The 72,089-nt window shown below is 37.7% G+C and overlaps 4 protein-coding genes across 4 annotated transcripts; all 4 read left to right on the top strand.

The window, feature by feature from the left end:
• The first annotated feature begins 3,915 nt into the window (after positions 1 to 3,915).
• Positions 3,916 to 6,120, top strand: LOC116538579 (growth-regulated alpha protein-like). The gene is made up of 4 exons (XM_032260994.1): positions 3,916 to 4,201; positions 4,300 to 4,423; positions 4,535 to 4,618; positions 5,424 to 6,120. The coding sequence occupies exons 1-4, from the start codon at positions 4,102 to 4,104 to the stop codon at positions 5,437 to 5,439; spliced, it is 324 nt and encodes a 107-aa protein (XP_032116885.1). The 5' UTR covers positions 3,916 to 4,101; the 3' UTR covers positions 5,440 to 6,120.
• Positions 6,121 to 35,720: 29,600 nt separating this feature from the next.
• On the top strand, positions 35,721 to 39,043 carry CXCL5 (C-X-C motif chemokine ligand 5). The gene is made up of 4 exons (XM_032260992.1): positions 35,721 to 36,264; positions 36,392 to 36,524; positions 36,638 to 36,721; positions 37,085 to 39,043. Exons 1-4 carry the CDS (start codon positions 36,153 to 36,155, stop codon positions 37,104 to 37,106), a joined length of 351 nt encoding a protein of 116 aa, XP_032116883.1. The 5' UTR covers positions 35,721 to 36,152; the 3' UTR covers positions 37,107 to 39,043.
• A 6,645-nt stretch (positions 39,044 to 45,688) lies between these two features.
• Positions 45,689 to 46,857, top strand: PPBP (pro-platelet basic protein). The gene is made up of 3 exons (XM_032260991.1): positions 45,689 to 45,932; positions 46,224 to 46,359; positions 46,502 to 46,857. Exons 1-3 carry the CDS (start codon positions 45,785 to 45,787, stop codon positions 46,602 to 46,604), a joined length of 387 nt encoding a protein of 128 aa, XP_032116882.1. The 5' UTR covers positions 45,689 to 45,784; the 3' UTR covers positions 46,605 to 46,857.
• Positions 46,858 to 53,098: 6,241 nt separating this feature from the next.
• PF4 (platelet factor 4) lies at positions 53,099 to 54,118 on the top strand. Its single transcript, XM_032260995.1, has 3 exons — positions 53,099 to 53,348; positions 53,664 to 53,793; positions 53,916 to 54,118. Exons 1-3 carry the CDS (start codon positions 53,258 to 53,260, stop codon positions 54,001 to 54,003), a joined length of 309 nt encoding a protein of 102 aa, XP_032116886.1. The 5' UTR covers positions 53,099 to 53,257; the 3' UTR covers positions 54,004 to 54,118.
• Positions 54,119 to 72,089: the final 17,971 nt, after the last annotated feature.

The following is a 72,089-nucleotide window of genomic DNA, read 5'->3' as shown; positions in this document are numbered from 1 at the left end:
AGAATACCTATTAAGTTGCAGTGTGATTATCCATTTATCTGTTTTTCTCTACTTTAGAACAGGGAATAAGGGTCAAGCCTTTTTCACTTCTTCATTCCAGATCTCAGAAAGAAAAATGCCTGGTAGAGTACGTGCTAAATAAATGTTGTTGAATATTTGCTACATAAAGAGGAATAATACTGCAGTTAGTGCTGTGATGTAATGGTGCAGGTGGGTACTGAGGATAAGGCATCCAGCTAACAGAAATTTGGTTGAACATTAAAGACACCATTTTCCCAACTCCTAACCTTTCTAGGCTCAGAGGTCTTGCCAAGTTAGTCATAGACATTACAACAGCCTTATGCCGTTTTTCCTGTCAGTGACTTTTTTTTTTTCTTTTTGAGATGGAGTCCTGCTCCCGTCATGCAGGCTGGAGTGCAGTGACTTGATCTTGGCTCACTGCAACCTTTGCCTTTCGAGTTCAAGGGACTTATCTGCCTCAGGCTTCCGAGTATATGGGATTGCAGGCATGTTTCACCACGCCTGGCTAATTTTATTTTTAGTAAAGATGGGGTTTCACCATGTCGGCCAGGCTGATCTTGAACTCCTGACCTCAGGTGATCCACCCACCTTGGCCTCTGGAAGTGCTAGGATTACAGGCACTGCACCCAGCCTGATGTTTTAATTAGACTCACAAATGTAACTATTAGGGATCCTGTTAAGGGTCTGTCCATCCACATGCTCCACATTGATGCTAATAAGAGCAAATTAAACATTATTTGACATTTACTTCTATGTATAACATACAGCTAGTAAATGACACACAATCAAGCTCTTGTTTTCCATTTGCAAGATAATTTCCACCATATCTAATTAGATCCCATATTTTTTTGTGTCTTTAACTACTTCAAAAACGTCAATCAATGAATTAGCTCAGTCACATACCAGTAGAGCAACTCTGAAATCAGTATTGTATAAAAGTCCCTACTGAATATATGGACAGAACCCAAAAAGAAAAAATCAAAACAAAAATATTTCTGACTAAAACATGGAACAATAATGAACATTAAAAAATACTATGGATAGGAAGCTTAAGATCAATTTTTTATGATGATTCAAATTTTTCTTGGATCAAATCTGTTTTTTTTTTAATGCCGTGCATACTATTTTCACTTGTGGTTTATACATTCATATTCTAACTTCCTAAATTTTGTTTCCAGAATATTAAAGTCATAATGATGTTTTAATCTTCAAAACAAATTTCTTATGTAATTATTTCCAAGGGAAGTTGTCTCACTTCCTTATTCTTCTGCAATTTTGGCAATCTTATATATATTTTTTTCATAATATATGATCATGATGTCATTTATTTAGTGAATCCAACTTCAAGAAAGTTTAGGAAACAATCTTAATAAAATGACGAGGCAAAATTATTTATAAAAACACTTTTAAATACAAATAATTGCCCATTATTTCACTTCCCCGACCCAAGAAAACAGACCAAAGCTAAAATATTTAATTATTCTGTGTCAACTGAATGATTTTAAGCATTTGTACACTGATCATATCACGAGATGATCATGCCAGGAAGAGAAAAATAAATGATCTAGCATTGCAGAAGAAAGTAGACAGATTAAATAAAGAATTTTACATTAGACGTTGGATTTGATCCAACTTTATCTCTTCTACTAAATCGATCACTGTGCCTTATATGCACAGATTAATTTTAAATGTGCCAGAAGAAAGAGAAACTTCCAGACAAGCAGTCTCTGGGAGGCTGAATAGAGAGGCTGACCATGAATCCAGCACCCACTATACCCTTGGACTGTGGATGTGGACTGATTGAGGAATCTAATGTCATGTTCACACAACTTCATTCTCCCCTCAGAGCCAGAGTCCTTACATTGGATGAAATGATCATAGGGAAAGCGGGATAGCAGTTGTGAGGAAGAAGTTCCTAAGTCAGCTTGGGACAGAGCAGGGCCACCCTCCCTATTCCTGCCTACTATGAGCATGGTCATTTCTCAGGATGGAGCAGTGCCTCAGTTTAGGCTCCTCCAAAATGCAGAGTCTGAATCATGGGCCTGTCATGCAGGTAATTTATTTGAGGAAATATTGCCAATGCAGAGAACTGGAAAACTGGGAAGAATAACACAGGAAAAGAGGATGTGGACAACTGGAGTTCAATCCTACTGGAGACCATCTGAGAAATGGTGTAGAATTTCTACCCAAAACATGCAAAAGTGGAAAACATTTACCCCTTGACTCCAGTTCCTCCTGTGAAAGGGATGTTTCCTGGCAGCAACAGAGAAACACTGGGCCAGAAGTGAAAGATATCTGATTCGGCTGAGGCAAGGAGTTTCCAGGTGACATCTGCAGGCAGCTAGTGCTGTAGCAGTGACTGGAAAACAGGTGGCCTAGGAGATGTAAACCCCCAGATGTGAATGTCTCCCAGTTCTGTGAGGTTCCATGATTACAGGGCAAATGGAATTTAGCCACCAAATCTTCCATTTTTAAAGATTCTTCTATTTCTTTAAGAATTGTGCTTGAATAAGTTTAAAGACTGCATAAAATCCTGGCGTTCAACTCTTGAAATGAAATTAGGCTTGGAGAAACACTTGTTCTAACAAGACAATAAATTTATTTTTGTAGTCAACAGCATTATAAGCTTTAGCTTATGAAGATCTCATTGATACAAGTGGCATATTAGGGGGAAAAACAACAACAGCAACAACAAAAACCCTCTCCTCTATACTTCATTTACAAAATCAAATGATTTTGATGACATTTTCCTCAGGAGTCAAGTTCCACATAGCCTGAAATGTCCACTGCGTCTTGACATGCTTCATTCGCTTTATTCTCTGGGCACTCTCCTTGTGTTTCTAAAACAGTAGAAAAAGGGACAAAGGTGTCAGGTGAAAAGACTGAAATTCCAGATCAGAAAAAAAGAGCCCTGTTAATGTTTCTAGAGAAAGAGGACCCAACACTGAATACCAGAAAGTTCTATAGTATATGGAATGTGATTTGTGTGTGATCTGGTGTTCAAATGTCATCAGCAGGCAGCTGTTTGTTCCTTCAGTGGGAATGGTGGTGTTTGCCTACTCCCCAGTGTCATTCGCTAAGACAAAAGCAGAAACACTGAGCCTGTGAGCCTGCTGGACCTGGCCCCTCCACAGCTTCAGAGTGATAGCCAGTTTCATATTTCTAGATCCAGTCGGAATCCCTCCCACAGGGAGACGATCTCCAGGGAATTTTGGAAGTTCCAGCATTGTTCAGAGGCAAGAAGGAAGTTATGCAGGATATGAAAGAAGAGGTCATGTTATAGCCAGGGCTTCCACTGACACACCAGATTCAACTTTTGACACTGATAATCTGTTGCTAGCACATGGTAAACGTAAACAAGATATTCTAAGTGTGATTAGAGAATATGCAAAACACGAAACAAGCAGAACATTTTCTCAGAAATCCGAGATGATGGCTGTACTTTCACAACGTTGATGTTAGATGTACATGAAATAGGCTAACCGAAAATGAGAGGGGCAGAGAGGTTCACACAGAGGACAGTCTATATAGACAGAGGACAGCTGAGGGAAAACTAGCCTGTCTCCGGGTCCCCAGCAAATCTGATAACTAAGGAGACAAAGCTCTCTTCCTCTAAAGGAGTCTTTCCTTCCCTGCCCTGGTTCTCAAGGGTTGCCCCAGGTCTTTCCCCCAACAATTACCCTGTACGCTGGGGTCATCAGGCACCTGAGGTCCTCCCAGACAGGCGGTATCTCCAGTGAGGTAGACTTACTGTCCGTCCAGGAATTTGGGGCAGAAAGTGAACATCCCAAAGTCCCGGGACCCACGGGACTTACTCGCGGGTGAGAAGGGGACGCCACCGGTGGTCCCCTCGCTGGCACCCGACTCCACCCGGGGGGCGGGGCCAGTGCTTTCTTCCGGACTCCCGATCGATCAGGACCTCGGGGAATTTCCCTGGCCCGGGGGCTCCGGGATTTCCAGCCCCAAACATGCATAAAAGGGATTCGCAGACCTCGGGGAGCCACAGAGCCCGGGCCGCAGGCACCTCCCCGACAGCTCTCCCGCTCCTCGCACCGCCGCCCGACCCGCCTGCTGAGCCCCATGGCCCGCGCCCCGCTCTCCGCCAACCCCAGCAACCCCCGGCTCCTGCGGGCGGCGCTGCTGCTCCTGCTCCTGGTGGCCGCCGGCCGGCGCGCGGCAGGTGGGTCCTGGCGTCCTGGGGACCCCGGGCGGGACGCGGCTGGGGTGGGCGCCCCCCGCCGACGGCCCCGCTCAATCAGCGAGTCTCCTCTTCCCTAGGAGCGCCCCTGGCCAATGAACTGCGCTGCCAGTGTCTGCAGACCCTGCAGGGAATTCACCCCAAGAACATCCAAAGTGTGGAAGTGAAGCGGCCGGGACCCCACTGCGACCAAACCGAAGTCATGTAAGTCCCGCCCCGCGCTGCCGCTGCCACCGCGCGGTCCCAGACCCTCCCGCTGCCCCAACCCTGTCCCCAGCCCGACCTCCTGCCTCACGGATTCCCTTCTCTCTGCAGAGCCACACTCAAGAATGGGCAGAAGGCTTGTCTGAACCCCGCATCCCCCATGGCTAAGAAAATCATCGAAAAGATTCTTAACAGGTGAGTTATGGTTTCCATGCCACAGGCGACTAGAGCCGTTGGTCAGAAAAACTGGCATCTGGCCCCGAAATAGTAAATCAGGAAAACGCAAGGGTTAGCTGAAGGACTGAAAAAAAGATTATTTTCACAAAGTTGCCATGAAGGTTATTAACCTGCTCTGGTGCCTGAGGATATTTCAGTATTTCCGTGTCCTCCTAACTCCTACTGAAATAAGCGAGGATAAATGTGCGTTTCTGAAATACTAAGTAGATTTGATAACAATGCTAAAAGGCCTCCTGCCTGTTTTGGGACGATGTTTACCTCTGTCCCTAACGGGCTTCAGACCTGAAAAATGCAATGTCTGGTTTGGGCACTTTGGGCCTTTAAGTCTTCTTGGTGAAGAGCAGGGACTTTGCAATGACAACCCCAATGAGTTCAAGGCTAGGATGCCTGTCAACATTATTTAATCTCTTTGAACTTTAGCAAAATAAGGTAGATAATTGTAGTTATTTCACAGGGTTGTGTGCAACTTAAAGGAGATCATGAATGGACATTTCTAACCCAATGTGACAATCAGTGAGCTTTATGTTTTGGCTCTTTCAAACCAATAATCTAGTTGAGTCCACAGCCCCCTCTTTCTTGAAAAAAAAATATTCAGGAGTACAATTTTTCTGCTATAGAGGGCAGTGGGTACAGCTAGACCTTCCCTGAGTGGAGGGCTGGGCAAGAGTAAGTAGGGGGACATCGCTCCAAGCAAGCTTCAGCCACCGGAGTGACAGAAGAGCCTTCCTTAGCACCTGCAACAGTAACCCTTTTCTCATCACAGGGAGACCACCAACTGACGGGAGTGAAGTAAGAAGCTCATCAGCTCATCATTGGCATTTCCTGCAGGGTGGTCCCTGCCCTATGAGAGCTGAAAATGAAAAGAGAACAGCGGCTTTCTTGGGACACCTGGAAAGGACTTAATGTGTTTGACTATTTCTTGGGAGAGCTCTACTTATTTATGTATTTATTTATTTTTGAAAGTTTGTATTTTAATATTTTACATGTTGTTATTTAAAGATGTGAGTGTGTTTCATCAAATATAGCTCAATCCTGATTATTTAATTGGAATATGATGGGTTTTAAATGTCTCATTAAACTAACATTTAGTGGGAAACCATTACCATTACGTGTGAGCCAACTTGATAAATGATAGGGTAGGGAATTGGGGGGGTGGTTGGAATGCAAGCAATTAGTGAGGTCACTGTTAGGGTAAGGAATGTATGTGCCAATCTACTTTTTATACTTTTTTGTTTTTTAAAAAAATGAATGTCCGTTGTTATTTATTGAAATTATCTCACATCACGTGTTCAACATTTTTATGCTGAAGTTTCCCTTGGATATTTTATGTCTTGTGTGTAGGGCATAATGCCTTGTTTAATGTCCATTCTGCAATGCTTCTCTTTGCCTTGCAACAGAGAAGTTACCATTACTGTTACATTTTTACAAATGATATGATAATAAAAGTTTTATGAAAAAAATGCTTATGTAGTTTTTAAAAAAAATTCTTCTTGATCTTTAGTTCCTCCCAGGTGCCCAAGGTGTTATACTGTGAGACTGCAGGTTTTTTCTAAATCTGTGCCTGCTTCTAGCTAGCACTTCCCTTATATTTCTCTTACTCAGAAAGGAATATCTGATGCTTCCGGACAGTGCACACTATCCCCCAAGCACCTTGATAATTCTAATTTTGAATAAAACATAGCTGTTTTTCACACTGACTAATTTGTTATTCAAAATTAGTTCTTTACAAAATTTGAATGTTACTGATACTTTAACATGGGCCTTTGCTAGATGCTTTTGGTAAGCAGTTTTTCCAAACACTTAGGCAATTCTTTCCCATTTAATGAGATTGGGAGCAAAAGTTAGAAAAGTTTATTCTGCCTTAGAACTAAAAATAAAACCTGTGATATTTAAAAAATGACCTATGGAGATACTGTAAAGTAAAATATATGACAAAAATAGCACAAAAGGCAGGTTGGGAGATAAATGGGTTTAGACTATAACATGTCTCTTCAATTGTTAGAGAAAGTATTAAGAAAAAATTGTAGCAAGAACAAATATTGCATGGGGCAACAACTAAAAGGAAAATGCAAAATTTTGGACTAAATCTGAAAAGGAGATAAAATGGTATAATAGCAAATAGGCAAATAATACAAAAGAAGGCAGAAATGAAGGAATAAACCAACACATGAATCAAGGGTAGAAGGGATAAATCTTTACAGTAGAATTGCTAATAATATGAGTATAGTTTCTTCCTTCCTAAAGTTGAAGCTTACTTCCCCTCTCCATGTGAGTGTGGCTAGACTTAGTCGCTGGCTTCCAAAGAAAAGACTAAGAAAAAGGAAAAACCATTATAGTGGAGAAATGTGGCAGACAATCTTAACCAAGTGATCAAGCATAAGAGGTTCCCTACCTTAACGACCTTGTAGTTTATACAGTAATTTGTTTTCTGGTTTTTTTTTTTTTTTTTTTTGGATTGAGTCTTGCTCTGCTGCCCAGGCTAGAGTGCAGTGGCATGATCTCCGCTCCTTGTGACTTCTGCCTCCCTGGCGATTCTCCTGCCTCAGCCTCCTGAGTAGCTGGGATTGCAGGTGCACGCCACACTTGCCTGTTTCTTGTGTTTTTGGTGGAGACTCGGTTTAGCCATGTTGGTCAGGCTGGTTTCGAGCTACTGACCTTGTGATCCGCCTGCCTCAGCCTCTCAGGATGCTGGGAGTGCAAGTGTGAGGCACTGCACTGGCATTTTTTTTTTTCATCTTTTAATTTTTTTCTAGAAGTGATTCATAATTACTACGAATTTATAAGGAGTCAGAGCTTTGCTTCAGAATGATTATTTGCATTCAAGGGTTATGTAAAAAACCTGATAGTTTGTTGGAATTCAGCCTACTCCCTACCTGGGGGAACCAGTAAAGTTGAGAATTTTTGTTTCTTTCTTAGAGATTGACTGCTTGGAGCCATATGAATGCTCCAGGGGGTCAACCTCTGGGAAAGAAAAGGAAATTCAATTTAAGGTCAAAATACCTCAATATAAGGTCTTTTAAAACCCAAGTGATAACCACTGCTAGAAAATAATAACAACAGCAATTGCCAGCATTTCTATGGCAGTGAGTACTATTCTAAGCGTTTTATATATATTGATTTATTTAATTTTCCTAATGACCTTATGAGGAGATACTATTATTATCCCCAAAACAAACAAACAAAAAAACTGGTGATAACCAGTTACGTCATGTGAATATTACGCACCCCCTGATATAATGTGATGGAAAGACGCTTCCACTCCATTTATATTCTTCCAGAAAATCCATAACCTTTGTATAAACATAACAAGGACATCATAAAAACCTAAACTGAGGGACATTTTACAAAACTCCTCATAAGTACTCTTCAGCATTGTCAAGGTCATACAAAACAAGATAAAACCAAGTTATTGTCACAGATTAGAGGAGATAAAAGAGATATGAGGACTAAATACAATGTGGTAAGTTGAACTGGATCCTAGGCTAGAAAAAAAAATCATTGGAAAATTGACGAAATCTGAATAAAAACAAGAGTTTAGTTAGCAGCAATGTACCAATGTCAATTTCTTAGTTTTAACAAATGTACTACAATTGCATAAGATGTCAGCATTAGGGGACACTGAGCCAAAGGTCAGATATAGAAACTATCTGTACCCACACAAATTTGTTGTGAATCTAAAATTATTCAAATTTAAAAGTTTATTTTTCAAAAGAAATATAATAGCAAGATAGACTTAGATACAACTATATTAAGAATTACAGTAAATTTAAACAGAATAAACACTCCAGCAAAAAGTCAAAGATTATCAGACTACATAAATATGACATGCTTATGCTTCTTGAAAGAGATATACCTTAAATTATGTCTGGATAGGAGGAATAAGTTCTAGTGTTATATACCACCACTGTAGGGTGACTATAGTTAAAAGTAATATATAGTTTCAAACAGCTAAAAGGATATCAAATGTTCCCACACAAAGAAATGGTAAGTATTTGAAATTATGGATATGCTAATTACCCTGATCTGATCACTATACATTATATATATTGAAACATTACTATGTATCTCATCAATATGTACAGTAATTATGTGTCAATTTTTATAATTAAACATAAAACATTTATAAATAAAATAAAAGTAAAAAATTCAGCACCAGGTAGCTTGAAATTAAAAGAATTAATAGTGTTATATCATGTAAAAATGGGCTGACATTGATATGTTAATATATTGAAAGCTGACATGTATATATTTATATATTTATTACTGAATATTTATATGCTATTCATATAAATTATTAGTATATTTATTAAGAAGTGATATGCTAATGAAGTCCTAATTACTATATTATGCCTTAAGGAAAGATGTAGTCTTGGAAATAAAGACTGATTAAAAATAAAAAGGGGTCAACTTAACAAGAGACAATATCTTCCTAAGCTCTTATGGACTTAAAAACACATTATTAAAATATATAAACTACTCGTGAAGCTGAGGTGGGAGAATCAATTGAGCCCAGGAGTTTGAGGTTGCAGTGAGCTATGATCATGTCACTGCACTCCAAACTGGGTGACAGAGCAAGACCCTGTCTCTAAAAGAAAAACAAATACACTCATATCCCAAAATGAGGAGATTTAAAAAGAGCAATAGACAGATATATAATCATAGTTACAGATTCTAACAAACTCTTTCAATACTTTATATGTAAATCAGTACAAATTCATTAACAATATAGAAGAGTTAAGCAACATAATCAACCAATTTGGTTTGACTGACATATATTGACAATTTACCCAGCAATTGCTTAAATCACATTTGTCTTTCCAAAGAGAACATAGATGAGTCATAAAGAATGTATTAATACATTTCAAATGTTAAAACATTACAGAGGTCATTTTCTGATCATCAAAGTCTTTTATGATGATTTGTAACTTTCCTAGTTGAACTATTATTCATCCACTTGCGTGATATGTTTGCTGTGATTTATAACTCATCTCTCAACTTCCTACATTGTACTTTCATAATACCAGAGTCATCATGATGTTTTTATGCACAGTATAACCATCTAGCATCACAAAAATATTTCCATAGAGATATTTGCTTATTTTCTGCATTTGTTTTCTGACATACTGTTTTGTAATTTTGGCATTCCTGTAGTTCTTAGATTACATATTTTTTATGATTGACATTAACATAATGTAATTTAATCACTCAATATTTTTCAAGAGAGTTTAAACAACAATCTTAAGGAAAGGTAAATATAAAGTTTATACTAAAAGCAATTTTTTAAGTTTTGAAATGATGTTCACATCTACATATTAAATGATGCTTGGTATTAGCTCAAATAAACTTAAATAATTACAGACTGTTGAAATTATCGAGATGTCATTATTACAGAATTAGAAGACTAGCAGTGTTGCAGAAGGAAGTGTCAAGTTAAGTATCAAAACAAGTTTTCAGGCTTGGAGTTTTGGCTTTATCCACTATCTTTTACAAAACTGATCACAATCCCTTTTGTGTTGTATGCATCTAATAAATATTTTGAATTTAGCATCCATCTTCCCTCATTTCCTACACATACCTTGAATCTGTAGGTTACTCTTGCCTTCCCTTTCTCCCTATGGTAAATAGTCAATAAAGAAATCTGTCCACAAGGGACATGGAAACACCATGAGACACATGTAAAGGCTTCGCAGTGATGGTAACATTCAAACGGACAGACAAGCAGGATCCTACAGGCACACGGCCTCCCATGTAGAGTCCTGATCTCCCCTCCTGCCTCATTTTTTCCCCTCTCCCTGCCCACGGGATGAACTCCACCTACTTGAGTCACTTGCTGCTTCTAGGACTTCCATGCACTTTCCAATATTCATGCCTTTGCTTACTTGGTTGTCTCCTATGGAGCGTTTTCCATCCCTCAGTTGTTTTCCATCTACTTGGAAAACACCCCATCATCCTTTAAAACTCACGTGTATAACCACTTCTTATAGGAAAACCTCTGTAACACCTTTCACAAACCTACTAATTCACCCATAAGAGTTGTATGAGATACCCCCTCCTTGACCCTAATACTTTGTGCATAGTTTGTCATAGTATTTACCAGGCTCTTCTAAAATCTTCTCTTTGTACATTCATCTCCTGTATTGTATTGAGAATTAGAAGGTAGCAGAATCTGTCTTAATTGTCTTTGTATCTGTGGCACCTAATTTCATTCCTATTTTACAATGCTGGGAAAATGATCAATAAAAATGCTGAATCAAGTAAAAAGAGTAATTAAATTCAAGTTGAAATTCCCTTCTGGTTAGAAAGATAACTCAAGCAGTCAGTACAGCCAGTAACAAAAAACAACTCAAACTGGCTTAATGAAAATGGGAATTATTTCATTTCCTTATGAAATATAGTGGTGTTTTACAAATATTGACATATTTATTCATCATAACAACCCTTTGAGATAGAGACTACTGTTTACTTTATTTGACTTCTGAGTAAATGAGATAAATCTTGGTCCTAGAGTTCAAAAATTCTCTTTAATAACCAGGTTCACTGCAGGTCTAGCTGCCTTTCTCTGTGCTGGCTTTATTTTATGCAAAGCACTGGCAAAGCTCCAAGCTTATCTTACCAGCTATTACCCAGCAGGAAGCGAGGGACCGTTTTTCCAGCCATTTTCTGACAAAGTGGTTTCAGGAGATTTTTCTGACTTGGCATGTTAGATCACTTGTCCACCTCTGAGCTATCAGGGTGGCCCAGGGTTGAAAGGAATGGCCAATACTACTTTGGGATGTCAGCTCACTCCTGGAGCTTTAGAGTAGAGATAGGTGGTTCAACCTATCTGAACCACCCAGACTGGAAGGAAGGGAAGATGGTTTCCAAAGGAAAACCAGTATTCTGTTATTAGAACGTAGAAGGGACTCAAACCAGGCAGAGAGGACAAATGTACTAAAGACTGGACGGAGTGGATGATATTTTCACTTGATGAAAGGTTCTGGACTGACCAAGTGGATGCATCCAGAGATTTAAATGCCATCTTCAGACATCTTCATTCTTCTCTTAGAGTCAGAGTCATTATTGTGGTAGTAATTGCAACACAATAGGGTTGACAGTTGCAAGGCATAGTTCCCCAAGGCGAGCATGGTTAGAGCAACACTATACTGCCTGCGTATTCCTACTGTTCTAGTCGTACTTAGGATACAGCAGCAATTCTGGATTTTAAAGACATATTATATAGTGCCAATCAAAGCTGCAGGATACAATAAATGTGTTAGTTCAAAATCCAATTTAGAAACCAACACTTTTATTTTAGTGATGACTCTATTTATTTAAAGCTGAAGTTTCCGTAAGTTTAATGCTGGGGCATATAGGTCTGCCATTCAGTTTATACGATGAATATTTGGCTGGAGGAGGCACTCATTAAAACAAGAATGATCTGGATTATACTGGTAGAACATCAATGCTTTCTTAATTTTCTGATCATTTTAGTGGCACAATAATTCTTGACATTAGTGAAATAAAACACTGTAAGCTTGAGCAATTTCCTATTTTTTAGAAAATATAAATTTGAGCTATTTAACCATGAGAAAAGCAAACATTTAAAAAAATTACTCTTCTGAAGTTCTCAATTACCTATCTCAGAAAACATTTTTTGTTTTTTCAATTGTGTAGTGGTTAAAGCCATACAGTATGGAGCTCAAATTCTGAATTTTGTTAATTGTGAAACCTTGGACAAATTATGTAAATTCCCTGCCCCTTAATTTCCTTGTAAATTGTAACGTGGGGAAAAACCTGCTAACAACTTCCTTGGGTGGTTGAAGGGATTAAGTGCATTTTATATATACGTTAAGGACTTTGAGCACTGCCCGTTTCATCAAAGAGTAATTTATCATAACTATGTTCAATCAGCATCTTGTAAATATGTAAAATGTGTCAGTTACACATTGAACAGAATGTCAAAGAAAGAAGCAAATATCTGCTAACTTTATTTCTTTGGACAACCTTAAAAGAACTTAAATAATCTCTTAATCTTTTCTGTACTTTGTAATTTTTCTCTATTAAGTAGATACGCAGGTATATATCCATAATTAGAAAATTGATGCCATATTTTTTATGTTAAAGGAATTTTTTCCAACCCACTTATTATTTTAAGGAAATCAAGTATTTCCAACTAAGAATCTCAGAAAAAAATAACAAGTTCTCAATTAACACTGAGTTAGTCAAGTATTTTATAAAGGAGATTATCTTTCATTTTTTTTATTGTACTTTAATCTCTGGGTTGCATGTGCTCATCCTGCAGGATTGTTGCATAGGTACTAAAACAAATTAATTTTGTTTTTGTTTTTGCCATAGTACTGTACTGATGTTCAATGTAGCGGGGTGGAGGGGAGATACGTAAAGACAGAAATTTCGTCATTTATAAATCTTTCGTCATAATCAACATGAGGCATCCTTACTTTTCTTCACATTTTGCAGTTAAAATTGCTAAAACTGGGATTAGAAAATAATCCAATAATTATACTAGACACGAAAAAATTCTTTTTAAGAAAAAAAAAGCTAAAACAAAAATTTTGTATTAGAGGGTTTTGTTTAGCCAAACTTCATTTCCACGTACAAGGATTTTTTTCCTCAGGCGAGTTAACTTAGGTAATCTAAAGAAAGTAAATTCTATTATATTTATAAAAGTTGTATGAATATTTAATATGTTTTGGTGTTTTACTTCTTTCGTATGGATGAAAATCAAAGGCAGATCATATGTCATCTACCAGTAACTATTGAGGTGGAAATTCCTCCCCGGTACAGAGTGCAGGCAGAACTATATTTTTATTACTATTAATTGCACCTTATTTAATTGGTTTGTAGATACTGTATTGTTTACAAATTTAGGGTTTGTGACAATTTGATGTTGAACAAGTCTATTGGCGCCATTTTTACAAAAAATGTGTGTTCATTTTGTGTCTCTGTGTCACATTTTGGTAATTCTTGCAGTATTTCAAACTTTTTCATTATTATTATAACTGTTACAATAATCTGTGATCAGTAATCCTTGATGTTACTATTGCAATTATTTTTGGGCTTCATGAACTGAACCCAAATATGACAGTTAATTGACATATGTCATGGCTATTGAAACTGCTGCAATGACTGGCCCTTTACCATCTCTACAGCTCCTTTGGCCTCTCTATTCCTTGAGACACACCAGTGTTAAAATTAGGCCAATTAATAACCTTATAAGGGCTTCCAAATGTTCAAGGAAAAGACAGTGCTGTATATCTCTCACCTTAAACCAAAAGCTAGAAATAATTAAACTTAATGATGAAGGCATATCAAAAACTAGGATAGGTCAAAAGCTAGGCCCCTTGTGCTAGAATCAGGGAAACACAACACCATCAAAAGAACAAAATAAAGCACAAGTACCTGGTTCTAAAATATGGAGATTCATAAATTGTCTGACAAATAATTCTAAATAACCACCTTATACTAGCACAGTGAGTTCCAATAAAACACAGAGAACTAAAAATAATCAGGAAAGCAATATCTGAACAAAATTAGAAGCTCAACAAAGAGAAAGAACCCTGCCCCCCCCTCCTCCCGCCCTGGCAATAAAGAGCCAAATAGAAACCCTGGAGCTGAAGTATGACTAAGTGACAAGTCTCATAGACAGTTTCAACAGCAGACTGTATAAAGCAGAAGAAAGAATCAGTGAACTCAAAAAAAGATCATTTGAAATTACCCAGCCAGAGGAACAATAAACAAACAAAAAAATAAATAAATAATAAGAAGAAAGCCTATGAGATCTATGGGCACTCTCCAGCAACTGAAGCGCTATAAAACAGACACACATGAAAAGTTTTAACAAATTTAAAAAGATTGAAATAATATTAGGTATATTTTCTGACCATAGTGGAATGAAACTAGAAATCAATAACATAAAGATTTTAAAAATTCACAAGTATGTAAACATTAAGTGACAAAGCTTTGAACCCTGAACAGGTCAAAAAATGAACAAAAGGGATAATAAAAATACTTTGAAGTAAATGAAAATGGAAACAGAACATGCCAAAACTCATAATATGCAGCAAAAGCAAATCTAGAGGAAAGTTTATAATGTAAGCACCTGCATTAAGAAAAAATAGGCCGGGTGCCGTGGCTCACGCCTGTAATCCCAGCACTTTGGGAGGCCGAGGCGGGTGGATCACGAGGTCAAGAGCTTGAGACCATCCTGGTCAGCATGGTGAAACCCTGTCTCTGCTAAAAATACAAAAAATCGGCTGGGCATGGTGGCCTGTGCCTGTAATCCCAGCTACTCAGGAGGCTGAGGCAGGAGAATTGCCGGAACCCAGGAGGCGGAGGTTGTGGTGAGACGAGATCGCGCCATTGCATTCCAGCCTGGGTAACAAGAGCGAAACTCCGTCTCAAAAAAAAAAAAAAAAAAGAAAAAGAAAAAGAAAAAGAAAAAATAAAGATCTCGAAAAACAATCTAAAGTTACACTTTAAGAAATTAGAAAAAGAAAACAAAGCTAAAAATTAGATAAATGAAATAGCAAAGATTAGAGCAAAATAAATGAAATGAAGACTAGAAAATAGTCTTCTAGTTTTATTAATAGAAAAGATCAATAAAACTAAGAGTTGGTGTTTTGAAAGATAAACTAAATTGACAAATTTTTAGCTAGACTAAGGAAAAATGAGAGAGGACTCAAATAAATAAAATTATAAATAGAGATGTTACAACTGATATCACAAAAATATACAGAATCATAACAAATTATTGTGAACAATTACACACCAAAAATTGAATAACCTAGAAAAAAACGATGAATTCCTAGAAATATACAACCTATAAAGACTGAATTATAAAGGAATAGATAATCTAAATAGGCCAATAACAAGTAAGAAGATTGAATCACTAATCACAAATCTCTCAATGAAGAGAAGCCCAGAATCAGATGCCTTCACTGGTGAATTCTACCAAATATTTAAAAAACAGTAATGTGAATCCTTCTCAAAACTCTCCAAAAAATTGAAGAGGATAAAATAATTTCCAACTTATTTTATGAGGCCAGTATTACTCGGATACTAAAGCAAAAAAGAACACCATAAGAAAAAAAAATTCAGACCAATATTTCTAACGAGCATAAATGCAAAACATCTCAATAAAATATTAACAAGCAACTCAACAGCACAGTAAAATAAGCATACATTATGATCAAATGGGATTTTTCCCTAAAATGCAAGGATAGTTCTATATGTGAAAATTAATGAATGTGATTTTCCACGTTAATAGAATGAGCGATAAAAATTATATGATTATCTTAAGGGATGCAGAAAAAGCATGTCAAAAAATTCAACATTCTTTAATTACAAAAACCCTCAAATTAGGTATAGAAGAAATATTCCTCAACATAAAAGCCACGTATGAAAAGCCCACAGGTAACATATTCGCAATATTAAAAAACAGAAAGCTTTTGCTCTAAGATGAGGAAGAAAACAAGAATGCCCACTCTTGCTATTACTATTCACCATAGTTACTTCAAATCCTGGACAGAGCACGTAGGCAAGAAAAGGAAATAAAATGTATCTAAATAAAAAAATATGTTTTTTATCTCTGTTTGCAGATGATGTGATCTTATATACGGAGAGCCCCAAATACTCCACCAAAAAAACCTGTTAGAACTAATAAATAAATTTAATGTAGTTGCAAGTTGAAAAATCAAAATACAAAAGCAGTTGCATTTCAAGACACTAACAACAAAATATGGAAAGAATAGTGTCAAGAATAATAACATACTTAGGAATAAAACCAAGGAGGTGAAAGATCTGTACCATGAACATTACAAAACAGTGATAAAAGCAACTGAAGAAGACATAAATAAATGAAAATCTACCCCCATAGATTAGAATGTTAAAATATCTGTACCATTTAAAGTGCTCTACAGACTCAATGAAATCTCTATCAAAATTCCAATGGCATTTGTCAAAGTGGGAAAAACAATCCTAAAATTCGCGTATCTTAGTCAATTTGAGCTGTTTTAACAAACCATAAATTGGATGGCTTATAATAGAAATGTATTTCTTACAGTTCTGAGACTGGGAAGTCCACATTAAATGCAGTGATAAATTCATTGTCTTCTGAGAGCCTGCTCTCTGGCTTAGATTGTGTCTTTTCACTGAGTCCTCACATGATGGATGGGGCAAGGCAAGTTTCTGGGGCCTTTGTTATGAGGACATTTATCCAGTTCCTGGGGGCTGCAACACTAATGATCTACTCATATTCCAAAGGCCCTATTTCCCCAAATCATGACACTGGCGATTAGGGTTCCATATTTGGGAAGATACAAATATTTAGCTTATAGCAATACGAAACTACAAAAGACCCCAAATAGCCAAAACAATCTTGAACAAGAACAAAACTGGAGGCATCACATTTTCTGATTTGAAAATATACTACAAAGTTATAATAACTAAAACAATATGGTACTGACATTAAAATAGACACGGAGATTAATGGAACAGAATAAGGAGCCAAGAAATAAACTCAAACATATACAGTTAGCTAATTTTTGACAACGGTGCCATGAACACAAAATAGGGAATGAATAACCTCTTCAATAGATTGTATCGTATTGGAAAAACTGGATATCCACATGCAAAAGAAGGAAATAAGACACTTCTCTTACATCATACATGAAAAATCAACTCAAAATGATTAAAGGCTATAAAACCACAAAACACCTAAAAGAAACTAGGGACAAAGCTATTTTCATTGGTCTTGGCAACAAATTTTTGGATATATGAAAAGACTCACAAATGATCAACAGGTATATGAAAAGTTGTTCAACATCACTAATCATCAGGGGAATGAAAATCAAAACCACAATGATATATCACCTCACACCTGTTAGGATTGCTATAACTTAAAATACAAAAGAAAATAAGTGTTGGTGAGGATTTGAAGAAATGAGAGCCCTGGCAAATTGTTGGAATGAATGAAAATTGGTACAGCCATTATGGAAAACAGTAAGGAGTTTCCCCAAAATACTAAAAATTGAATTACCATATGAGCTAACAATTTCACTCCAGGACTTACTCTAAGAAATTTAAAGTCGCATCCTGAAGAAATATTTGCACTCTTATCTTCATTACAGCATTATTCACAATAGCCAAGATATTGAAACAACCTTGATGCTCATCAACAGTTCAATAAATTAAATATGTAATATGTATATACACACCCACACCCTCCATACATACATATATATACACATATCTATATAAAATGAGATATAATTCAGCCCTTTAAAAAAAGGAAATTCTGCTATTTGCAACAATGCAGATAGATCTAGAAGATATTACAGTAAATGAAGTAAGTCAGACACAGAAAGACAAATGTTGCATGATCACATTTATATGTGGAATCTAAAATAGTCAAAATCATGGAAGCAGAGAGTAGAATTTTGGTTGCCAGGTGCTTGGAGGAGGGGTGAAGGAGGAGATGATCAAAGAATACAAAGTTTTAAGTTCTGGATATCTACTATGTAACTTAGTGCCTGTGGCTAATAATACTGTATTGTATACTTAAAATTTCCTAACAGCATGGACCTTATGTTAAGTGTTGTTACCCACACCCCCATGCACCAAAAATGATAATAATAAAAAGGGGGCTGGAGGAAACTTTGGGGGATGATGACGATGTTTATGGCCTTGGTGGTATGATGGTTTTATATGTCTATACTTATCCCCAAACTCATTGAGTTGTACACTTAAATATGTATAATTGTTACATATCAATAATATCTCAATAAAGTGGTTTAAATAAGCATAAATTGGTCACAAAAATGATGCAATAGAAATTTATTATTATTAATAATAATACATCTGAGAATAAGCCTAAAAAATGGTTAAGACACAAGGCAGTGTAAGTGAAGTTTGAAAACACTCTACACAAGAAGCCTGGGGACCCTCATAGCATAGGCACTGTTAATTTTCTATTAGCAGGTTGTTGCAAATTCAGGATCTGAAGGAAAGTACCTCTTTTCTCCCTCAGATTCCTCATTTACAGTCTTGTGCCTAAAATTCTTCTATAGAGATAGCTGTCCTTGATTTTCTATTACACACTTGGATTAAAATGCTAAATACAGTGGTTTTATCATCCAGCCAGACATAAAATTTTGCAGTAAGATATTCATTACTGAGATTAGGTCTTTTTCTGAGGAAAAAAAAAAGACGGTATGAGGAAATGCTAGAAGGAAAATGAAGACATTTGGAAAAGGCAAGTAGATGAAGAGGAAAAGTCCCCTCACTCATAGATTAATCATAGACCAGCCATACCTGTTGACTTTTGTGGCCACTACTCTTGGTTTCACTGTAATACTCAGGGTTTCACTCCTAAAAGCACATGGCCAGTTAGCTATGACCTATCCAGTATTGGCATAAAAATGATCAGGCATTTCAAAGGTAAACAGACTTCACACATTTCTTGCCCTGGGTGGAGCAAGAAATTAGGCAGATAGAATAAACAGGTGCGGCTTTGCATTATGGTTTATACTAATTGAAACTACAGGAAATGACTTCCTTAGTGAATAGTGTCTTTCTTTGTAATGATTCACAGAATAGCATTTTCGAAAATATTACTCTTGGAGAAGTCATTTCATTTTCTCTCTATGCGCTCGACAGGAGTACACAACTATTAGTATTTCAAAGAGTTCATCTCTGACGGTTACGTCTATTTCACTTCTTCCACATAAAACTAACATTAAAGCAGATAATTTTATTTTCATAGGAACATCGAAAGAGGAGGAGATCTGGGGTAATCCCTAGAAAATTTTATGTACTGTTTATTCATCTCTGCTTTTAAAGGGAACACCAAACAATATATTTTCTTTTGAGTTAATACAGTCTTGTGACATAATTAAGATGTAAAATGACCACGAGAAACCAAGGTAAATTACAAGGTGTAAGACAGATAATAGGAAAAGATCTTCATGCTCCAGGATGTCGGACTTGCTTTTAAAGAAACTCCCATTTTTGCGTGCTCCCTTGTTTATTTTCCACTTTACAGTATTCTATTGCTTAAAGACACAGGATTAAATTTTTTTTTTTGTTTTACTTTAAGTAAAAAAAAGTACATACGTACTGGATACATATGCTGAATTGCAGGTTTGTTACATAGGTATACATGTACCATGGTGGTTTGTTGCACCTATCAACTTGTCATCTAGGTTTTAAGCCCCTCATGCATTAAGTATTTGTCCTACTGCTCTCCCTCCCCTTACTCCCTGCCCTCTGAGAGTCCCCAGTGTGTGTTGTTCCCCTTCCAAAATCCAGAATTTTGAAACAAAATTAACAGAAATCGTATTTCCACAATTTCAGTCAAATTTCTTTCTGTGAGGACTATCAGTATGATTAACAGAAGAGCCAGCTTTGCATTTACCATATTCCCAAAGAGGCAGTAAAGATCTTTCTTAGAATTTCCCTGCCCAAAGTCCACTTAATCTAACATCAGATATGGCTGTGGCCCTCATAGATCCTTTAAGCCTTTAAGAATGTATTGTGAGGATGGAGGCATCAAAGTAATTTTTGCAATGGGAGTGTCCTGATGCAACCATCGTAACTGCCAACCATAACTCAAAGAGTCACATATCTGCTGTTGAATCCTTAGAAGTCCTGGGGGAAATTCCCAGCCTCACAAGGAAGTTAGTCAAGGCTTCAACAGGAATGGAAAGGGCAGAAAAGTGCCAAGACAGAATATGGATACCGCCACACAGAGAGTGAGAACATAACTCCTTTTTCAACTAGAAAGAAACAGATGCCAGTTTCTAAGCTATTGAATTATGACATACAAAGAATAGATTGATGTTATCTGTGGAAGCAATAATAGGTGTCCTGGTCACGGAACTTAAAAATTACTGGGACTTCCGTCCCTCTTCTTGGTCTTGAATATTTTGTTCCATTCACTTATTATTAGTTCATCACACCTTTATTTTGGAAGCCCCTGGGAAATAGATGACAAACATGACAAATACGTCATGAATGTAAACAGATTTGTTGACTAGCTTAGAGAATGTACTTGAATCATCTTTTAAAAGTCTGTTTATGGGTTTAAAGTGGTGGCTCATGCCTGTAATCGCAGCACTTTGGGAGGCCGAGGTGGGTGGATCATAAGGTCAAGAGATCGAGACCATTCTGGCCAACATGGTGAAACCCCGTCTCTACTAAAATACAAAAATTAGCTGGTTGTGGTGGCATGCACCTGCGGTCCCAGCTACTTCGGGAGGCTGAAGCAGGAGAATTGTTTGAACCCAGGAGGTGGAGGTTGCAGTGAGCCAAGATTGTGCCACTGCACTCCAGCCTGGCGCCTGGTGATGGAAAGAGACTCTGTCTCAAAAAAAAAAAAAAGTCTTTGCAAACCCTTCCCACCCAGTAATAGGCCAGCTCAACTGGCTAGGCATACACTTTTAGAGTCAATCTCCTAAAAGTATTCTGCTCCCAGTCTTCCAGCAGCTGGCCCATTGCTAGGTTGTGTTTTCAATTTGGTTAGGCCAAATACATGGTCATTGAGAACTGATTACTTCTCAACTTACTCTGCCCTGTGGCACATAAGTGTCTTCATTCCTGGAATATTTCTACTGGCTGAAATAGTCCTTTGTTATCTTCCTCATTTCAACAAGGCATTTAGATGTCATTGTTAATTTACAGTGTTAAGAAAAAAAAGTCTTAAATTTGGAAATAAGGTACTGCATAACTTTTTAGAGCCATACTAAAGAATTATCTAACAAGCCCACATAAATTAAATCTCTCTCTAGGGGGTATAACTCTGTTTGACTTTCTATTTATTACTGATTATGTTTAGCCTCTGTAAAGTGACATGTTAAGTTATAGAGGACTGATCATTACAAATTGTTTTCATCCGCTAGTGATGCAAATTGCTTCTATGCCATAGAAAAGATAACTTTAACTGTTACAATATTACTATCCTGTAGGAAGTATTACTATCCTGTAGGATGCCAATCAGTTTTTATCTAGCTTTGCAATTTTATTCCAGTATTCTTTTACCCACTGATTAATATCTCTATATATCCTATATCTTCATGCTCACTCGTACACACAGACACATCTCCTCTCTTCCTTTGAACCAGCTTCCATCATCCCCCTAGTCTCCTTATTAGTGGGTTGATTACATCTTAGACACTTTCTCATTATGTATCAGAATCATGATTTTAAACCTTTTAAAAAAGTATATTTGATAATAAGAGTCTATAACTTGAGTAACTTATCTTTTCTGGGGATCTAACATCTCTCTCCTCTTATTATTCTTTAGGACTTTCTCACTACTCTCTGAGGCTAAATTCCATCGCTGTTCCCAGAAAGATCATTTGATTCCATGTTCAAGGCAATTACATTTTATTTACAATAAAATCTAAAATAGTACACAACTCCCAAGAAAACAGGTATAAATTAGGGACTGAATGAGAGATCCCACTTTAGCACAGAAGAAATCAAGATTTCATCAGAGTTAAAATTATCACTCAATATATAGCCTAACGCTCACAATGAAATTGCAATATACTTGGAGAGGCAGGCTACACACAAAACTTTTAGTAAAACCAGATAATAAAAACATGGTACGGGAAGCAGCATTTACATAGTTATGCCAATATCCTAAATGGATGCAGAACATAATTTAAGAAAGGCATAGCATATGAGAAGGTACTGTTACTATTGTCTCTGATACACTTTCCTTCTGGTGGCCATACCTTGATTTCCCTCTAAGGAACTACCTTGTCTTCCACTGTCATTCTACATGCTTCTGGAAATGTTGAATTTACTCGAGGCATGTGACTTGGGTTTAGCCAATCAGACTGTCACATTCCCCTGATCATAGTGATTGACCCCAGGACAGATTGGGAGCTTATTGGAATAAAAGAGGCATTTTACTGGTAAATTCACTAGAGTGAATTCAAGGCAATATGAGGACTGAGGTCACATCCTACAGCTACGTGCAACTTGAGAATGGAGTCAGCACTAGAGGTAGAGCCAAGAAAACAGGGTTTGGTGACGGACAATGCTTGGGTATTTACTTAGCTATTAAGTGACTACTACAGTTTTATAATTTGTCTCAGCTTTATATGAGACAAACTGTAAAACTGCAATAGTCACTTAATAGCTAATTGATATCTTTTCTCATGAGACTAGTATTAGGTTAGGGTTCTGACACTTGAAACAGAAAGCTAATGACTGATGGAGCAAAAAGACAGGAAACAGTGATTAAAGGAGCTTATTAGGGGAAGAAAGTATCCTCAAGCAGAGATAAGATGCCAATTTGTTGGTTCTGACATCATTTCTAAATTTCCCATACTTTTTCAGAAGAAAATAAAATAAGGCTCTTTCTACCATGGTTCCCAGGAAGGCTTGGACTTCTAAAGCTCTTTTCAAGAAATAATGCAGTTTAGAATAATATCAGATTTTCTTAACTTAGCATTTCACTTAAAACTTATAAATGAAAGCATTTGTTTATTTTTAAAAAGTATTAAAAGCAAGTAAACATCATGGAAAACCTCACTGTTTTCAAATATGATAATGGCAAGCCCACAGAATTTGCATGGGCAAAGTTAGGTGTGGTCATGCTATTAAATGTGACAGTTCAAAATTTCCTTGCTCCAAATGTTAATTCCCATACCTGTCTTCTTTCTTCCCTCCTTCCCTCAAGAAATATTTTGAGTGCTTAAATGAGAGCCAGCCATAAAATGAAAAGAGGAAGACAGTTGAATAAAACAAAAAGTGTGACTTGGCAGAGGATTTTGTGCATCAAGTTATACCACATCCTGTTACTCTTTTATGCCATTATCCAACGTTGTGTATTCCAGCAGCACAACAACGGTTCAGAACAAGTTTACTCAACATCAGCAATGATTGCCAGAGGGAAGCAACTCTCACTTTATTCAACATGGCCATTAAAGGATGAAGAAAGACACAAGTGAGAAATCCCTTTATAACCCTGGCATTGGAGACACAACAGATGAATTATAGCATTTTGTAGATATAGCATTATGTTTTTATCTCTTCACTCCAATTATGTGAACTTCACTCACAAAATTGGAGTGAAGAGATAAAAACTCTGTTAGAACAGATTGTAATGCATTTTTTCTCTTGTTTCTATTTGTTCTCACCTTTCCAATATACTTACATACTTTGAATAGGTTGGTAAATCTCCTAAATATTAGCTCATATCTAATTATACTATTTAGAGTGCTTCTATGATTTATAAACATGCCTGAATAGATTTAGAGCCAATTCATAATTTCAGTATTTACCAAAATGTTAAATACTACGATTTGTATCACAGGGATCAACAGGACTAAAGTAACCAGATTAGTAAAACTTCTCTGAGAAATAACTGATCTCAGTCATGGAAATGCATAATTGGGCATTAATATTGCTTTTATTGGAGATCTCTGATTTGGCACTCTAACATCTCATACTGCTAAATCAACAGGCCACTCATTCTTACCTCTGTCATTAAGTATCAGGGGTTTTCCATAAGCCTCAACATTAGATGCATTTACCAGTAACAAATGAATCTTTAAGTCAGACACTGAAGCAGATCAGTATCATGATTAAACATGAAGCAAACATTTCACTGTAAAATTTAAGGTTTACATCATATCTGGTATGGGACCCTAGGGACAGGTTTTGCTCAGAAAGAGAAAAGAAGGGTGGAGTGAACATCATGGAAAAGCTCCCTCTAAGCATGTCCCTCCACAGAGAAAAAGGCCTAACGCAACTTTCTGTTGAGGATGAAAACTGTGGTCTAAACAAAAGAGCTATCAAGCAATCACCTAGGGCTGTAGCAGGATGAGGTCCCGCCCCAGACTTGCAGCTGAGTGGATTTTATCACTTGCGGCAATAAAAAGAGGAGAAAGAATGACATGAATGAGGTTTCTTTGAGAATAAATGAGGAGGACGAGCCTCTGGTGTTGTTTAATCCTAAATGCAAGGTAGTGCAGCCCTGGGTTCCGATGAGTCAGACGTAACTGGGGAAACTTGGTTTCAACCACCTGGAAACTAAGGCATTAAAAAACAGTGAGAATATAAATCCGTGTATCATTGGGAAATAACTGGCTTTTTAACTTAATAACATCTCACATGCCAGATGTCCACCTAGCTTCTTATAGTCTGTGAAATGTGCTATGTTTAAGATTTTATGTATTTTGGGCCCATATTATATTTCAGGCATAAAGGAGGAGAGAAGAGCCAAACATATCTCCATCTCAGACATCACTATTCCTAGATAGAATCAGTGGTGGCAAACCTTTTCATGATTGTCAAACTGTGAACTAAGGGGTTTTACTAAGAAGACTAAAGGGTCCATATTGGTCCCTCCTATATCAGCTGGCCTCGACAATACCTCTGAGAGATAATGGGACAGCTATTAAACCACCTTTCTTCCTGCACAGAGCACACAGATGAATGCATAATTTTTTAAAAAGAGTGAGGCCCTGAGGGTTTTGTGGGGACTAACGAAGGTGGCAAAGGAGGAAGATACCTTGGAATTAATCTGTAAGACAGTACCTATTGTCACCGATTTTAAAAACAAACCAAAAAGAGGAGCTATAGCCTTGCAATATGTATTTTTTTATATGACTTGAAAGTTGAAATATAAGCCAGCATGAAAACAATATTAATCTCCTCGTATATCTCCAACAAAACTCTTCAGTGACTAGTTGCATTGCCATTTAGCAGCAATATTTTGAAAGAAAACGTGTTTTATTTTTTCTGGCAGTAAATATCAATAGTGGACTTAAAATATTCAGTAATCTATGCTGTAAACAGACATGCTGTTACCCAGGCTTCATTGTTCCATTTATAGAACACAAGCAGAGTAGATTCAGCATTCTTTTTAAGGTCCCTAGGAGTTTCTAAATGGTGAGTATTGGCTTCAGTTTAAAGTCACCAGCTGCATAAGCCCTAATACAAGAGTTAGCCTGTTTTTGAACCTTTGAAGCTAGACATTGACTTCTCCTCTCTAGCTATGAAAGTCCTAGATGACACCTTCTTCCAATAGAAGGCTTTTTTGTCTGCACTGAAATGTGTTGTTTAGTATAACCATGTTTATCAATTATCTTAGATTTTCTTGATAACTTATTGCAGCTTCTACATCAGCACTTGCCGTTTCACCTTGGACTTTTATGTTATAGAGGAGGCTTCTTTCCCTAGACTTTGTAAACTGTCCTCTATCTTCCAACTTTTATTCTGTAGCTTTCTCTCAAACTTCATTGAATCAGCTTGTCAAAGAGAATTAGTCTTGTTCTGGATTAGGCTTTGGTAAGAGAATACTGTGGCTGATTTGATCTATCCAGACCACTAAAACTTTCTTGATAACAGCAATAAACCTGTTTTATTTTCTTATCATTTGTGTATTCACTGGAATAGCACTTCTGATTGCTTCAAGAGCTTTCTCTTTGCATTCACAACTTGGCTGTTCGGTGCAAGAGGCATATCTTCTGACCTATCTCAGCCTTCAACATGCCTTTCTCAGTAAGCTTAATAAATTTAAGCTTTCAATTTAAAGTAAGAGACATGTGACCCTTCCTTTCACTTGAACACTTTGAGGCTATTGTAGAATTATTAATTGGCCTAATTTCAATATTATTATGTCTCAGAACAGGGAGGCCCAAAGAGAAGGAGGCAGATAAAAGAATGGCCATTCAGTGGAGCACTGAAAACACACACACATTTATCGATTAAGTTGACCCTTTTAAATGAGCACAGTTTGTGTCCTCTCAAAACATATACAATGTAACAACAATGATCACTAGTCACAGAAAACCACAGCAGATATAATTACATGAAAAATTTTGGAATATTGCAGGAGTTTCCGCAATGTGACACAAAGTGAGCAAATGCTGTTGGAAAAATGATCTCAATAAACTTGCTCAATGCAGGGTTGCCACAAAACTTCAATGTATACAAAATGCAATGTCTGTGAAGTGCAGTAAAGCTAAGCATGATAAAACAAGGTTTGGCTGTACAATTTCCTCAAAACAAAAAGTATACTCTCCCTGGCCATTTTAAACTGTAAGACTGGTAACACCCCATTTCTGCAAGCACATATATGCTAACCTACTTGTAATGCCTGTAATAATGCTATAATGCTGTGATTGACTTGGCTTTGATGCTTTTTTTTTAAGATTTGTTTAGGTGCTGTGGCTGTCTATAGACATATGCTTTAAAATGGAGATTGTAGAAGCTCCATTCAATATGATATGATGCTAACGGAAGAAAGGAAGGCATTTTAAAAGCTAAAGATAGAAAGGAAGTATTCAGATTGGCCAATGCTACAGCCTTTAGCTGATGCACTATCTGATTTCAAGACTTACTATGAAGCTATATTAATAAGAACATTTGGTGTAAGAAGAGACAAACAGACCCATCAAACCAAAGTCCAGAAATAGAAACACATGTATACCATTATTGAATTTTGGTAATGGTTCTGAGTAAATTTAATTAGAAAAGTTTTCAAAAATTTTGTTATAATAATTGGAGAGTTATATTAAAAAATGAAACAATGTATCTGAATACTATTTTAGACCTATCATAAAAAATTAATTCAATATAGTGTATATATAGAATATAAAAAGTAAAGGAAAACTTTAAGAAAAATTATAAGGGAATATCTTTTTACTCTGGAGGTAGACAATGATTTTTTAGAGAAGAAAAACAAAATATGATTAATCATTTAAAAAATTGGTAAATTTTCCTTCATCAGAATTCAAACTTTCTCTTCCTCAGAGACATTCTTAAGAAAGTAAAAAGTCAAGCCATAGACTGGAGTAAAGAATCACAATACATTTATCTGTCAGTCAAAGGACTTGTATCTAGAATAAACAATAAACTCTGACAAATAAATATAAAATGTCAAAAACTCAATTTAAAACAAAATAGACAAAAGATTTGTAAATAGATTTCACAAAGGAAGATTTACAAATGATAATTAACACAAGGAAATGTTTTCAACATTATTAGTAATCATGAAATAATAATTAAAGACCCAACGCGATACCATGAATAACTGCCAGCAGCTAAAATTTTAAAAAGAGATCTAACGAGGATATGGAGAAATCAGATTACTCTTACTTTGCTAGTGGGAGTATGAAAAGACAAAACTACTTTTGATAATAATTTGGTGATTTTTTATAAAGATTAATATACACATATTATATGATCTAGCAGTTCTACTCCTAATACTTATCCACAAGAAGTGAAAATAACTCTTTTAGTTGTTCCTGTGTAAAAAATGATCTCAAAACTTAGTGGTTTAAAACAATAACTATTTATTGTCTCAGAATTATCTTGTTTGACAGGGGACAGAACTCATCTCTGTGAATCTTTTGCTTCATGTGGCTGGAGTTGCAGATGTTGGAAATTTGGCTGGGCTAGAAAGTATAAGATGATTGCTTACGGTTGCAGGTTGGTGCTGGCTGTCAGTTGACAGCTCAGTGAGGCCCATCAGCAGGAGTGCCTTGGTTCTCTTTCATATGGCCTCTGCACATAGCTCAGGCTTTTCATAGCATAGGGGTTGGGTTCCAAGAGGAATCACTCCAAAAGACCAAGGTGGAAGCTGTAGATCATCTTTCACAACTTGCACTGCATCAGTTCTGCCAAATAATATTGATCAAAACCAGCCACAGGACCAGTTCAGATTCAAGGGAATGAAGCATAGATGCCACATCTCAATGGGAAGAGTGACAATAATTTTATGGCAATCTTTTCCCTATGCCATGAAAAAAGATTTAAATAACAATGTTTACAGCCACTTCATAATAGCCAAATTACTGAAAATAACTCAACTATCCATCCACAGGTGAATGAATAAAGAAATCTGGGTATATTTCTACAACTGAATACTTAATTTGAATTATTTAATGAATATTTAATTGAATACAAAGAAGTATACTACTAATACAATAACAAGTGTGACTCTCACAGACATTACATTGGAAAAAAAAGCCAGGCATAAAAGAGTACACATTGGATGATTCTATTTTTTTAGAAGTTCAAGAGTAGGCAAAACTAAAAATCGGAATAGCAATTTCCTCTGGAGAAGAGAATGAATGGAAAGGAGCATGGATTTTCTGAAAAAAAAGAAAGTGTTCTCCTGATTAGCCATTCACATTTCAGAACTCATTGAACACTTAATATATGTAAATTTTACATCAATGCAAAACATAAAAAATTTAAAAGTTTTCACAGCTACCCTTTTTGTTCTTTTGAATAGTTTTATGGGGAAGAAAGCTGATATTAGTATTTTCATTTAAATAAATGGTAAATTGTTTAAGATCATACAGGAAGTTTGTGGCGGAAGAATGACTTAAATTTGGATAAGAAAAATATTCATGGATGGCTGAAGGAACCATTTTTTCTAAGTATTGCCTCAATTAAAATAATGGTTTTAACTTTAAACCATCACAGAAAGCTGACTAGGTATATTTCAATATGAAACTTTCACAACTTAAAATTGTTACAAAGAGCTATCTTGTACATTGCAACATTATGACAGATACTAGTTTGTGGTCTATTTGTAATATATGAGACATTGCTATATTTCTCTGTCCTATGACATAATCCCTGGTCATAGCATTCATCATTCTGGCCTCAAATTTAAATTAGGGAAGAAAACGAAAACTGTTTCCAAGGGACATTCTGTTCCAAACTAAATGAATTTCAGTCTGATTTACTAATACAGAATGTTTTGGAAACAGAAATGATTCAGAATAAAATATTTTGCTAAAGCAATTTGGTCAATTCACTCTCCAGAGGAAGTCATGCTTTAAAATCCCCAGTGGCTAGTAAGAAACACATGGTCGAACATTAGCCAGAATTTCTAGGATTTTGTGACTTTTGGTTGACATTGCAACATCTTTTATGTCAGTGTGAGCAATTTCCTGATTCCAAATTCTTGTTAAAATAACATTTTAAATGTGCATGATGGCACCATATCAACTATCAGACATGTTCTATTCTCAGTTTTTTTAAATCTTTGTTTTGTCGATATGGTGATGGGGCTAGTGATAGTGGTGGTATGCCTGTGCATTTGTCCTTTAAGTTCATGAATATTGTTTTGCATACTTGTCAAATATTAGTTTTTTGCTAGTTTTTCAAGCATGACAAGGAAGGAAAACAGATGGCTTTGACTGTCTAGAAAGTACACATACATAAATACATTACGATTATTACTATTAAAACAGTAACGAGGTCCTACTATATAGTAAATAAGAATTAAATATATTGTGAGGTTATGCAAAAGATAATATTCTGCTAAATTACAAGTTGTAAAGGTAATAGTGATCAGAAATAATATTTCAAATGAGTGTTATTAAGCACAGTATTAGAAATCTAGTTTACATAAAGGACTTTTGTAGTATCATAGAAATGCCTTCTCAAAGTTATTTAAACTGTCTAACATTAAAAAGTGTTTTCCCACCAACAGTGTAAAAGTGTTCCTATTTCTCCACATCCTCTCCAGCATCTGTTGTCTCCAGATTTTTTAATGATCACCATTCTAACTGGCATGAGATGGTATCTCATGTGGTTTTGATTGGCATTTCTCTAATGACCAGTGATGATGAGCATTTTTTCATATGTTTGTTGGCCTCATATATGTCTTCTTTTGCAAAGTGTCTCCTCATGTCCTTTGCCCACTTTTGACTGGGTTTGTTTTTTTTCTTGTAAATCTGTTTTAGTTCTTTGTAGATTCTGGATCTTAGCCCTTTGTCAGATGGGAAGATTGCAAAAATTTTTTGCCCATTCTGTTGGTTGCCAGTTCACTCTAATGATTGTTTCTTTTGCTGTGCAAAAGCTCTGGAGTTTAATTAGATCCCATTTGTTTATTTCGGCTTTCGTTGTCAGTGCTTTTGGTGTTTTAGTCTTGAAGTTCTGGCCTATGCCTATGTCCTGAGTGGTTTTGCCTAGGTTTTCTTCTAGAGTTTTTATGGTGTTAGGTCTTATGTTTAAGTCTTTAATCCATCTGGAGTTAATTTTAGTGTAAGGTGTCAGGAAGGGGTCTAGTTTCTGCTCTCTGCACATGGCTAGCCAGTTTTCCCAACATCATTTTTCAAACAGGGAATCTTTTCCCCATTGCTTGTTTTTGTCAGGTTTGTCAAAGATGGTTGTAGATGTGTGTCATTGCCTCTGAGGCCTCTGTTCTGTTCTATCGGTCTCTATCTCTATTTCGGTACCAATACCATGCTGTTTTGATTACTGTAGGCTTATAGTATAGTTCAAAGTCAGGTAGTGTGATGCCTACAGCTTTGTTCTTTTTGCTTAAGATTGTCTTGGCTATGCGGGCTGCCTTGTGGTTCCACATGAAGTTTAAGGTTGTTTCTTCCAGTTCTGTGGAGATGGCCATTGGTAGTTTGATGGGGATAGCATTGAATCTATAAATTACTTTGGGCAGTATGGCCATTTTCACAATATTGATTCTTCCTAACCATGAGCATGGAATGTTTTACCATCTGTTTGTACTCCTTTATTTTGTTCATTGCTGGACTGTTTACAATAGCAAAGACTTAAAACCAACCCAAATGCCCATTGATGATAGACTGGACAAGGAAAATGTGCCACATATACACCATGGAATACTATGCAGCCATAAAGAATGATGAGTTCGTGTCCTTTGTAGGGACATGGATGAATCTGGAAACCATTCTCAGCAAACTGACACAACAGAAAATCAAACACAGCATGTCACTCATGGGTGGGTGTTGAACAATGGAACACATGGACATAGGGAGGGGAGCATCACATACTGGGGTCTGTTGCGGGGGGAAGGGGAGAGACAGCAGGGGGTAGGGAGGTTGGGGAGGGATAACATGGGGACAAATGCCAGATACAGGTGATGGGGAAGGAGGCAGAAAATTACATTGCCATGTATGTACCTATGCAACAATCCTGCATGATCTGCACATGTACCTCAGAACCTAAAATGAAATTATATATATATATATATATATATATATATATATATGTGTGTGTGTGTGTGTGTGTTTTCCTTGCTTAGCCAAGAACAAATTTCTGAAGAAATCAATGAAGACTTCCTGTTTCTGTGAAGCTCAAGGCTTCTCAGAAACACTTAAAATTTAAATTGTGATCTTTTTCCCCCATGTATCAACTCTATTTGTCAACAAAAACTTTTCTAAGGTTTGCACAGTTGGACAACGTATAATTAGCTGCCCCAGCCACACAGAAGGTAGGAAAGAAAAGCCCAGGTATGATAATTTGGAACTTAGATCAGTATAGACTCAATCAGGGTTCACTGACTTTGCTCCTCCAACAGATATTACCTGAAACAGACAGCAAGGAAAATTAGATAATTGGCAAAAGGAAATAAAATATTCCTGACATTTTATAAAGGTGAAACAATTTTGAAGCAAAGTTATTCGCTGGATGATGCTGCTTCTTCGTTGAACTGGAGCCCAATTTAGGAGACAGACAGGCTGCATTTACATTGCAACATAAACCCAAGGGTTACTAACTTTTTTCTTTCCTTTTGCATACAAGTAACTCTATCCTCCACTTAAACTCTTATTGCCTTCCTTACATTGATACCCTTGATATTCTTAACCTGCTAATGTGTTCACATCCTTAGTTATTACAATTGTATAGCATTTCTTAAAGATAATATAAAGAATATTGGATATGAAAAAAATAGAACCTTAGGAAAACATTTGAAAAGACCTATGCTAAATACTAAATCATATAATGTAAGGCTTTTCTGGTTTATTAGAAAAGAATGCACAATGACCTGCCCACACTGTTAACATTCAACATGGTATAACATAATCAGAATTTCCACTTGTCATTTACATCCAGCAGTCTCAATGTCACAGAAACTATGTTATTTGGTCAATATTTTAGTTGTATAATTTTATTTCTTTTAACATTAAATGTCTTTCTGGGCTCTGAACATTATTCTGAACAGTTTGGATTCCAAAGAATGAAAATATCAATATCATTCTAATTTTCTCTAAGAATAACCAAGAAATAATTTCCCACATAGGAGGCAGCCAATTCAAAATTGTAAAGTTTAGAAAAATAGAGGAGCTAATGATAATAAACAGCTCCATCCTTTTTCTCTTTAATATCTACTTGAAAGGTAAAGAACACTGTAATTTTTTTTAAAAAAAAGGTATTATCATTATTCATCACCAAGCGTTCATAGACTGCTTGCTACTCATGTAGGAAATTATGGGAGGTTATGTGAGAAATGCAGGCCATCACTGGTTTTAAGGAGTTTGTAGTTGACTTGAGGCAGACAAAAGCAAAATTAAGGAATAATTAAATTCTGCCTCCTGAGGCAGTTATGACAAGTACACTAGAGTTTCAAAGGTGAAGGAATACCTTACAAATGACTTTGTCAGAATAAGCCTTCTCAAAGAAGAAAGGACTTTGAATCTACCTGGAAGAAAGTGAGGGATTTAGAAAGCAGAGGACAGTTTCAGGTGGAATATCAGAAGACTCTAGGACGTTTGATGTTATTGCAATCGCAAAGACAGAAGTGGAAGGATTGAGGATCTCAACAACTTAAAATGTGGTTGTCGGGAAATACAATAAAGTGGTTAGCCACATTGTGGAGATCCACTGGGCAGTGCTTGCCGGCAACTGAGAAGAATGTGGTTTGTAATGGTGCTTGACTGCCAGTGCTGTATTTTTGACTACTTAACTCATTTTGCCTAGCTGCAAAAATGGGGAAGAAAATTTCTCTTATCTAAGAATTAATGTGAAGCTCAAGAAATAATAAACATGAAAGTGTTTTGGAAGCCAAAAACCATTTATACCGTAATAATTCATATTACGTTATACTGTGGTATAATGACCAAAATAGGATTGCTTTAGACAGTTAAACCTTCAGGCTATCAGGATGCTGATACCATTGGATGAATTGTTCTATTTTAGTTGGGAACAAAACAACACAGGGTTTTTCTCTGCAACTGGATGCAGTGCAGGTAACACAAGTGGCTTTTGTTTAAACTGGTGATAAAGAGGCAATTACTGTTAAAGTGCTGAGTCTTCAGTGGTTCTTGGTGCTGTCATGCTCAGCACAGAGGACCTTTCGACCATCCACGTTTGTACAAAGCCAACATCTGAGATGCCTACATGGGAGCCAGACATAGGCAGTGGGCCAGAGTGATTTCCATGAGAAGCCAGGTTAAGTGATATATTGCTTCCTGATTAGATTGGGCAACCCAGCAGCCCACTTCTAGTGAGGACTTTCTATCACCTGCTTGTCAGCTGAAGAAATATTTTTTTCTTCTTGTGTTCCATCAAAAAGCTATGGTGAATTGATTCAGAGTGCAAACCAGGTGAGATATATACATTTATAAGACCATCAGTAAGAATTGGTAATCTTGTCTCATGATCCCTCTCTAATTTCACCATTTGGCGCCAAAAACAAATTTATATGTTCACTTAGGTTTAAAGCAGCTTATTTAGAACTAACCTAAACACATGCACACACACACACACACACACAAGATGTAAAAATCAATAACCTATGTAATTAAACAATTTTTTTAAACAAAGTCTTATACTGTGATTTATTCCCTGTGGTTAAGTTGAATTTAATTGCCCAAGATTTTTTTAAAGTCTTACCACTTCAATAAGGCTTATCTTTGGTCTTTAGATACATGCTAATCTCTAAAATGTCAATATACTAAATCTGCAGGCTGTTTTCTACAGATTACTACTCTCCAGAAAGATGAAGGATTCCATCTGCTGAGTTACCTATGACGCTGATGGTGTCAGGAAGCTGCGAAAACTTCTCTTTTAGCTTCCCACAGAGTAAGGACCATACCACCCAACCTTCCTCAGCCAGTGAATTTCTTAAGTTTACTTCCAGAATAACAGTTGTAAAGGTCTATGACACCTCCTTCTTGCTCACAAATGGAGATGATGGGTGGGGAGTTAATAAAATTCCCGGTATCGTAGGAGACAAGTAAAAGACTTGTGTTTTGTTACCGGTTTCTCATTGCCATCATGTTTACTGATTACCTTTGATGGTCTGCTGTGAGGTCAAGGGTCTTCAGAACCAGCCAGGAGGGGATCTAGTTAGATATATGTGAAGGAAAGCCTATGTGCCAATTCAGTGCCATAGCCATGCCTGCCATGGTGCGAGAGAGTAGAAGACGCTTAAACTTCAGTGCTTTAACTCCTTCACAGATAATAGAAGGAGAGAGGGAGAGGAAGCTGGAAGCTACTTCATCCTTCAACTTCAGGCGGCAGTGCAGGGCTCACTGGTGACTACAGCAGGTCTGTGGAAACAGACTTTGTCACCAGTAATCATGAAGCTAGACGGTTCAGAAGCCTGTGGGGAACATTCCTCCCCCATGAAGTTGTTTGGGGGAAAACAGTGGATGCTGTTGTCCTGTCAAATTGAGGCAAACCCCTAAAAGAAGTTTTCACAGAGTCCCTCAAACTCATCATCCTCCCACAGCATCTCCAAATGGTGTCAAATACCCACCTAGGGGTTGGCCCAGAGCTGGGGCAGGCCTGGGCTCCCTGGCAAGCTTTAGTGGGTGCTCACTGTACTATACCTCACCCCCAATAAGGCCAAAACCTCTTCAAATTCAATAGCACAGCAACTGCCAAAAGTACATTTTCTTCCACGGCAATTTGCTGGGTGATTTCGGAAGATTTTTGTTTTAACTACCTGGACACACATATACTTGCTATACTACAAGTAGAGAATTCTCAGTAAGTGGACTTACACACCAAAGAAGGTGGACTGTGGGGGAGTTAAAACTCAATGGTCCTTTCAGGTCACTGACTTCAAGTGGCAATAGAGACACAGTCTCTTGTTATCATATTATCTTGGCTTCTAAAACTGGCTGAAGTCCAGAGAATCATAAAGTCATTCAAGAAACCTAGAATGACCTCCCTGCAAGGAAAAGAGGAAGGACTTTCCGTTTAGAGCAATTCTAAACATGAATAACATTTCCTGAATAATAGTAATAATAATTAGAAAGGATTGACTTTTAGAAATTTTACTCATATCAGAGCTCCCACTACTTTGGTTCCATCTTTTCTCTCTAGAAGGAGAGGAGGAGCATCTCCCAGAGCCTGTGTGCGTTAGAAAAGCCGGCATCCCTGGCCACCTCAGGCCGGGGAGATGAGACCCTGATGAATCTCTGCTCCCTTCTGGCTGGAGCCACAACTCCCTCCATCTCGGGGCAGGGCTACCACGTCCTCCTCCATAGGGGTGCAGGCAGCTTCTCCCAGCCACCCTCCTCCCCAGTTCCCATCATCTGGCCCCTCTCCACCAACCTCTTCTTTCCACACTGCCCCCCGAGTTCAGGGAATTTCCCCAGCATCCCAAAGCTTGAGTTTCCTGTCAGGCGGAAGGGATGAGTGCAAATAAAAGGAGTGCGGAAGGCAGGAGGAAGACACAGTGCTCCGGATCCCCCAATCTCTGCGCCTCCAGGAACTCGCGCCCCCTCGCAGCGCTCTCTTGACCGCTATGAGCCTCCAGTCCAGCCGCGCGGCCCGTCTCCCCGGTCCTTCGGGCTCCTTGTGCGCGCCGCTGGCGCTGCTGCTGCTGCTGCTGACAGCGCCTGGGCCCCTCGCCAGCGGTGAGAGCGCAGGGCACGCGGGACGCACTGGGGCACAGCGGTGCATCCCAGCCTCTGCGGGGCCGCTGCTTTCCAGGAAATTCTCCCAGCAACCTGCGCTATAAAGGTGTCTCTCTTTCTTCCTCAGCTGGTCCTGTCGCTGCTGTGTTGAGAGAGCTGCGCTGCATTTGTTTACACACTACGCAGCGAGTTCCCCCCAAAATGATCAGTAATCTGCAGGTGTTCGTCCCAGGCCCGCAGTGCTCCATCGTGGAAGTGATGTAAGTTCTCCTGTGTTGCTGTGTCCACTGTGACCTTGGCAAGAGAGAAGTCCCCCAGCCTGGGTCTTCAACCTTGATGTTTCATGAGTGCATCTTCTTTTTCTTTCCTTCAGAGCCTCCATGAAGAACGGGGAGGAAGTTTGTCTTGATCCAGAAGCCCCTTTTCTAAAGAAAGTCATCCAGAAAATTTTGGACGGGTACTTGTCACTTTGATCTTTGTGGTTTTTAAACCTCATCTAGGGATACCATAGATTTCACAAGGTCTTTACTCTCCGTACGATTTAGATAACATATTCCACGCTTAGAATTAAAAGGTTGTTAACTTGGGAAAGTTCTTCTGGATTGTCCTGGGAAAATCTTTGTTACCAATCTTACATGTAGCTACTTGAGCAATTACACACAGCTTGTCACTAAGTTGTTTTTTTGTTTAAGCATTGCTTTTATTGATTTTTATATACTCTTTCTTTTAACCAAACATTATAACACTGAGTTTTGACAACAGGGTGGAGTAGACAGGAGTGCGAAAAATGGTTAAACTAATATAACTATTTTCTCAACAGTGGAAACAGGAAAATTGATTAAGAGAAATGAGCACGCATGGAAAAATTGCCCAGTCTTCAGCAGAGCAGTTTTCTGGAGGTCTCTGGACCCAGGGAAGATGAGAAGGAAGGTTTTTTTTTTTTTTTTTTCTTTTTTTCCAGTAGTTAGCTGTCTTCCTAGATTCCTCACTTTGAAGAGTGTGAGGAAAACCTATGTTTGTCCCTTAAGCTTTCAGCTCAGCTAATGAAGTGTTTAGCATAGTACCTCAGCTATTTGCTGCTATTTTATCCGCTATGCTATTGAAGTTTTTGGCAATTGACCATAGTGTGAGCCAAAAATCACTGGCTGTTAATCTTTTAAAGTGTCTTGTATTGAAGTTGACTATTATATTTCCAAGAAATATTCCTTAAACTGTTAACTGAGAAGGCTGTGGATTTAATATGGAAATGATGTTTCATAAGAATTCTGTTGATGGAGATTCACTGTTATCTTTATCTCATTTTAAGAAATAGGAAATATTTTAATGTTTCTTGGGGAATATGTTAGAGAATTTCCTTATTCTTGATCGTGGATATTATTTAATTACTTTGCATTAGAAAGTTGAGTATATCATACCTTATCTGTGTAGAATATATTTCCTTATTCAAAATTTCTAAAAGTTTAAGCTATATGAGGACTAATATTTTCTCTATATATAATTTTAGACATTTCATACCTTCTTAGTATGGCAAAATGCCATCATTTACTTTTAAATTTTGACTTTATATGCTATTTATTAACTATTTGGTTAGCAGTACTATAATACTGGTAACTAAATATATATTTCAGATAGATGAAGAAGCTAGAAAAAAGGCAAATTCCTGACTACCAGTTTATACAGAAATGCATTCTTTTAGTTTTTAAAGTAAAGGCAAACTTAACAATGACCTGTACTCTGAAAGTTTTGAAAACGTATTCAAACAGTTTGAATATAAATTTATCACTTAATTCAAAAAATATATAGCAACATCTCGAGGCCCTAGCATTTCTCCTTGGATAGGGGACCAGAGGGGGCTTGGAATGCTGCAAAAAAAACAAGGAAAAGTCACCCAAGGGATGTCAGCTTTTTATCCCTCTGCATGGCTTGATTTTCCAAAACCATAATTTGCAGAAGGCCATAATATAAGGCGGCCACACAGGGGCGAGGTCCCTCCCTGCTCACAGGTTTGGCCCCTTTCACAGAGTAGAACCTGGGTTAGAGGATCGCAGAAGATGAGGGGAAGGGCAGGAAAGATGCCTGTTGGGTTTTTAGCACAGTTAATTTCATTGGGATTTTGAAGCATTTCTGTCTGAACTCAAAGGCTGTTCTAGTCTTGGTGGGACATACTATGGGTGGGGCAGAGAAAGATACTGTAATGAAACCAGTTAGTCAATGTTGTCTTAAATATCGCTGCCAATTCTGCAAAGTTCCTTTTTATGAACATTTCTGTTTAAGCTATTTCACCTTTGTTTTGAAATCCTTTCCTTCTAAGTAGAAAATGTGAAGCTTGTGTAAAAGCTTATAAGAAAGCCCCTCTCATTTTTTTCTTTAAAGCTTTAAATGACAAATCTAAGTAATTAAGGTTGTGAATTCCTATTTTTGCTTTGTTTTTAATGAAAATAAAATTTTCAGAATAAGATTGTGTGATAATATTTAAATGGCCAAAATAAAACATGATTTTGTGCAATTAACAAAGCTACTGCAAGAAAAATAAAACACTTATTGGTAAAAAAAAATACATATTTATATGTTATATATAATATATATGTATTAAACATATAGCATTGCTAAGATTTTTAGATGTCTTTTTTGTATCTTTTAAAGGTTTTGACCTTTTTATGAGGAATTATGTATGTATTATATTCACTATATTAAAATTGTACTTTTTTACTATGTGTCTTATTGGTTCATAGTCTTTATTTTGTCCTTTGAAAAAACAATAAAAGATTTCTGAACTTCACTTATATTGTTTCTCCTTCCTATACTGTTACAATGCATTTTACTTATCTTCAATTCAATGTAATTTGAAACACTAACTCTGCTTCTCTCTGGCTGGCAGAGAAGTCCCTCATCCCTAATACTATTGCCTTGGTTCAACCTTTCTCCAAGCTCACTTCCCTTCCAGTTACTCTGTCACAGAACCAACAGCCCCTGGGGTCTTTAGAAAACACAGATAGAATTGGATTTCCCTATATAAATTCTTAACTGGCTCACTGTTTCCTAGACATGAAATAAAGGTTGCTAAGCATGACAGATGATATTCTTTCTGTCTCCTTCCACTCCTGATCAGCACTTCAACTTCCTTTGCCCCTCAAATTCACTATAGTCAGGCATTCAGTTCCCTAACTGGGCATGCTCTTTCCCAGGCCCATGACTTTGCATTTGCTAGGACCACTACCTAGAAGGCACTTATCCCTCTTCTGCGTGTAAGAGGAGGTTTATTCATCCTTAAGAACTCAGCTCAAGCTCAAAGTTCGTGTTTTCCTTGATAGAGCTCATGGCTTCCGTTTTGATGCTCCCGTAACATCTCATTATCTGAATTACAACAAAAATACTTCATTACTCTTATTTGTTTATAGGTTTCTTCATCTATTCTAGCTCTCCTAAATCAATAATTATATTGTATCTACCTCTGCAGCCCCAATGTAGCCTTAATGCATGACTTAATGAATTAATAAATTATCCTGATCTTCAGGCTATCAGTTCAATAACCTGGCTCATGGTAGGTGGTTGTTGTGTTGCTGTTTGTTTTTTTTGTTTTTGTTTTCTGAGATGGAGTCTTGCTCTGTTGCCCAGGCTGGAGTGCAATGGCATGACCTCGGCTCACTGCAAGCTCCGTCTCCCAGGTTCAAGTGACTCTCCAGCCTAAGCCTCACAAGTTGCTGGGATCACAGGCACCTGCCACCATGACTGGCTAATTTTTATATTTTTGTAGAGGTGGGGTTTCACCATGTTGGTCAGGGTGGTCTTGAAGCTTTATAAGGGCAGGGACAATGCTTATCAGCTTCATCTCAGTTCCTAGGACATAATAGGTATTCAAATAGCGAATAATCTAGGCTAAACAAATCCCATTGTCACTCTAAAATTAAAAGAGCAATTTCATTTGAATATATATTCTTAGGTATTCATACTTAAGATTTCCCTACCTAAATGACAAATGAGGTTCTGTCTCATCCCAATCCTGATCAGTACTTCAAATTCCCTTGGCCCTTAAATTTAATATATAAATACCTAAGAATAGATATTTATAAAAAAAATTGCTCCTTTATGAAACACAAGAAAATGAAAGAAAGAAGATTAATCACATTAGTATGTATGTACATACATTCACACTACAGTTGGATTATATTACACATGCTTACATAGGCATGTGCTTGTATAAATTACAATACGCTATGAGTCTTTTTAAAGAAGCTCTGGAAACTACATATTCTCTTTATATTTTCTGTATATAGAAAATAAATTATATAGTACTTATCAGAATATATGAAGCATTTTCCTTTGTATTAATATTCATCTATCAAATATTAATTTAATTACATTATTGATAATCTTGTTTACATGCCTATTGTCTGTGCAGGGTCCTTATGATCTGGAAATTTAAAGATGAGGAGCTTTCAGTCTAAGTTATGGTTTTCTGCTGCAAATATACTTAGTTTTCCCACAGAACAAAGATTTTCCAGTAAGGAGAGTGGAAGAAAGGGGAGAAGAGGTGAGGGGAAGAACTAGAAGAGAAGGCTAGAGGAGACAAAGATGAGAGGAGGAGGGTGTTGGAAGGGCTTTTGGCTTGTGGTTGTTGTTGTTGTTTTTCTGCTTTCTATTTTCTTCCTTCTCTCCTTTTCCTTCTTCTTCTCCTCCCTTCTCTCCTCTTGCCATTCTCCTTCTCTCCCACCATCTCTCATTTCTGCTTATTAGTAAGAAGTCGAATAATTATATTTAAAAGAGTAGGAGAAGAACCCAGGTGCCCCAGCAGAAATCACAGCAAGCCATCAATACCAACCACCTCTCATGTGAATTAGGCCATTAACAACTTGTTTTATTCTATTATTTTTCCTATTTAAAAAAATGTTGTGGGTACTTATTAGATGTATATATTTATGGGATACATGAGATGTTTTGATACTGGCATGCAATGTGAAACAAACACATTGAGAATGAGGTATCCAACCTCTCAAGCATTTATCCCTATGGGTTACAAACAATCCAATTACGCTCTGTATGAGTTATTTTAAAATACACAATCGTTATTATTGGCTATTGGCACCCTGTTGTCCTACTTTTTACTTTCATGCATTTCAGCTGCTTCTGACTGAATTAAAATGAGTTTAGCAGAAGAACCTCAAACTAACATACAGAATTATCAGAAATAATAAATTAATATTTTAAGCCACTATGAAGTTGACTTATTACACAAGAGAGGATTAATGGTACTTGGTAACAATTTAATGTGGTTGTAGGCTCTAGAACAACATATGTTAGAATTTCTCTAATGAATGGAAGCTAGGTAACTTTCATACATTTAGATTTAACAAATGATATTAACCAACTTAATTTAAAACACAAATTTTGAGGCATGCAAAACATTGAAGCGCTTGTATGTAATAGCACCAGGAAGACACTTCCCCCTCAACTCCTTCACCCTCTCCATTCTCCCTTCACTTTCACTCCATGCTTCACCTCTGAGCAGTAGACAGTAAAACCTCAATTAATTTGAGTGTCAGAGTAATTCATGTCTGACCAATTCTTGTCAACTCACAGTTATGCAGTAAGCATTTGGTTTCAGCACTTATAGAAAAAAATTTTGATGGCTAGCATTTTAAATTTATTGATTAATGTACTTTAAGAAACAGACTAAAAATTGTACTATCCTTAGCATTTTCTGTACCAATTGCTTTTATGATTGATTTGCAGGTGGTAGTCTATTTCCTTCATACTTGAAAGAAGGATTTGAAAAATGTGCGTTTAAAATGTTCTGTGTGAGGCAGAGAAGAGCTAGTCTATGTCTTAATTTTATAGATAGCAGTCCTCCAGTCTCTCTAGATATTTCCTGTTAAAATAGCTATCATAAAATGTGCTTTGGGTCCTCGATAATTTGCTTGCTTCCTGCATGACTCTGCTATTTATAAGATGACTTAAAGAAAAAAGAGCTAAAATAACTTAGCACCCCTCAACACGCACATACATAAACCCACAATGACAAAGTAAGATTAATAAAAAGGTTGTCAAGTTATTTTAAAAGCAAGGAACAAAATAACTCTTTTCTACTTCTAGCATTTATTTAAATAATAATCCTGTATAATGCTTTTAACTGAATACGTTATTAAAAAATATATTTTAACCATTTTTGTACACTCAATTTATCATCACCTGTATTGCGTTTCTCACCACGGAAATGGAAGGGAATGATGCAAATGACAGTAACAGCAGTTAACAGCACAGCTCTCATCATAGTAACAAGAGTAGAGTATTTTCAACATCCTGTTGCTTTACACAAATATTTTAGGCCTAATTTTTAAAAATAAATAATTAAATGACCAAGTCACGCAAAGAGAACTTCATAAAACCAGTTCAGGCTTAATCAAGTGAGGCCTAATCAATATTTTTGAGTTAAAGACTAGCAAAATACTGTTTTATATCAAATGCTGACTGATATGCTTATGAAATTTTGATGACTCCAGAAATCTGCTACTATTTCCTCATGAATTTTGCTGATGATGTGTCTTTTGTGACAAGCCACATTTGTTGATTAAGGCAATGACTCCATGATACTGTGCTCCAACCTACCTCTTTCCTGGTATCAACCCACTCAGAAGCACTATTACTGCAGAAAACTTTTCATACAGTTTTCTCAGAAAGATTAGAAACTTTTGGGAAATCTTACTAATGAACGGGTAAAGAAATCTGGATAGTGTTAAGCAGGGAAAGAAAAAGGTGTCTAGTGAAGCTAATAATATTCTCAGTAATACTGTTTGAGGGTTGAACAGAAAGCAAAAGATACTATGCATAGTGTTAAAAACCATTATATCTTGCTGTGGAAATGGTTTTGATCTTATGTTTGAATGAAGATGTATCTGACTTGAGAATTCACAATATCTCAATCTCAATAAGGAGGAAAGGCTGTAAAGTCATTCTGCAGAAGGAACTAGGAAGAAGCCCACTCTCCTCATCCTGTGTCCTGGTGGGCTTCTCTCTGCAGTTGACTCCACATCTCAGGGAGAAAAATTTTTTCAGTTTAATAAGTTCTACTGCTAAACTTTAATTTATAAGAATAAATGGGGTGGAGAAAAATAAGAAATACATTCATCAACTGAAATTAAGGCTAGTGAGGCAGGAATAATTTTATATATGTTTGTAGAAAGCCAAATGAGAAGATAGACCTGGGAAGGCACATCCACGAAGTTGGGGGTGTTCTGGAGTCTTTCACAAGTTACAAGGGCTTTATATCACAGAAAAGCTTAAAATAAGGGCGAAAAAACTCCTCATACCAGAGTTGTATTCTTTTTTATTGGAGTGTACAATACAGAAATTAAAATCATTAGCTACAGATTACAGCATATAGCCTAAATATCTAAGTGCAAAATAATCAATAAAACTTTTTGTTTCAACTAAACTTAGAAATAAATCATTGTCCTGTTTAGTGTTAGTAGGTTCCATGTTAATTAGTACATCAATCAATTGAGGAATTCACGATAAAATACTTTAATCAGAGACAGACCGCCACCATCAAGTCACGGAAACTTTTCAAGGCAAGTTAATTTGGAAGTCCACTTACTTATAAAGTAAACTGTCAAATGTGGTCTGTAGATTACTGCATTTAGAAACAGGACCTGAGAATTTGAGCAGACATAATAGATAACTATTAAACAATAGGGAAAATTGGCCCGAAAACAAAAACATGATTCAAAAAAATTTACTATATTCATATTTTTGATAGAGAGTTATTTTGAACATTTGATATTTTAAGCATCTCTTCTAAAATTTAAAGATATAAAAAGTAAAAAAAGAATATGGAAAGTTTAAACAACATTCTGTGAGACTTATACATCATTGTAAAAGGGAGAAAACTTGTTGCCAGGGCCACTTGTATCTGCCTCTTCTTTATTGACAACCTTCAAAATCAATTTAAATAATATGGTTGCTTTGGGGGACTGTCAAGTTTGGCTTGGGAATTATAGGTGATTAGAAAGGATTCAGAAACTTTCATGTGATACATATTCATTGATTTATTAATTAAGACCTACTTTGTATTGAAGTATCCTACTTGTTACAGGATACACAAGACATAGGACATGCCACTCCCTACAAAAGTGTATGGTTCACTTGAGGAAGCAAGTCTTATAGATGGGACAGAGAACCAGAAAATAACATAAAGCCAACATGTGATGTGTAGGTCCACCTCTCCATCTTTGTAAGGATACAGCAATTCAGATCAAACCTTTAATTCAGGTCTGAGAATTTAGGAACAAATATTTTCCTTGATAAGGACATTTCTTGCACAATTTCTAGTAGCGCAAAACTGGAAATACCCTGAAGGGCACCAACAAGGCAACGTTGAGTAACTATTGTTCTTACCATAGGATGTCATGTGGTCATTAAGCAGAATGGGGAAAACTACATTAAGATGGCATGAAAAGATGCTGAACACATATTTTTGAAGGATAAAAGTCAGCTGTATATAATCCATATAAAATACTTCTATGCATATGTGTACCTCCATGTCTTAAATGTGTCTCTCTGTGTACATATACATGTGTGCATACAAATGCAGATATAATAGAAAATTAATGTAAAATTTTTACCAATGTTTACCACCGAAGAGTAGGAATGTGAAGAAACGATGAAGAAAAATTTGTATGTTTTATTTCAAATATGTTTGCAGTGAATGAATCCTTTGCAATAAACTATATCATTTTTCTGTCAAAATAAAAATAAAAATAAATATTCTGGGTCCTGCTTTTTAGGTATTATTAGGTAGCAGAAACAAATAGCTTATTTTGTAATAGAAAGGGGGATGAATTTTGCTGTAGGTTCTAGATGAGATGAAATTACAAAATATAATATAGATTGAAGGCAGAAAGAATCCAATAGGCTAAAATCCAAAGACAACCTTTGATGGTAATTGAATTTTATTTTACTCACATGCTCCAAACCAATCCCAATACTTATCAACAACTAGGAAAAGAACACTTGTTTTCTTCGGCACTAAAAAGGAAAGATAACTCTCTTTTTCAAGGGCCACATGTTTGTGCTTACAGGTGCTCCTAGTTTCTATTAAGCCTAAAAACTGCATTATAGAAAAGGCAGGGCATATTGTTATATAGTCATACAAAGAAAATGCACGTAGTATTTCAGTCTAGTTCTTACCTTCCTAAAGAGTTCTTACACATGTTTAAGGGAAATAGATATTGAGAAAAGGACAGTAGGAATGTGAAGTGATGTGTAATATGCAACTTAGTAGGAATTTTGACCTGTGTGCTATTTTTCTGGATTGGGCACAGCTTCACATGCTTATGTGTGTATCACCACATACCCTCACTTCCTCCTTCCCTACCTCTTCCTTCTTACTGGCTTTGAGGGATGGTATATAAATGACATCTTCAGGGCATGAAAAGCTGCTTATATGCAGACTTATAGGCAGTAACTCACCCTCACTCAGAGGTCTTCTGGCTCTGGAAACATCTCTAGCTCAGCCTTCTCCACCATGAGGCTCAAACCCGATACCATCCCTTCTTGTAAGAGCGCCAGGCCATTTCATGCCCTGCAGGTGCTGCTGCTTCTGTCACTGCTGCTGACTGCTCTGGCTTCATCCAGCAATGGACAAACTAAGAGAAACTTAGAGAAAAGCAAAGGTAGATGCTTCCCTGTACCTATTGATGCTTCTGTTATACCTGTGTCTGGTGGAAAGACTGGCTTGGTGCTCCTGAGGCTGAAGAGTGCCATTATACCAACAACCCCAGTTGGAGGAAGCACACAAAGGGGGCACTTCATGTGTGCTTGTCATTCTTCTGGGCTCTTTATTAAAGTTTTACAGATCATATTCACAATGGCTTTATGAGAGAGGTACAATTACTCTCAATTTGCAAATAAGGGACCTGAGGAAAATTTTCATGACTACTAAAAGGTCGTATTTTCTACCTTAGAGGAAAGTGGAGATACTGACTCATATGCTGAACTGCGCTGCATGTGTATGAAGACAACCTCTGGAATACATCCCAGAAACATCCAAAGTTTGGAAGTGAATGGGAAAGGAATCCATTGCAACAAAGTCGAAGTGATGTAAGTTGCTGTTTCTGTGCTATTGCCTCATCAGGGAAACCCTCTACCTCCATCCACATCTCCACTCATTTCCTCCAGTCTCGTGGATTAGTTCTGATATTCAGGCCAGCATACTCACAGGTAATTCTGTTGTCTCTTGCAGAGCCACACTGAAGGATGGGAGAAAAATCTGCCTGGACCCAGATGCTCCCAGAATCAAGAAAATTGTACAGAAAAAATTGGAAGGTGATGAATCCACTGACTAATTTGTTCCATTTCTGCCAAACTTCTTTAACTCCCAGGAAATTTTGATTTAATTCAAAATTCAAGATTTTTGAAGACTTGATTTTCTAGAGATCTCATTTATTCAGGATACCTATTCTTACTGTATTAAAAGTTTGATATGTTTTTCATTCTGTCTCAAAAATCACATTTTATTCTGAGATGGCTGATTAAAAGATGGCAGAAACAAGATGAAAATAAATAAGCCTGGTTTCAACCCTCTAATTCTTGGTTAAATTGGACTATGCTTTGCATTTTTTTATTTAACAATTTCTATTCAAACACAACTTGGTCAATTTTTCCTACTCTATGGTTATTAGACATACTGATGATGATTATTAGATTTCATAGTGATCAACAATAATAGGAATCACATGAAATCCAACATAGAATACTTGCTCAATACAGTATTGTTAATATATTTAGAAACTTAGAGTCTCTCAGTGTCTTAGTCCTAGGATGTCTTATTTAAATTATACTCTGAAAGTTTATTCTGATGTTTATTTTAGACTTCAAACACTAAAATAATAAATTTGTAAATGTGAGTCTTATAAACTGGGGTTATTACTTTGAAGTGAATATATTTGCCACTAGTAGAAGAAAAAAATAGATGATGGAAATAAATTAACATACTCTAAGAAACTATGAATTTTCTGGAACAAAAAAAAAAGAAAGGAAGAAAGAAAGAAAAAGTCTTTACTTGATATTTATTTGCATTCAGTTAAAATCTACATGGTTACAATTCTAATATTAGAATCAGCCTTAAAAATAAATACAGTATAGAACCTAAACTGTACTAGACACCTAATTCTACTTTTTCAATCAATAGGACCTTCATTCATTTTATAACCCCTAACATTTATGCCTACACTATTCTTACAAAAATATTAATGTGAAATCAAAGTTTGCTATTGATTTGTTGTTGTATATTATTAATTTTAACAGAATTGTTGGGGAAAAAAGCTTTATTTTTTCTCTGTTTTTTTTTTTGTATAATTGATATTTCACAGTATGGCCAAAAAAGTTACTAAATTGATGATCTGTGCCATTCTTAATGTAGTATGATAATAGTTCCAATTTATTAATCATTTTAATATGCCAGGAATAGTAAGTGGTTTGCATGCATGAACTAAACAATTTTTTAAAATTTATTTATTATACTTTAAGTTCTGGGGTACATATGCAGATTGTGCAGGTTCGTTACACGTGCCAAAGGTATTTGTTTGGTATACACGTTTGTTAGGTATACACGTGCCGTGGTGGTGGTTTTCTGCATCCATTGCCTATCACCTACATTAGGTATTTCTCCTAATCCTATCCCTCCCCAATCCCCACAACCCCTGCTAATTCTCCCCTAGCCCTCCACCCGTAGGCCCCGGTGTGTAATGTTGCCCTCACTGTGTCTGTGTGTTCTCATTGTTCAACGCTCAGTGAGAACATGAGGTCTTTGGTTTTCTGTTCTTGTGTCAGTTTGCTGAGAATGATGGCATCCAGTTTCAACCATGTCCCTGCAAAGGACATGAACTCATCCTTTTTTATGGCTGCATAGTATTCCATGACGTATATGTGCCACATTTTCTTTATCCATTCTATCATTATGGGAATTTGAGTTGGTTCCAAGTGTTTGCTATTGTGCACAGTGCCACAATAAACATACGTGTGCCTGTGTCTTTATAATAAAATGATTTATAACCCTTCAGGTATTTTATGCCCCAGTAATGAGATTGCTGGGTCAAATGGTATTTCTATTTATAGATCTTTGAGAAATCGCCTCACTGTCTTCCACAATGGTTGAATTAATTTACACTCCCACCAACAGTGTAAAAGCGTTTCTATTTCTCTACATCCTTTCCAGCATCTGTTGTCTCCTGATTTTTTAATGATTGCCATTCTAACTGGCATGAGGTGGTATCTCAATGTGTTTTTTATTTGCATTTCTCTAAGGACCAGTGATGATGAGCTTTTTTTATATGTTTGTTGGCTGCATAAATGTCTTCTTTCGAAAAGTGCCTGTTCATATCCTTTGCCCACTTTTTGATGGGGTTGTTTATTTTTTTCTTGTAAATTTGTTTAAGTTATCGATCGATTCTGGATATTAGCCCTTTGTCAGATGGGAAGATTGCAAACATTTTTTCCCATTCTGTTGGTTGCCAGTTCACTCATGATTGTTTCTTTTGCTGTGCAGAAGCTCTTAAGTTTAATTAGATCCCATTTGTCTATTTTGGCTTTTGTTGCCATTGCTTTTGGTGTTTCAGTCATGAAGTCCTTGCCCATGCCTATGTCCTGAATGGTATTACCTAGGATTTCTTCTAGAGTTTTTATGGTGTTAGGCCTCATGTTTAAATCTTTAATCCATCTAGAGTTAATTTTTGTATAAGGTGTAAGGAAGGGATCCAGTTTCAGCTTTCTGCATGTGGCTAGCCATGAACTAAACAATTTTTAAAAAAATAGATTAAAAGCACATCCTATGGAGTCCGAAAAATGAAGTAACTTGTCTCCACCACTTGTTAGCCGTATATCAGGTCATGTTGCTTAATCTCTCTACCTTAGTTTCTTCATCCCTAAAATGGGGATAATAACACTGCCTCCCTCACAGAGTTTATGGAAAGAGTAAAAGAGTTAATAAATTTTAGGTGCTTAAAATAATGCATGTCACAAATAAACCATATATAAATGTTAGTAATTATTCCTTATGATTATTATTAACCTCCCCAGTGTTACAGAAAAGAAAAATCAAATTTAAAGAGTCTAAAACACTTGCCCACTTTCATATAACTAAATAGGTAACAGAGTGGGAATTTCAAATTGTGCTCTTAACCACTGTACCACGGTAGTTTCCTCTGTTCTACTTTCTCTAATGAAGAGATTACATTACATACAACATAGTATTATTGACACACATAATACAACTTGATACATAAATAGCAGATTGTATATACTATAATAATTATAGGATAGCAGGCCTCTCACTCATTATGTCTAGTGGTTTCTGACTGAAACCTGACAAGATCAGCTCCTGAGAGATGGCACAGTGTTGACACCATGCTTATACCTCCTGAGATACAGATAGATGTCTTTTACTTTCGTGTGCATGTATTGAGTTATTCTGTTTACATGCAGGGAAATGGTAATTTATTTGCCACTCAGTTCCACTGGATCCCTTTACACTGCAAACATTAAAATCTGGGTGTAAGATTGTACAAACCCAGTGTGTTACCCGTCCATATGCAAAACCATGCCCCTCTTCATTCTCTTTGCTGCTAACTCTGAAGGGGTTTCAAGTTTCAGGTTCATAAACATGTATGAATTATAACAGGTTCTGCAACAGCCATTGTGTTGGACACAGGATGTTCAAAAATACAGTCATGTTTTGCTTAACAATTGAGATGCATTCTGAGAAATGCATCATTAGGTGATTTTGTCATTGTGTGAACATCATAGGGTGTGCTTACACAAACCTAAATGGTATAGCCTACTACAAACCTGGGCTATATAGTACAGTCTATTACTCCTAGGCTATAAACCTGCAAAGCATGTCACTGTGCTGAATACCATAGCAAGCTGTAACACAATGGTAAGTATTTGTGTATCTGAATATATGTAAACATAGAAAAGATATAGTAAAAATATCTTTATAAAAGATATAAAAGGTATAAAAGAGTAAAATGGTACACCTGTACAAGGCAGTTACCACAAATGGAGCATATAGGACTGGAAGTTGCTCTGGATGAGTCGGTGTGAGTGCTGAGTGAATGTGAATGCCTAGGACATTACTGTACACTTCTTTAGGCTTTCTAAACACTGTACACTTAGGCTACACTGAATTTATAAAAAGCATTTTTTCTTCAACAATAAATTAACTTTGGCTTACTGTAATTTTGTTATTTAGAAACTTCTTAATTTTTAAACCTTTTGACTATTGAAATAACACTTCAAACACATTGTACAACTTACAAAAATATGTTTTTCCTTATATCGTTATTCTATAAGCTTGTTTTCTTATTTATTTTAGAGATGGGGGTCTTTGTCACCCATACTGTAGTGCAATGACATGATCAAAGCTCACTGCAGCCCCAAATTCTTGGGCTCAAGTGATCGTGATCCTCCTTGATCTCCACTATAGATGTGCACCATCATGCCCGCTAATTTTTGAAATTTGTAATTCAGATGGGGACTCGTTTTGTTTCTAGGCTTGTCTCAAACTCCTGGTCTCAAGTCGTCCTCCTACCCCAGCCTCCCAGGCTGGGATTACAGACAAAAACTACAGTGCCTGACTAAGTTTTTTTGTTTTGTTTTGTATTTTTTATTGTTCATACTTTTTTTGTTAAAATTAAGTCACAGAAACACATTAGCCTAGGCCTACACGAAGTCAGGATCATCAGTATTACTATCTTCCAACTCCCTGTCTTGTCCTACTAGAAGGTCTTCCTGGGCAATAATATGTATGGAGCTGCCATCTCCTATGATGACAGAGAGATGATAGCAGCTCATACTTCCTGAGGAATCTGCCTGAGATTGGTTCACAGTTCATATTTTTTTTCTATAAGCAGTAGAAAGAGTATACCCTAAAATAATAATAAAATTATAGTATAGTAAATACATAAACCAGTAACATCGTTGCTTATTATCCTTATGAAGTATTATGTGCTATACATAATTGTATGTGCTATACTTTTATACAACTGGCAGTGCAGTGGGTTTCTTTACATCAGCATCCCCACAAACATGTCAGTAATTTTCACAGACATGTTTCAGTCACTGCTTCCTTTCACAACCATGAAGCAATAAGAGTCACATCACTAGGCAAAAGGAATTTATCAGCTCAATTGTAATCTTATGGGACCACTGTCATATATGCAGTCTATTGTTGACCAAAATGTTGTTAGGTGCTGCATGACTGTATATAAGTCACAGAGAACTGCACTTGAAAAGATTGATATTTGGTGGGAGAGTTGGCAAATAATTGCAACTATATATTACACACATTAATAGAGAGATATGCTTCAATTGCTCGAAGGAGCAGATACATGAATATGTAAAAACTTCATCATCATCATTTTCAACACATAATCTTCACTAATGTAGCACTTTGAATTGAGTCTCTACCAGTACACTGGAACAGTGATAAATATTATAAACTCTGACTTCATAGTGTTTTCCAGTGTAGAAAACAAAACCATTTTTAACACTATGAAGTACACACATACATACGCATGTATCTCTGTGTAAAATATATGTGTATGTGTGTGTGTGTGTGCATTACCTGTGAGAAATAGAAAAAACAGAGTTCTGCAAGACAGAAAGGCAAGAGAACATGATTACATATCAGGGATTGTCAAGGAAGGGCGTTCTGAGGAATTGATATTTAAGCTGACACCAGAAGTATAAATAAGTCTTAGCCAGCTGAAAAGGCAGGTAGTGAGAGAATAAGAGAGAGAAACTACTCAGCTCAACAATTACATTGCATATTTCTATAGAAGTCCAGTCCTACTGTGTATTACGACGTCAGCTTTTTTCATGCAGTGGTCTCCTGACACCCTTCAGCACTTTTAATCAGTGTGACAGGAAACCTTGGGCTTTGGGTTAAGGGTGTACCTTGCCCTAATCAAGAGCCGAAGTCATTTTTTTCAAAGAAGAGAAGATGGTCCATATGAATCTCTTCTCCTTTCTTGTGTGGGATTCTGTTGCATCTGCTCCACCCTCACCTCCCAGCATTCTCACCCTCAACTCACAGACACCCCGAGTCCTCCCACAGAGAGCATCATTGCTCCCCACCAAAAGTGCAGCCCATCTCACCCTGTCACTGGTACTGGCTGAAGACACAGTAGGCACTGGGAGACGCAGCCTGGCAAACTGTCCTTGTCCTCTCTTCTGGGCAATTATTCAGAACGGAAACAATGAAGAAATAGCCAGGCGCTAAGATTTTACAAAAAGTAATGCATTCAAACATTACTTCTGCAATTTTCTAAGAGTAAGAGTAATGAGAAAATAGAACTTGCGTCTTACAGTATACCGGGTGATTGTTGGTGGAGCCTGGTAAATTCCATCCAGAGACTAGGGGAGTTTTCCACATTCAGGTGAAATTCAGAAAAATCATCGCCTAGATACCAAATTAAACTTGTTAGAAGCAGAAAATAATTACAAATAACGCAGCCTTCACACACACCACCACCAAACTCAGTAGTAATCATTGGTAGTTGCAGCTGGGAGGCTGGAAAGAAAATAGGAACTGTCAGTGTCCTGAAGGCACCTGCTGTGTAACTTGCATGGTGACTACAGAGAACTTTACTATTAGTACAAAACAAAACAAAACAAAACACTTCTAAGATTCATGTTCTGTTTCTAACTCTACAAATGTGCTTGTTTGTAAGTTAAGGTTGAAGGTCCCAGCCAAGGCAGCTGCCCCAGCATTTTTTTTTTTTTTTTTTTTTTAATAATCTTGGCTGGGCAGAGCCCGAGTCTTCCCAGCAGTGTCGTAGTTTTCGCACCGCAGTTCCTAGCTCTCCACCCCAGGCTTCCGGACTGGAAGGACAGCTGGGGATAAAACGCGCCTGGTGAAGCCCAGGAGTCACTGGCCACTGAGACTCAGCCCGACTTTCCCTGCGAGCTGGGATCCTGCTGGAACCTCCGCGACAAGATGAGCTCCGCAGCCGGGTCCCGCGCCTCCCGCCCTGGGCTGCTGCTCCTGGGGTTGCTGCTCCTGTCAGCTGTGGTCGCCTTCGCCAGCGGTGAGAGCAGAAGCCAGGCTGTGAGGGCCGGCAGCCGCGAGGGGTGTCCGGGAATCCCTGGGGCTGGGGAGGAGTCCTCTAGGCTCCTGATCGCGGCCACACTTAGCAGGCGCGTGCTGAGTGTGCGGGCACCGTGCCAGGAGATGCACGGGCACCTCGCCACCTGGTCAGCACAACTTCTCTCCGAGGGAAGTATGATTTATGACTCAGGAGAAGAAGGCTGGAGGTAGTGGAAAAGGTCCCTAAAGTACCTCTGGCCACTCATGGAGTCACCACCCCCTGCTTTCCCCCTCCTCCCCTCCCCTTCCCGCCCAGCTGATGCTGAAGAAGGAGATGGGGACCTGCAGTGCCTGTGTGTGAAGACCACCTCCCAGGTCCGTCCCAGGCACATCACCAGCCTGGAGGTGATCAAGGCCGGACCCCACTGCCCCACTGCCCAACTGATGTGAGTCCTTACACTGCATCAGTCAGTGCCCCCTTCTGTGACTCCTCTGCCCATCCCACCCCTTCTAACCCCATCTGCAAACCCAAGGACTGAAAGGCCACTTCTTCTCTTTTCCCTGCCAGAGCCACACTGAAGAATGGGAGGAAAATTTGCTTGGACCTGCAAGCCCCACTGTACAGGAAAATAGTTAAGAAACTTTTGGAGAGTTAGCTGCCTAAGTGTGTGCATTTGCCTTATAACATACTTTCCCCCCTACTTTCAATGTAACTATGAAAGAACTTCTGATATTTGTATTATCCCTCTAGTTTTAAACAAAATAAATCAAGTTGTAGTATAGTCAAAATACTTCTTAATAATAGCGCAAAAATTGTGTTGACACATAATTTCATGGAAGAAAAAAATTCTGATATTTTAAGCAAAAAATATTTTGAAGGAAGGTTTGAATACTGGTTTTGCTTAGCGTTATATGTTGGCTAATACATAGTCAGCGTTTACATAATTGCAGTACTTTATAGCTGCATATTTACCTTGAATATTATTGTCTTTGTCAATAATTATTAGTAGCACTTACATATTACTAGATGGCTTTTAAAAATTTTAGTAAATAAATAACACTGCTTTTATGCCCATGAATACATTAACTGGAAAGATATTAAGATTCTGGAAATGAAGAGAGGTACAAGATGATGGTATTTTCATTCACCCCTCAGGAAGGCACTGCTCTACTTTGGGAAGAAAGGAAGTTGTGGCAGTGTTTATTAGTGACCTATGGCTTCTGTAACAAATTAACACAAACTAAGTGATGTAACATACAAATTTATTATCTTGCAATTCTGGGGGGTCACAAGTTCCAAGTGAGTTGAACATGCTAAACTCAAAGTATGATCAGAGCTGCGTTTCTTCTGAAGGCTCTAGAAGAGAATCTATTTCCTTTCCTTTCTCAGCTTCTAGAGGCATCTACATTCCTTGGCATGTGGACCTTCCATTGATTTTCAAACTGCATCACCCCAACCTCTACTTCCATTGTCACATCTCCCCTCTCTCCCCTGACCTTTCCATCTCTAACTCTGCCTACCTCTCATAAGGAGACTTGCGAATACATTGGACCCACTTGGGTAATCCAGAAACCATTTTCATCTCTAGATCTTTAATACATCTGTGAAGACTCTTTTTGCCATTTTGTGACATATTAATCATTTCCAGAGAATAGGGCATGGGATCTCAAGGGTGGCGGGCATTATTCACCCTATCACAATGGGCCAGAAGGCAGAATCTAGTTGAGGAATGAAAAAGCTGCAGACCCTTGTTCATGAGTACAGCTAATGCTCGACTTACGACAACGATTTGTTCCGACAGACCGGTCGTAACACAATTTGGTCGTAAGTTGAGTAGGCTATATGTACAGTACTGTGAAATGATGTTATAAAAATCTTTAACTCATATTTTATCATAACTTTCTTTCATTGTTACATATCATAATTTTCTTTGTTCATTTTATGCCATTTGTATCATCTCTACACCATTTTGTTTCTTATTTTTACATTCGTCAGGTTTAAGTAAAACTGCACTACCAGTACAACTGGTTTAATATTTGCAAAACATACAAAATTACAAAACACAGGTGCATACAAAAATACAAAATACAGGTATAAAAAATACCATAAAATATTGAAGACACAAAACACAAATTGCTGTACCGAGTCTGGGATAACAGTTGAAATGGTGCACACGGAGATGGTAGTGCTGCCGGAAGCTGGTCCGCACTGTCGTACGCCCAGCTGGGCAACATTTGCGCTGCCAGATGCAGAGCAGTCGTGGCTAGCGATTGTGGTCGTAAAGTCGAATGGTCGTAAGTTGCATAGGTCATAAATCGATCAATACCTGTAATGTAATTTTTTCCTAAGGTGACAATGTTTGTGTAGACACAAGTTTAAAATCCTAAGAGAAAACAGAACATGGTACCATTTGATCTCTTTGGTGGTTGTGGAAAGGGTGGGTTTCTAAGGTGACAAACTAATTAAAATAAACACAATTTATAGATGCTTTGGAAATGCCAGAATATCATAGAAAATTTCCACACCCACATTGCGAGTTAGAGAGTATTATTCCCAATGCAGAGATGAGGTGACAGTCTCTGGAAGGACACAGTTTGTGAGAGGCTGAGCAGATAAGTCTGACTCCCAACTCCCTGCTCTTGCTTTCACATTGTGCTGCCTTTCACACAGGCAAGTGGAATGTTAGCTAATTTTGCAGACAGAAACTGTTCCATGAACTAGCTTTTGAAGAGGTAGTAAGAATTTGCCAGGGGGACAAAGGGAGGACTAGAACTGTCACTAGATGAATAATATGTAAAAAGACACCAGATAATTAGGTTATTTGCATGCTTGGACAATAGTTAATAGTTCTGCAGGGCTGCAATATTTATGGAGAGAGAGAGTGAAGCATGGTCTCTCAACTAGTTTTCACTCACTTGGTGTTTGTCACCTATGGTACAACGTATGAACTGCTACCCATATTATTTTTCCAAAACACAGATACAAATATTTCACTCCACTGCGTAGGGCATTCAAGATCCAAAGTCCTGAGCATGGCACTCAACACTGTGCCACACTCACTTTCCCTCTGTGCCTTAGTTTCCTCAGCTGTGAAACAGGGATATTATGAGTGCCTACTTCATGATGATCATGAGGACCAAAGTCAACCAATGCTGGAATGCTGTTGCCTCATAAATTACTGCTTCAGAATTACCTTGATCTAACGATACTGAGAACACTTTCGAGTTGCTACCTTTGTCAGCAAGGGCACGGGAAGAGGGCTTTCCTGCTGGGTAAAGCTCAAGTCACACAGCAACTCCCTGTTGTTTCAACAATCGTGGAGTGATAAAGTTTAAATTTACTTAAACACCCTGCTAGTTGTAAGCAGTCATCAGAAAATGTCCACAAACTAGACACTTACTGCATAGTCATAGGCTCTATCAATAAAAGAAAATCACCAAAGGATATTTTGTTCTTGGACCTTGTTATGCATTTTTGTAAATTTTTATTTTTTTCTTCTAAGGACTGTCGTAAAAATAGTTTCTTCTTTAATGCATAAAACATTGAATGTTTAGTTGGTTTTAAATATGTATCCATATTTTTCTCTTTATAAAAGACAATGCATGTTTATTACAAAGAGCAGAAAATACAGATGAAATAAAAAATATTTTTCATAACCTGTAATTTCACCACTCAATATTTTTCTTTTTGAAAATATTAGTCATTTGATACGCTTACAAGTTGAATTGCTAACTTTCAATAAAGTACTTATTTGTACATACCATAAAGAAAACATTTAGTAATTTACTTAGCTATATTGCTATTAGTTAGGGAGCATTCCCATCCCAATTTTAAGAGTATGAAACCACGTCCCAGGATAATATAAAATGTTTTCTTTGGCTGGAGAACAAAAGGCTATCTCATGTAATATTGCATTCTCTTATACATATATAGTCCTGTGTATATTTTTATTCACTGTATGTATGAATGTATGCATATTTTTCTCCATCTTTACATACATATAGACTCATGCACACACAAAACAAGTTTACAATACAATACTTATACCTGCTTTATACTATGCATCCTGATATTTTATTGTCTACCCTATCCTTGCCTAGCTTATCCTATCCTACCATTTTCCACTTTTTAAAAGATGTTGGCCACAACTCTGTAAAATGATTTTATAGCCCACTGATGAATCATGACATGTAGTTTGAAAGCACAAATTTAGTTCATTGGTTAAAATGTTAGGTTCTGATGGTCCATATTGGAGTCCACACTCCAAACAAGATGCATGAGAGAGTCAGCAAGAACAGGATGCTGAGGACCAACTGGATAGTTAAATCTCTTGGTCTGTAGTCTTCTTTCAATTTCAGTCTCCACACTGATCCTAGGGTTCGAGTCTCTGGGAAACCCATGAAAAATAGCTTCTGTGGTAAAGATGTCCCACCACACTGGACGTTGTCTGGGCTGTTGAGAGTCTAAGTCCTTTTCAGCAGGGGCTACCATTTATATTCATTGCTCATCCACTTCAGACATGTACATTCTAGTTGGTTCCTAATGCAAACTTAAGAGAGGACTGAAAATACATTAATTTCTGGGAAGACATATAAAAAGCAAGCATGTTTGCACTTAATGGACTTAAAGAGCTGTTTTATGCTTGTTTTCTCTTCTCATACAGCTCTTTTCTCTGTTAGCCTGTAGGTGCTGGTATTAGCCCCAGTGAGCTTGTGAGTAAGTTTGGGCTATATCTCAGCTTTGACTCTGTGTGACCCCAAGTCTCCTCAGTTTTCATATATGCAAAATAAGAGCAATCATGTCCACTTCACAGGGCTCTTGAAAGGAGTAAATCACACTTATAACAGGACCCAGCATGGATTCTGACTCAGAATTGGAACCTAGTAAGTAAATATGACTTTCATTCCTTGGAGTTTCACCCCCAGAGCATATAACATTTCCAACAGTGACAGCCACAGTCTGTGAGCTAGCAAGCAACCTATTGAGAACACAACCAACACGAACTTCCCCTGTACAGAACCACAACCGAAAGCAGTCAACAAATTAAGAGGATTTTAACATGATAGACCAAGGTGGTATTTTCCACTTATAGTAACAAATAAAGGAAAATAAAATACCAAAACCACAATGTTGAGGGCGGGGGGTTCATGATGGCTGACTAAAACCACTCTATGCCTGCCTCCTCCACTTAGAAAAACCAGAGTCATATATAGACAGTGACAGTATGAGTACATTATTCAAGAGATGATGCTGGAATTGAACAGAGAAGTAACAGGAGAATCTAAAAGCTAAGAGGTAGAAGGAGAAGAGGGAGCCTCCTTTCCCAGGATAGGCTGGGAGCTGGGACTGACTTCCTAACGCAAGGAAGGAGCACGTGATAGACTTCTAGCAGTACACATCCCCACTGTGGAATAGTATAATTATCGCCGTGAGAGAACCCTTTGGCTCTCCCAAACCATGAAGCTAACATAAAGAGTAGCCGGGAGACTGTGGGATGGAACTGCTCCAGAGAGGGAGCTCACACTAAGTTCCACATTCTTTCTGAGACCTAAGTGACTACAGAAACTTAGACTTCTGCCAACTGCATGCTACCCTGGGACCCAGCAGCGCTGGGACAGGGCATTATGGAAACTTGGGTTGTCACTGCTGGGACAGGAGAGCACGTCAGGATCACTCCCATTGTCAGGGCTAGGAAGTGAGCTAAGCCTGAGAGGCAGCAACTGGTGCCAGGAAGTAAGTGAGCTGAGGTGGGGTCACGAGGTGAGTGAAAATTGCTGCTGGGACTTGGTTGCAAGCTGGGTGAGGGCTCTGGAAGCTAGGATAAAAGAGGCCAAGCCCATAAGGACTAGGGTTTGAAGGGGTTGCATATTCCCCATCTGCCAGCACAAGGATGTGACCAGAGGGATGCCTTACCCTCCTCAGTGGCAAGGCCTCAACAAAGCTGCTTCTATCCCTCACTCACACACTCTCCCTGGGACCTGAGGATTACTTTGCTCTTGTCTCCCATGGCTGGTGCCTATTCTCACCATCAGGGTGCCTGAGTACAAGCTATCCAGCCTCACTGCACCCCCAACTGACTGTCCAACCCTTGGGAACTTAAGCACTTCTCCCGGGAGCCTGGGGTGTGGCCTGAACTCCTAGCTACTACCACCTAACCTGGCATCTGCCTTTCAAATGGACATCATGTGGACCTGGATAGTGGTGCACTCAGCCCACTGAAGCCACTGCCAACATCAACACACACTGCTTGGGACCCAGAGAATCTTCTTTCCAGTCATACTTTGAATGCCCATGTCATGCCAACTGCCCAGAGGCCTGAGAACCTGCCCACCTACTGATCTACCATTGCCACTACTGGCTGCCAAACATGCTGCCTAGGGTCCCAAGAATTAACACACTGGTAACAACCAAGACATGCAGCAGTGCACACTTCCCTAGGGCATAAAGATAGGCATAGTCAGCCAGCTGCTACCACTGCTGTGGCCTATAGACCTGCTCACAAAACATACTAGCCCACAGCAAAATTTCACCACAGTCTCCTCTAATGACTGCACCCTAACCCATGAAGGAAATCACATCTACTACTAATGCAGTTTACAGCCAAATAAATCACCCAGAGACTATGCTACTCTGTGCACCCAAAATCACAGCCAGTGTCCTACCCACTGAATGCCATAGATACTTCTTCAGAAAAAAGTCCTCCTCTACTAAAGTAAATGTCAAAACATGAAGCAACTGTCGTACCACATGTGCAGATATCAATGTAAGCATGCTGGAAACATAAAAAGCAAATATGACACCTCCAAAGGAACACATTCATTCTCCAGTGATAGATTTTTTTTTTTTTTTTCCCTGAGGCAGAGTCAGGCCCTGTTGCCCAGGCTGGAGTGCAGTGGCACAATCTTGGCTAACCGCAGCCTCTACCTTCCAGGTTCAAGCAATTCTCCTGCCTCAGCCTCCTGAGTAGCTGGGACTACAGGCATGAGCCACTGTGCCCAGGTAATTTTTGTATTTTTATTAGAGACAGAAGTTTTGCCATGTTGGCCAGGCTGGTCTTGAACTTCTGACCTCAGGTGATCTGCCCGCCTCGGCCTCCCAAAGTGCTGAGATTACAGGCATGAGCCACTGCACCCAGCCAATAGATCTTAATCTAAAAGAAAATTTCATTTCCCAATAAATAATTCAAAATATTGGTTTTTTTTTAAATATTAATTTTTTTTTGAGACATGATCTCACTGTGTTGCCCAGGGCTGGAGTACAGAAGTGTGTACTCCAGAAGTGTGTACTTCCACTGCAAGAAGAGTGTACAGCTCACTCCAACTCCACGTTCTGGGCTCAAGCAATCCTCTCACCTCAGCCTCCCAAGTATCTGGGACTACAGGCATGTGCCGTCATGCTTGGCTAATTTTTTTTTTTTAATAGATAGAGTTTCACCATGTTACCCATGCTGGTCTCAACTCCTGAGTTCAAGAGATCCACCCACCTCAGCCTCCCAAAGTGCCGGGATTACAGGTGTGAGCCACGATGCCCAGCCAAAATGTTAAAATGTTGATTTTAAGGGGTCTTAGTGCTGTTCAAGAGGATTCTAAAAAATAATACAAAGAAACTTTAAAAAATTCAGAATTTGTATGAGAAATTTACCAAAGAGATAGATATTTTCAATAAGAACCAAATAAAGAGTTTAGAATGGAAGAATCAAGTAAAAGAAGTATAAAATACATTGAAAGTGTCAACAGCAGACTAGATCAAGCAGAAGAAAGACTCTTAGAACTTGGAGATAGGTCTTTTGAAATAATCAAGTCATACAAAAGTAAAAAAAATAATAGAAAAGAAAGAGCAAAGCCTTTGTGACATTTGAGGCAACATAAAATGACAAGATAAACAAATTATCAGTATCCCTAAGGGTGAAGAAATAAAGAAAAGATTAGGAAACCTATTTAATGAAATAATAAACAAAAATTTTCAAAGTCTAGTAAGAGATTTACTCATTTAGATACAGGTGGCTCAATGAACCCAGGCAATACAATGCTAAAAGGTATTCCCTACAGTTGTCTAAAGTCAAAGTTATTTTTTATTTTTTAATAATAGCCATTCGGATTGGTGTAAGATGGTGTCATTCATATTGTTTGTTTGATTTTCATTTCCCTAATGTTTAGTGATGTTGAGCATTTTTATATGCTTTTTAGCCACATAAATGTCTTCTTTTGAAAAGTATCTGTTCAAGTCATTTGCCCACTTTTCAAGGGAGTTGTTTGGTTTTTCTTTGTAAGTTTCTTTAAGTTCCTTGTTGATTCTGGATATTAGACCTTTGCCAGATGCACAATTTGCAAATATTTTCTCCTATACTGTATGATGTCTGTTTACTCTTTTGATAGTTTCTTTGCTGTGCAGAAGCTCTTTATTTTAATTAGATCCTTTTTGTAAATTTTGCTTTTATTACAATTGTTTTTGGTGTCTTTGTCATAAAATCTTTGCCCATTCCTATTTCCTGAATGGTATTGACTGTTATCTTCCAGGGTTTATATAGTTTTAGATTTTATATTTAAGTCTTTAAACCATCTTGAGCTGATTTTTGTATCTGGTGTAAGGAAGAGGTTCAGTTTCGATTTTCTGCATAAGGTTTGCTAATTATCCCAGTACCATTTGTTAAATAGGGAGTCATTTCACCATTGCTTGTTTTTGTCAGGTTTGTCAATGATCAGATAATTTTAGACATGCAGCACTATTTCTGGCTCTGTATGCTGTTCCGTTGGTCTATATGTTTTGTTTTGTTTTTTGAATCAGTACCAGGGTGTCTTGTTTACCATAAACTTGGAATATAAGGGCAACGAGATACCTCCAGTTTTATTATTTTTGCTTATGGTTGCCTTGGCTATCCAGGATCTTTTTAGCTTTAATATAAATTTTAAAATAGTCTTTCCCAGTTCTATGAAGTAAGTCATTGGTAGTTCGATAGAAATAGCATTGAATGTATACATTGCTTTGAGCAGTTCAGCCATTTTAACAATATTAATTCTTCCTAACCATAAACATGGAAGGTTTTTCCATTTGTGTCAACTCTGATTTCTTTGAGCAGAGTTTTATAATTCTAAGTATATACATCTTTCACCTCCCTGGTTAACAGTATTCCTAGATATTTTATTCTTTTGAGACAATTGTAAATGGGATCACATTCCTGATTTGGCTTTCAGCTTGATTAGCGTTGATGTACAGGAATGTTAATAATTTTTGCAATTGATTTTATATCCTGAGATTTTGAAGTTGTTTATCATCTTAAGGAACTTTGGAGGCTGAGATAATGAAGCTCTCTAGATATAGAATCATGGCATCTACAAACAGGGATAGTTTAACTTTCTTTCTTTCTATTTGGATGCCTTTTATTATTTCTCTTGCCTTATTGCTCTGGTCAATACTATGTTAACTAGAAGTGGTGAGAGAGGACATCCTTGTCTTGTGTTGGTTTTCAAAGAGAATGCTTCCAGCTTTTGCCCATTCAGTGTGATGTTGACTCTGAGTTTGTCATAGATGGCTATTATTATTTTGAAGTATGTTCCTTAAATGTCTATTTTATTGAAGATTTTTAGCATGAAGAGATGTTGAATTTTATCAAAAGCTGTTTCTGCATCTATTGGAATAATCATGTGGGTTTTATCTTTAGTTCTGTCTAAGTGATGAATCACATTTATTGATTTTCATATGTTGGCCCATCCTTTATCCCAAAGATAAAATCTACCTGATCATGGTGGATAAGCCTTTTGATGTGCTGCTGGATTCAGTTTGCCAGTATTTTGTTGAGGATTTTTATATCAATATTCATCAAGGATATTTGGTCTGAAGTTTTCTTTTTTTGTTGCATCTCTGTCAGGTTTTGGCATCCAAATGATGCTGGCCTCATAGAATGAGCTATAGAAGAGCTCCTCCCTAAGTGTTTTTGGAATACTTCTGGTAGAAATGGTAATAGCTCTTCTTTATGCATATGGTATAATTTTGCTGTGAATTTGTTGGGTCTTGACGTTTTTTGGCTGGTTGACTTTTTATTACTGATTCAATTTTGGAACTTTTTATTGGTATGTTCAGGGATTCATTTTTCCCCCCCCGGTTTAGTCTTGGGAGGGTGTATGTGTTCAGGAATTTATCCAATTTTTTCTAGATTTTTTAGTTTGCATTCATAGAGGTGCTCATAGTAGTGTTTGATTCTTCTTTTTGTATTTCTGTAGGGTCAGTGGTAATGTTCCTTTTGTTAATTCTAATTGTGTTTATTTGGGTCTCCTATCTTTTCTTCTTTATTACTTTACCTAGTGGTGCATCTATCTTATTAATGTTTTCAAGAAAACAACTTACAGATTTCTTGATCTATTGTATGGCTTTCTGTGTCTCAATTTCTTCAAGTCAGCTTTAATTTTGGTTATTTCTTGTCTTCTGCTAGCTCTGGGGTTGATTTGCTCTTTTCTTAGTATTTCTTCTAGTTTTTTATTACTAGAAGAATGTTAGGTTGCTAATTTGAGATCTTTCTCAAATTAGCAATGTTAAGCTGCTAATTTAGATCTTTCTAACTTTTCAACGTAGGCATTTAGTACTTTAAATTTCCTTTTTAATACTGCATTAGCTGTGCCCCAGATATTCTGGTATGTTTTATCTTTGTTTTAATTACTATTAAAGAACTTCCTGATTTCTGCTTCAGGTTCATTATTTACCCCAAAGTCATTCAGGAACATGTTGTTTCATTTCCATGTGATTTCCTGGTTTAGAGTGTTTTTCTTAGTATTGATTTTTCTGCTACTTACAAGAAACTCTCCTTACTGGTAAAGACACATACAAACTAAAGTAAAGAGATGGAAAAACATATTCCACACAAGTAGAAACAAAAAGTGAGGAGAAGTAGCTATATTTATGTAACACAGACTTTTAGTCAAGAACAGTAAAAAAAAATCATTATATGACAAAGGAATTAATCCAGTGAAAGAATATGACAATTCTGAACATATATCTGTATCCAACACTAGAGCACCCAGATTTATAAAAGAAATATTACTAGGTCTAAAGAGAGGATGCAGCATTAGATAGATCATTTAGATGAAGAATCAAAAAGTAAATATTGGAGTTAAACTGTATTTAGATCAAATGAACCTAACAGACCTTTACAAAACACTCCCTCCAATAGCAGCAGTATACGGATTCTTTTTATCAACAAGGAATATTTTCCAGAATGAAACATATGTTAGGTCACAAAATAAGTCTCAACAAATTGTTAAAAATCAAAATCATATCAAGTATCTTCATAGATCGAAATTGAATAGAATTAAAAATTAATAACAGGAGGAACACTGGAAATAATACAAACTTATGAAAATTAAACAACATGTTCCTAAGTGACCATTGGGTAAGGAAAGGCATTAAAATGAAATTTTAAAATTCTATGAAAGAAACAAAGATGGAAACATACCAACATATCAAAATCTGTGGGATATAGCCAAAGCAGTCCTAAGAGGGAATATTATAGCAATAAACACCTACATGAAAAAGGAGAGACTGGGGGAGGGGGCAAGATGGCTGACTAGATGCAGCCAAGTCAAACAGCTCCCACTGAGGAACTGAGATGACTGGCATGCTTCCAGCAGATCTACAGAGGGAAGGCACAGAGTATAGGTGGAGAGAGGACACAGAATCTGGACTGAAGGGGGAGAAACCTGGGAACCTTACATGGGGCTACAGCACACCCAGACTCTTTCCTGGCTCCCAATGGCTCCAGGAGAATGAGTGAGTTGAACTGGTAGGGAGCTTTCATCACAGGTATCTGGAAACCCAGCAGGAGGAGGTCTCTTTACCACCACAGACACTTGAGTTGGCAGGGAAAGTTGCTTAAGGAGGTGGTAGGGGCAGCAAGCCAGCTGATGTGGAGCCCAGAAGGTTTGGTGCAGGAGTATCTGCAGCAGAGCACAGCCAGTGATGACCAGCCCTCTAGGCTTGACTTGCTCCCATAGGAGACTTTAGCCGTAGTGGAACTGTCAAGTCCTAAACCCTGCAGGGCAGTCTTGCCCAGCAGATAGGGCTCTCCCAATCTGAACACCTCTTGGTCTGCTGACCTTACCCAGGGCCCTGACTGACTATAGCTGCTTGCAGGCAGCCTTGTGTGCCCTGCAGTTCCACCCCATAGCTTCTGCAGTGGCAGACTCATGCTTGACTGGTGAAGAGCTCCAGCAAGGCAGCCCCTACAGCCATACACCAGCCTGCATGCTCCCTCCCCATACTGAAGCTTCCCTTACATCCATGACAACTCCCCACATTTCTTTGCTGGTGCCTGCTTGCAGGTGGCAGATTTTGCTTTCCATGCCCTGCCAGCACATAAGAATGAATGCGGTCCACACCCTTACCACTGGTAACCACCATCACAGACTGAGTCTTGCCGGGGACAGAGACAGCCAGTCCCAGCCCCACCAGTGCCCTGTCCTTACACTAACACCATGCAGAGAACAATGGATCCTTCTCTGCCCTGAGCAACCACTCTTGCTTGCAGGGCACAGAGAAGGCACACAGACAAATATTTACTTCTTCACTAAGGCAGAAGCAACCTGGGTATTATGCTATTATCTAGCATTTGTGGTGAGAGGCAATAAAATCTGAAAGCAGGCAGACAACAAGGAGAGTTGGGACAATCAGTTTTACTAATCAGCCGTGTTGGGGAATTAATCTTTTCTCATTCTAGGACTGACTATAGGGCTATAGAAAATAAGAAATAAAGCAATTTGTACTTACCACCGTCACAATACCTATTAAATTGCACTGTTATCATTCATTTATCTGTTTTTTTTTTACTGTAAAACAGGCAATAAAGGCCAAGCCTAGTCTATCTCTTCATTCTATATTTCAGAAAAATGCCTACTAGAGTAGATGCTAAAAAATGTTTGTCAAGTATTAACTACATGAAAAGGAATAATACTATGGTTAGCAGCACAGTGTAATGAAACAATTTAATGCTGAGGATAAGGCATTTAGCCAACAGAAAGTTGGTTGACCATTAAAAATACTGTTTTCCCAACTCCTGACCATGCTAGGCTCACAGATCTTGCAAGTTATTTATAGACATTACGACATGCTCATGCCATTTGACCATCAGTGATTTGTTTGATGTTTTCAATACAGTCACATTTGTAACTATTAGGGACTCTGTTAAGAGTTCCCCTCATCTGTCCATTCACATAGACCTATCATACACATACGCTACAATATATGCTCATTAAATATTATTTGATAGTAGACATTTATTCTAATGTGCAACATACATATGGTATATTACACACAACAAAATTATTATTTCTCCACTTTCACCTTGATTTACACAGTATGTAATTAAATCTCATATTTCTTTAGCATCCTTAACTACTTCAAAAATGTCAATGAATGAACTAGCTCCGTCACACACCAGCAGAGCTATCCCTCTGGAATCAGTGTTGTTCAGAAGTCTGTTCTGAATATATGGACAGAGCGCAGAAAGAAAAAAGTAAACCAAAATTATTTCTGATCAAAAAATTAGAGGATAATGAATATTGAAAATTACCATAGCAGGATATTTAAATCAAGTTTTTATATTAAAAAAATTTTTATCCTCAAAAAATTACAGGATAATGAATATTGAAAATTACCATAGCAGGATATTTAAATCAAGATATTTGTATGTATATGGACTTCATCCCTTGGACAACAGAAGAACAGAAGCTTTTGGAACAAGCTTTGAAAACATACCCAGTAAATACACCTGAACGATGGGAAAAAATAGCAGAAGCTGTGCCTGGCAGGACAAAGAAGGACTGCATGAAACGATACAAGGAACTTGCTGAGATGGTAAAGGCGAAGAAATCTGCTCCAGAACAAGTGCTGAATGCAAGTAGAGCCAGGAAATGACTTAATGACAGTCTTTGTTATGTGTGCATTTTTATAATAAAACTGAAAATACTGTAAAAAAAAAAAACAACTTTTCTTAGCTGAAGTCTGTGTTTTTATGCTATGCATGCTATTTTTCATTTGTGGTGTATACATTCATCTCTCAACTTCCTAAATATTGTTTCCAGAATACCAAAGTCATAATGATGTTTTAACCTCCAAAACAAATTTCTTATGCAATTATTTCCAAGAGAAGTTTTCTCATTTCCTTACTCTTTTGCAATTTTGGCAATCCTGTATTTCAGGTCTTTTTTTTACATCATGTGATCATGGTGTCATTTATTTAAATAACGCTACTTCAGAATAGTTCGGGAACTAATCTTAGGAAAATGAAGAGGCAAAACAACTTACAAAAACACTTTTAAAAACCAAGAACCACCCCCACCATAAAAAAACTGACAAAATCTAATATATTGAATGATTCTCAGTGATACCTAAATGATTTTAAGTATTTGTAGACCAATTATATCATCAGATTATCATGTCAGAAACAGAAAAATAGCATTGCAAAATAAGCAGGCCAAATAATAATTTTGCATTAGAAGTTGGACTTTATCCTACTTTATCTCTTCTAGTAAACTTATCACTGTGCCTTATACACATAGATTAATTTAAAAATGTGTGGGAAGTATAGCTATTATCTATCTACTCACTTTCTGTCTAGATGATGTACCTTGAATTAGCTGGCTCCTCCCATCTGCCATGAGACAGATGATCCATAAAGGCCAAGCACAGATACTCTAGTTCCATCTGTGATGCCCTTCCTTTTTTTCTAGCATTCCTCCTATTCTGTTTCAGACTTAAGCAGCTCAGGTGCTCTGGCTTTGAATGCCTTTGCAGGTCCCATCTGTGTTCTTTGGACTTGGCAGAAATTAGCTTAAGAGATATCTAAGCCAAGGTTCACACCTGAAATGAGGTTGACTCATTTCAGACTCATTTATCTGACTGCTCCAGGTAAAATACTTTTTATTAGCTCTTACTTTAAAGTTTAAACTCTAGCTCTGGCCCAGCTGTATCACCTGAGTTTACTTAGGTCTACTGAGAGGTTTTATTCAGTACTGAGAGGTGGAAATAGGCAACAGAAACTAAGGAAATGCTGCAGTCCTACAAAGGCAGTTTCCATATGTGCTCACCTCAGGACAGTTGGACTCTAAAACAGTGGCTTAAAGCCATTTATTTATGCAATATCTCAACAAATATATAGAGAGCACTTAGTATGCACCAGACTCATTGGAGACAAACAGGGATAAAATTTGGCAGCTTTCTAGCAGAGTACCTAATCCAGCATGGATTAGGTATGTAAACCTATGATGTCTTGTAACTTAATTCCTATGTTTATTGAAGAAAAACAAGCAAATTTTCAGCAACCCATTAAAGTAGTTTCATAGAAAAACGTGAAGAGAGATTAGAGAGAAAATAATTCTTCATGCCTTGCTGACTATTATGAACTTTACAAAATGAACATGTATTACAACTATAATTAGAAAACAAAACAATACATTTTTAAAAATTTTAAAAAATCACTTCCATATTTCTAGGCCAGTTTATCATCAAATCCCCCCAAAAGGGTTATAATAAAAGGGGTAATCACACAAATTTTCAATTATTCATGAGCTAATCACATATTTTATAACCTTTAGTTTATATGTCATTTCCTACTCCCTAATACAAATTTGAATTTCTCTTTAATTCTCTTTTTCTCTTAAGATCATGCTCAAGTATGTTTTAATGTAGTCATTGATTTTGTACATCTTTTCCAATAAATAAGATGGAGAGTTTTAAATTTAAACTTCTTTTTACAGATAAAGTGTTTGAAAGTGGGGCTAGAAAATAAATCAAGGATCTGTCTCAAGGTAAAAAATATCCCCCCCCATCTAAATGCATCTCCTCGTAAAGTACAGATGTATCTTCCTTCCTGAAAGTCGAATACAGAATATTTCATTCCATTTTAATTTTTTGTAAATTCCTGAGTTTATTTTTTTTTTCATTTATCTTTTAAGTGACAGCAAATTTATAGCAAAAAAAGAAAAAAAAAGAATGGCTGTTCCAAAGGCAGAGCAGCCTGGAGGGGGGAGAGAGAGAGAGAGAGAGAGAGAGAGAGAGAGAGAGAGAGAGAGAGACATAGTGAGTATGTGTGTGTGTATTTTGCTTTGGTAAATTTAGAAGTTTGCAGGATTTATTACAGCTTGAAATGGCTGAAGACATTTGGAGCACTTTGTATTTTGGCCTCCATTAGGCTGATGCTTTTCTTGTATCCTTTCTGTCATTGAATTTAAGTAATCAGGAAAATGTGAGAAAGGAAATAATTGAAAAAGATTGAAGCACAAATACTAATGATAAGGTCTATTTTAAAGCAACACAGCATTCTAGCACACCTCTCCACCCCTTGACCAAGATTACTGTAATGACAGCAAAGGTAACTGTGAGCACCAGTAGCTTACGAGGACATTTTGGACAATGAGCTTGTGTTTATATGAATGTTCTTCATTCTAGGACCTGCTTTGATTTCTTAAGGACTCACTGCTCTATATGGTGTTGTGTACAGTTAAGTACAGTTGGGTGGCAGTAGGGATACAGAAAATTTTAAATGTAAAAAAATATTGGCCAGGTGCGGTGGCTCATGCCTGTAATCCCAGCACTTTGGGAGGCTGAGGCGGATGGATCACGAGGTCAAGAGATCGAGACCATCCTGGTCAACATGGTGAAACCCCGTCTCTACTAAAAATACAAAAATTAGCTGGGTATGGTGGCTCACGCCTGTAGCCCCAGCTACTCTGGAGGCTGAGGCAGGAGAATTGCCTGAACCCAGGAGGCAGAAGTTACGGTGAACCAAGATCACGCCATTGCACTCCAGCCTGGGTAACAAGAGCGAAACTCTGTCTCAAAAGTAAAAAAAAATAAAGTAGGGAGTGAACCTTTTTATTAAATTTTTTTCTTTATAGAAGAATTCATAGCAGGTTGAGTTTCTGTTTAGGCAATATTGGGAAATGCTATTTCCATTTTATTTATTTGAAAAACATTTATAAGCTATTTAATCCATGATGACTCTTACAAATGTTGACTCATTTCTCATAATTACCTTGGGTGGGGCACAAAAAGGTTGAATAATCTGCAGGTGATGCTGAGCAACTAAATGCAGGCAGCCAAGCTGTATGCTTTGTGTTCGGCTAGGGGCAAGGGCTCTTATGCCTTGAACTGGGCCTTGTAGAGCTCTGCACTATAGGCAGAGACACATTCCTTTCTCTTCCCTTCTCTCTGTCCTACTTCATGTCTCAGAGAGGTCTGAAACTGACTTGGAGATTCACACTAAAACCCTCTAAAACCTAATGATGAATCAAAATAAATTCTTCAAAATTGTAGAAAAAGTGATAGAGATGTCAGGTTAAAAGGCTGAAATTTATGGTCAGAAAACTGCAATGTCTGTGTTTCTAGAAAAAGCAGGTCCAACACTAAATACCAGAAAGTCTAATAGTAAATGGAATGTGACTTTATGTGTGATCTGGCGTTCTTATTTCATTTGAATGCATGTCTGCTGCTTCAGTGAGAAGAGTGCTTGCACACCGGTACCCACTCCCAGTGTCATGTGCTCTGCCGTGGAAAGACAGGGAACCAGAAATAGTAAGGCCATGAGCCTGCTGGGCCGAGCAAGTCCCTTATGTCATAGATCAAATCTGTGACACAGGGGCGTGACAGCCAGTCCCCAGCTTCAGAGTGACAGCCAATTTGATGTATATGTCATACATCAAATCTGAACCTCTCCTACCGGGAGAAGAAGATCTCTAGGTAATTTCAGAAGTCCCAGTACTTCAGAGGGAAGAAGGAAGTTATGAGGATGCAAAAAAAGTGGTCATGTAACAGCCTGGGCTTCCACTGAAACACATACTGGATTCAACTTTCAACAGTCATAATATGTTGCCACCAAATGGGAAACGTAAACAAGATATTCTAAGTGTGATTAGAGCATATGCAACACAAGGAACAAGCAGAACATTCTTCTCCGGAATCTGACAAGGTGGCCGCAGTGTTTTCACAGGGAACATTGATTTCAGATGTATGTGAAATACGCTAAACCGAAAACTAGAGACAGATGAGACAGAGAGAGGTTAATTAGATAAAGATTATGGTATCTAAGCAAAATCTAGCTCCTAGGCCCGCCTAAATCCCTCTTAAATCCCCCATCCCAACTCTGTTAACTAAGTAGTTATCACTCTCATCTAAAGAGATCGCGCCTTCCTTGTGGTTCTCAGGGATCCTCCCCAGCTCTTACTCTACCCCCCTTCCCGCGCACTGGGATAGCCCCATGCCCAGGTCCTTCCCCGCAGGCGGTATTTCCAGCGAGGTGGACCCACTGACCTTCTAGGGATTAGGGGCAGAAAGCGAATATCCCAGAGTCCCAGAGCCCACGGGAGTTACTCTGGAGGACCAGCCAGGGAGGAGCACCAGTGGGTAACCAGCCACCGCCCACCACCCACCACCCCGGAGGCCCGACCAGCCCTTTTTTTCCGGACTCGGGATCGACCTGGAGCTCCGAGAATTTTCCTGGCCCAGGGGTTCCAGACTTTCCAGCCCCAATCATGCATAAAAAGAGTTCGCCGATCTCGAGGAGCCACTGAACCAGGGCTGCAGGCACCTTCCCGCCTGCTCTCCAGCTCCTCGCACCGCCGCCGGACCCGCCTGCTGAGCCCCACGGCCCGCGCCGCGCCCCGGGCCGCCCCCGGCGCTCCCCGGCTCCTGCGGGCGGCGCTGCTGCTCCTGCTCCTGGTGGCCGCCGGCCAGCGCGCCGCAGGTGAGTCCCGGCGTACT

The sequence above is a fragment of the Sapajus apella genome, unplaced genomic scaffold (assembly GCF_009761245.1).
Source record: "Sapajus apella isolate SASKATOON/1434 unplaced genomic scaffold, GSC_monkey_1.0 scaffold121, whole genome shotgun sequence".
Classification (NCBI taxonomy): domain Eukaryota; kingdom Metazoa; phylum Chordata; class Mammalia; order Primates; family Cebidae; genus Sapajus; species Sapajus apella.
The sequence above is the reverse complement of the archived record's forward strand: the minus strand, read 5'-3'. Positions and strand labels throughout refer to the sequence as shown.

Bases quoted from the DNA above. Each gene is read 5' to 3' on its own strand.
- LOC116538579 (XM_032260994.1), top strand. From the start codon at position 4,102: ATGGCCCGCGCCCCGCTCTCCGCCAACCCCAGCAACCCCCGGCTCCTG. The intron at 4,202-4,299 runs GTGGGTCCTGGC...CCTCTTCCCTAG, and splicing joins CGCCGGCCGGCGCGCGGCAG to GAGCGCCCCTGGCCAATGAA. The intron at 4,424-4,534 runs GTAAGTCCCGCC...TTCTCTCTGCAG, and splicing joins TGCGACCAAACCGAAGTCAT to AGCCACACTCAAGAATGGGC.
- CXCL5 (XM_032260992.1), top strand. From the start codon at position 36,153: ATGAGCCTCCAGTCCAGCCGCGCGGCCCGTCTCCCCGGTCCTTCGGGC. The intron at 36,265-36,391 runs GTGAGAGCGCAG...TTTCTTCCTCAG, and splicing joins GCCTGGGCCCCTCGCCAGCG to CTGGTCCTGTCGCTGCTGTG. The intron at 36,722-37,084 runs GTACTTGTCACT...TTTTCTCAACAG, and splicing joins ATCCAGAAAATTTTGGACGG to TGGAAACAGGAAAATTGATT.
- PF4 (XM_032260995.1), top strand. From the start codon at position 53,258: ATGAGCTCCGCAGCCGGGTCCCGCGCCTCCCGCCCTGGGCTGCTGCTC. The intron at 53,349-53,663 runs GTGAGAGCAGAA...CTTCCCGCCCAG, and splicing joins TGTGGTCGCCTTCGCCAGCG to CTGATGCTGAAGAAGGAGAT. The intron at 53,794-53,915 runs GTGAGTCCTTAC...TTTCCCTGCCAG, and splicing joins TGCCCCACTGCCCAACTGAT to AGCCACACTGAAGAATGGGA.
- PPBP (XM_032260991.1), top strand. From the start codon at position 45,785: ATGAGGCTCAAACCCGATACCATCCCTTCTTGTAAGAGCGCCAGGCCA. The intron at 45,933-46,223 runs GTAGATGCTTCC...TTTCTACCTTAG, and splicing joins AAACTTAGAGAAAAGCAAAG to AGGAAAGTGGAGATACTGAC. The intron at 46,360-46,501 runs GTAAGTTGCTGT...TGTCTCTTGCAG, and splicing joins TGCAACAAAGTCGAAGTGAT to AGCCACACTGAAGGATGGGA.